Source organism: Cavia porcellus, unplaced genomic scaffold, assembly GCF_034190915.1.
Source record: "Cavia porcellus strain 051 isolate PalLab524CR breed Dunkin Hartley unplaced genomic scaffold, mCavPor4.1 scaffold_6, whole genome shotgun sequence".
In the NCBI taxonomy this organism is placed as follows: Eukaryota; Metazoa; Chordata; class Mammalia; order Rodentia; family Caviidae; genus Cavia; species Cavia porcellus.
In genome coordinates this window covers 93052364-93122145 of record NW_026947489.1, presented here as the reverse complement: position 1 = coordinate 93122145, position 69782 = coordinate 93052364, and the positions used below count along the sequence as shown (strand labels likewise).

At 49.4% G+C, this 69782-nt stretch overlaps 2 protein-coding genes and 1 long non-coding RNA gene across 8 annotated transcripts; 2 read left to right on the top strand and 1 right to left on the bottom strand.

Annotated features, from left to right (window-relative positions):
- Positions 1-9437: 9437 nt before the first annotated feature.
- Krt222 (keratin 222) lies at positions 9438-19023 on the top strand. Of its 4 annotated transcripts, none has more exons than XM_063251516.1 (6): positions 9438-9676; positions 12058-12159; positions 12395-12615; positions 15111-15187; positions 15526-15661; positions 16753-19023. In XM_063251516.1, the coding sequence occupies exons 1-6, from the start codon at positions 9581-9583 to the stop codon at positions 16979-16981; spliced, it is 861 nt and encodes a 286-aa protein (XP_063107586.1). In that variant the 5' UTR covers positions 9438-9580; the 3' UTR covers positions 16982-19023. The 4 variants fall into 4 exon arrangements, with proteins under 4 accessions (XP_063107586.1, XP_003467138.2, XP_063107587.1 ...); XM_003467090.5 differs by having other exon boundaries at positions 9448-9676; positions 12058-12186; XM_063251517.1 differs by having other exon boundaries at positions 9493-9676; positions 11956-12159.
- Positions 19024-24436: 5413 nt separating this feature from the next.
- Positions 24437-40468, top strand: Smarce1 (SWI/SNF related, matrix associated, actin dependent regulator of chromatin, subfamily e, member 1). Of its 3 annotated transcripts, XM_063251513.1 has the most exons (11): positions 24437-24577; positions 26283-26334; positions 26511-26554; positions 29333-29437; positions 33405-33485; positions 34171-34302; positions 34489-34660; positions 36399-36571; positions 36935-37036; positions 37654-37864; positions 39401-40468. In XM_063251513.1, the coding sequence occupies exons 2-11, from the start codon at positions 26328-26330 to the stop codon at positions 39607-39609; spliced, it is 1236 nt and encodes a 411-aa protein (XP_063107583.1). In that variant the 5' UTR covers positions 24437-24577; positions 26283-26327; the 3' UTR covers positions 39610-40468. The 3 variants fall into 3 exon arrangements, with proteins under 3 accessions (XP_063107583.1, XP_063107584.1, XP_063107585.1); XM_063251514.1 differs by lacking the exon at positions 29333-29437; XM_063251515.1 differs by lacking the exons at positions 26511-26554; positions 29333-29437.
- Positions 40469-62234: 21766 nt separating this feature from the next.
- LOC134476555 (uncharacterized) lies at positions 62235-64914 on the bottom strand. Its single transcript, XR_010048340.1, has 2 exons — positions 64642-64914; positions 62235-62542 (listed from the first exon to the last, which is right to left on the bottom strand). It is a non-coding gene; the product is annotated as an uncharacterized LOC134476555 (long non-coding RNA).
- Between the last annotated feature and the right edge of the window lie 4868 nt (positions 64915-69782).

Here is a 69782-nt window from a genome sequence, read left to right as displayed (position 1 = left end):
AAGACAGGCACTGAGGCATTGTGGGTTCTCCTACTTATTGCTATTTGAGCCGTTGGTTTTCCTGGAGAAGTGTTGGTCTGCACAACAAGCATTGCTTCCTGGCTCCAGAGAGGATGAACTCGTCAGGCTGCTTCCTGGCATGTACCTGACTATGCTTGTCGTAGGAGGAGCTCGGGGCCTCTGTGTTGCTGAGAATGGCTGTGGTGCTTTCAGGACAATCCTGGTCTTTGTTGTGAGTGTGACTTCTTGGCTCCAGGGTAAAACCCTCATCCCATCAGCACAGCTCCTTCACCCCACTGGCATGGACTTTCTGGCTTTCACCACTGACCTTTGGGCCTTCCAAGCACGGATCCATAAAAGAGACTGGTGTAAGGCCTTCTTGTGGGCTCTGGACCTCCAGTTGGACTCATAGGAGGCACTGTCATGAGCTCTGGGTCTTTATCTGGACTCATGCAGGACACTGCCATGGGATCCAGGCCCTTGGCTGAATGTTCTGGGTCTTTGGTGTTGTGGACAGATTTCCTGCACTTTCTTGTGTTAACTCCCAGTGACTATCATAAAATAATATTATATACTCCATGTCCTGATTATAATCGTTCTCCTCACAATCGTTCTCCTCACAGCCCCTAACTACAACACATGTACCCCACACCATTGCCATTCAGCACCCCAAAAGGTGCAATAGGTCTGCCACCTGCTCTGCTAAAATTCCTCCACCCTCAGTCAGAGTACGGTCCATCCTACAGGTCTAGGGTGCGAAAGCCAAGGCCGTCTGGTTTACACCTGACACCTGGATCAGTTTTATGCATTAAAGTGTTTCAGGAAATTGCTTCAATTAGCATGAACCTCATCTCATTCTAATTCCCAGGAACATTAATTCTATGTGTTGTTTTTTAGTTCCATAGAGTTGTTGATTTTAGAGCTAGAAGGCAACTGTTTGTCAGTTTTCTGTCACTATAACCAAATGCCTGAGTGAGTCAAGGTATAAAGAGAGAAGGGTTGTCTTGACTTATAGTTTCCAAGGATCCAGTGCACTGTCAGGGAGACTTATATAGTCATGCTTCCTCCTACAATGTGAGCAGGAAGCTTTCTGACACAGATTTACTCAGGTAATTCTTCCTTTCATCTCTTATGCTGAGATAAATCATATTTTTTCTGGACTTACATAATCTCCAGGGAAGGTGAAGACTCCGGGAGCTGGGGTTGGATTAACTTTTAAACTTTATGCTGCTAAGACAGGGCAAACAGTCCGAGGCCAGCCTGGACTGCATAGCAAGACCCTGTCTTAAAAAGACAAAAAGCAAAAGAAAATTAATTCTAACACTTTTAATGTGTAGAACCTTACAAAAGCGGAAAAACAAAGCAGGTTCTGTTCTGCTCAGTCTCTAAGGGTACTGCTTAGGCTCCCTCTGAAAAAGCTCTGTGTCCCTAACCCAGAACAGCACTGCCCTCCATGGCCATTTCTTTCAACAGCAGAGTTGTCAGCTTTTGGCTACTGGAAGAGGACGTTATGGAGATAATGATTTTTGCAGGTGAGCAAACCCGCAGCACCTGTATGTCCACGTAGCACCCGTTTCGCGTCTGGAGTCAGCAAAGGGGAATGGCACCAAGCCACCAGGGAATTGTGACATGCGAGAAAAACAATTAAGAAGCCATGGGTTGATGGATTCATGTAATGAATTTTTCCCAAGGCAGCCAGGTGGGAAGGCTTGGCAGGAGGTGTGGCCCCACTGAGCGTCACTGGTCCATGGGGCTCCCAGGCCAAGGGTTCTGCTTTCCACACAGTCTGGACTAAGCTTCGAAAAGTTTCAAAAAGCTGATTAATTTCCAGACATAAGTCTTCATATTTAAACCAAAAGACAGCTAAAAATTCAAAACAGTTTTCTTTTCCTGAGTAGAGAAAAGTCAAACAATGGAACAACCAAAAGAAATTCAAGGGAATAAAAATGTTTGCAAATTTCACAACATTTTGTGTGACCAAAGAGGACCTCATTCCAAACTGCAGGCTATGGGACATTAGCAACCACATTAAGCACTTGATTGGAAGGTGAGTTTTGCAGCTGGGCATGGTGGTGCATGCCTGTCATCCCAGCACTCGGGAGGCTGAGGCAGGAGGATTGTTGCAAGTTTGAGAACAACCTGGGCTACAGAGTGAGCTCAAGGCTAACCTGAACTGCAGAGCATGATCCTGTCTCAAAAGACCAAAGAAAGAAAGAAAGAAAGAAAGAGTTTTGCACTTTTGTTATTCCAGACACTCTCTACAACTTTCTTTCCCATAGGTGCTCAACCCTTTTGTACAAAGGCACAGTAAAAAGGTAACGTAGCTTCCCCAGCAAAGGTGGGGTACAGAACCACACAGATGAGAAGAGATGGTTTCTCTGTCTGAACTCTGTCTTTAAGATCCATGCTGAAGGGCTAAGGTGTAGCTCAGAGGCCAAGCTATTTTCTAGCTGCAAGGGATCCCGGGTACAACCCCAGCACTACCATAAAATATAAAAATGAAATTTAGCACTGCGGATTTATCAAGGAGAACTGAAACTGTTTCCCTACATCTCAAACTGTGCAGATTTCAAAGATGGTCTCTTCTAATGCACAGGTCACTAGACTTACTTGCGGCTGGTGAGGGAGGTTCTGAAGATAAAAGCTTTTAAGAGTGTTTCCTCAAAATGCTCGGAATTATTTATAGAGGAGGAAGTGTTATAGTCCTATAAGTGATACGACCTCCAGGTGCAGTTACATCGCCTTAAATTGAGCGACTGCTGGTTTTGCTGTCTTACTTCTTTATTCAGAGGACAGTTTCTCACACGGAGGGATCACTCTCCATCCTCAGTCTCAGCAGTAAATCCCGAGTGAGCAGTTCCTCGACGATTACAGGATAGAAAATCGAAGAACTGTGCGTCTTGCCGTGAGCACTTCTAGCATGCAGAGTTTCTTCCAGGGGTGTGGAGGTGGTGCTGAGTTTCCAAAGCATGTACCTGACCACCGAGCAACCCTCAAAACATAAATTTTTAAAAGAAATTTAACAATAAGCAATTGTTTTTCAGGATAAGAAAAAATCTCCCAAGTTCCAGCCATGTTGGAACTCAGGGCCCTGAGCAAGGAAGCAACCCGCGCCCCTTCCTGGTGAGCATCTGTGGTGGACGAGCCAAGAGGAGAACTAGGCAGCGGCTCCCGTGAGCCTTCCAGGGCTCGGGCTGAAAATCAAACATCCCATCCCCGCCCCTCCTAGGCAACTGGGGGCCAGAGTCTGAGCATCTCTTGGGAGGATGACCGTTTGCAGTATAGCAAATATGGAGGGTTTCCTTCTGTCTTCTCTTTGAAGGCAAATATTGTTTTCACTGTTTTTCATTTGCTCAAAGCACCAAGTGCTAAGTCTGGGGGGTTGGCGGGAAGATAGAGCTGGACCAATTTCCTGAGAATAAAAGACCCAGCAGGAACCTCTCCCAGGGATCAGAAAGGAAAGGGAGACATTGCAAAGCACCTTGATCTGGCTCTGCAGCTTGCATTGCAAAGAAATGGATTGTTCTGTCTTCTAAAAGGGATCCTGCCAAGCGACACAACACACAAGGGTCTAAGGACCTTATGGTAAATGCACGGACAGGGGAAAAGAAAGCTGAATTCTGCACTGTTTAGGCAGGTGCTCGTGGCCTGCGAAGCTAACAATCCCACATGAATTGTAGTTCCCTGAGATCCTTGCCCCACCGCCTGAGAGACAGAGATCGGGGACAAAGTCCTCGATTGGAGAAATCACCCTGCTTTCTACCCCCGGCTTACAGCACTCAGGATTGAGTTCAGCACTTGGCAGGGAGAAGATGGGTGGACCATCGGCCCTGTTTCCTGACTCCTTACAAAATAAACATGCGTGACTTGTCCATGCAGAAAACCTGCTGCAAAATGCTGACACACGTGTCAGGAGACAGAACTCTTTGTCAAGGGATCTTAACGGATACGCAAAACACGCCAATGGCCCATGTCCTGTGTGAGGCGGCTCTGGTGAGTAAAGGACTGGCCTTTGGAGCAGCTTTGTAAAGTTAGAAAAAAGATCCTTTATTTGTTGACCAAGCATGCTTCTATAATCCTATTAAAATGGAGAGCTGATTAAAGAGAGACACTTCAAACTACTAAAGAAGTCACACTGGCAGGGTGTGGGGCACCTGCCTCTCATCCCAGCTCCCTGGAGGCTGAGGCAGAGATACTGCCACAAGTTCGAGAGAGAGACTGAGAGAGAGAGAGAGAAGAAAGAAATTATGTGTTTCATGAATAGAATAACATCCAATCTATGTGATGATTGTCCAAAAGTAAAAATATCAATTCCACCTGTTACCTTTGCAGGTTAAAAACTGCTCACAAGATTTATGTATAAAATGCAGTGCCAGAAATAAACTAATCTCTTACATTCCACTCAGTGTTCTTTCCTCTTTAAAACAAAAATCCAAGGCTTGAGTGTGACCTACTTATACACAGGCAAGGAAAAATGTTAATGGGCACACACACAGATTCAGTACCAAACTGCCAGTGTGAAAATTCACCAGGATGGCTGAGGACAGAGCTCAGCAGCTCAGCGCCTGTCTGGCGGCATGAGGTGGTGAGATCAATCCCCGGCAGCAAAATAAAAACCATCACGAAGGACGAATGCACACCTGATTTGCTTGGATTTAAAAACACCAAAAACTTGGAGAACACAGTGATTTCAAGTTCCCTGCCTGTCTCTCGATAATCGGCCTCCTTTACCTCCTTCGAGTCTAAAGAAAATATGGAAGACATGAACTAGTTTAATATATGAGAAGGTTTCTTTTGGATCAAGAAAGAAAGAGATACAAGGGAAGAAACAGAACAATCATTTAAAAGTGGAACATTTAGGTCAAAGCAGTTACTTGGCACAAGAAAACAAAATAATGAAATTAAATACAGCTAATTTGCAGCAAATGCTCAAAACACTACAAGCATGGGACATGCGCAGACCCTAGAACACTAACTTGCAAGTTTACGTCACAAAGTCTTAAAAACAAGTGCTGCGTGCGCTGCAGACTAAAGCTCGGGGATGCTTGGATTGGTTTCTCTTTCCCTGGATGACACTGTTATCTGCTTCATTGTCTCTCAGGAAAGGCAACACAGAAGCCAAACAGTCTCTCCAACTCTGATTTTAAGAGTGAAGGAGTCTCAGGCCCCGATTCGTGTTCAGAGTGAACACCTTCCATCCAACATGCTTTCTGATTGCTCTGCACCTGGCAAGAGCCGTCCACGTCCCTCCAGTGACACAAGGGGTGCAATGCACCGGTCATGTGGCTGAGGTTCCAGCCCTCAGAGCAAGATTTCCCACCCTGCCCTCAAGAAAGGAACAGCTGCCAGCTGTGGCAGTGCACACCTGTGATCCTAGCACTAGGGAGGCTGAGGCAGGAGGATCCTACAGCATTCGAGGCCAGCTTAGGCTACAAAGTGAGTTCAAGGCCAGCCGGAACCCTGTCTCAAAAAGAAAAAAAGAGAGGAACAGCCTCCCCAGCCAGACTGAAGGGAGGGAAAAGAAAAGATGGTCACTGACACAGACAGGGTCGGGGCCCCTAGAGGGGAACCTCAGGCCCTGCTTCTGCATCCGATGCCCCCACCAAGAAGCAGGAGTGGAAGGAGCCTTGGCAAAGTGACCACCTCGGAGCGCAGTGCCCTGCTTCCAGGATCTGTCACCCCAGGAGAGGGCCAAGGGCCGAGTGGCTCTGGACAGATGGAGCCGACACAAGCCACCTGACTCTTCCGTGCCCCCCGCCAGGACAGGAGGAGGGACAGAAGCTGGAAGGACAGACGCGAACTAAAAATAAGAGGCCTAATCCTCCCGTTAAAAATAGAAGGGATGTTCCTCCTCCCCTTGTTCTGTGACTATTGTCTTTTTTAAAATATATTTTATGGAGCATCCTTCAAGATTACAGTGTAATCCTGCGGCACACGTTTGGATGCTACAATAGTAGAGCAAAGCAAATTAAATGATCATCCCGTGTAGTTATTTTTTGGTGACAAGAACAGCTCAAATGTACTTAATAAAAATCTCAAATCTCAAATACTACCTACTTCTGTTACCTATAGTCCTCATGCACAGGGTCTCTAGACTCGCTCCCCTCTCTGTCTGCCGCTTGGCACCCCGCGATCCTTATCTCCCACTCCCTCCCCCACCCACACCCCAGGTAATGCTATTTTATTCTCTGTATTTGACCCTTTTTTGTTTTTAAGATTCCATGTATTAGTAAGATCAGATAACATTTTCTCCTGCCAGGCCAGGCCTTTGGCATTTACCATAATGTCCTCCAGACCCTTGTGAGTTGTATCAGTTGGCAGGACCCCTTTTAGAAGACAGAATAACAACGCAAGCTTCCCTTCTCCCCCAGCTTCCGTGCAAGCCACACCTTACGCCGAATTGTAAAAGTAACTCCTGTCCTAAAGGTGTGAAAAATTTGTTTTTCCCTTGAAAAAAGGCAATTAATGGACATAGGTGATTCCCAGTTGCTGGGTAAACTCAGACGAACCACAGGTGACACACGGTGGCCCGTGCCTTTTAGTTACGGATTAGTTTTGCTTCTTGGGAACTCATAGAATAGATTGTGTCCGTAAAGAGGGATCAGACGTTCTTCTGTCTTCTAGGTTCTTAGCAGATAACCTGCGATACACAGACATTCTGGCTCACGGCCTACTCGGTAATGGTTTCATCACCTTTGTGGAGGGGATTTCTAGGTTGGGGCTAAGATAAGATTATTGTTTTCATGCTATTTCTCCTATAGAACAACAACTGTCTAAATAAACAAACTCGGACAGAAAATAGCAATGATTCAATGGTCCTCCCACATACAAATATTTTAACTCCCCCCAAATTTAGATCCAATGTCTTAGAGAAAGGAGGGAGACCCAGTGGGTGAGACGCAGTATACATCCTTTATTGAACATTGAACAGAGCTCTGATTAAAGATTCATTCTTACAGGAAACAGAGCAATCTTCACGTCCTGCCTGCCTGCCTGCACTGAGTGTGAAGTCTCAGAATTGCCGCATCTGCAGTTGGCCTCCTTTCAGTGTGTCTCAGCAGTTCTCACCAGGGAGGATTTTTATAAATCTGATGTCCAAGTCACACCCCAAGCTCAATAAATGAGAACCTCCGGGCAGGAGACACACATGCCACCTTCTGCTCACCCCTCCAGGCCAACCCCAGGGCTGGGGATGGAGCCAGGTCATTGTACGTGCAAGCCAAGGGCTGCACCATGGAGCTACATCCATCACTCTTTTTTTTTTTTTTTTTTTTTTTTTTTTGAGACAGGGTCTCACTATGTAGTCCAAGTGGTCTTGAACTCACTGCGTAGCCCTGGCTGGCCTCCAACTCACAGGATCCTTCTGCCTCAGCCTCCAGAGTGCTGGGATGATAGATGTGTGGCAGCCCAACTGCCCCTGTCATTATTTTTTAAATTTTCCCCCAAGTGCTTGCACACACAGGGTCCTCAGCCATTGCATTTTGGCAGCTCTAAGGTATGTTACAATTGTACATCTGTAAATTATTTACTTTTTTACTAACTACGGTAGATTTGGGATCCTTCCTCTAAGAATGATACTTTTTTGCATTCTGATACAATTTCTGCAGTGTAAGAGGACAGAGTAACTATCGCTGATACCTCAAGAACTGCCTGGGCCAGGTGTGGTGGTGCACACCTGTAATCCCAGCACTCAGGAGGCTGAGGCAGGGATCATCAGGAGTTTGAGCACAGCCTTGGTGACATAGTTTGCTCAAAGCAGCCTGAACTACAAAGTGAGACCTTGTCTCAAAAAACCAAAATAATGATAATTAATAATATTATATACAAGCTTGCAGAATGTATTTCTAAATGCACCTCCTCCAAAGAAACCTGTGACTATGGCCTCTACACACACATAAGTAGGTAAATCGTGTTTCCGAGTGTGAATGCGGAGTGTTCCGGGCATGGAACTATCACCTCAGCAAGCCACAGAGCCCTGTCCAGTTCAGAAGCCACTGAGTACTTTAGATGTGACTTGTCCGAATTGAGGTGGGAAACATCCACAGATGGAAGGATAAAAAAGATGCAGGTTTTCAATATAGTGGAGTGCTACACATCCATAAAAAAGGAAAAACTTGAGACATTTCTGGCTAAATGGACGGACCTTGGGACCGTACTCTTAAGTGCAATAAATTGGATACAGATATGTAAATATTACATTGACTCTGGAGTGAGAAACTGAAAATGTAAAGAAAAATGCATAATAGATATTGTAAAATAGGAAGAAGTTGTTCAAAAGGAAAGGGGAACTAGGGAGGGGAGAAGGAAGGAAGGAAAAAGAAAAAAATGAGAAAAGAAGGAAAAACAGAAACAAAGCTTTATAAATAAGGAGAAGGAGAGAGATTGAAGAGAGGGGAGGGGGAATGGGAGAAAAAGAGGAATCAAGACACATCATGTACAGAGACACCTCCCTATGATGGATGTGATCATTCTGTACTACTAAACTGTACTGATAAACTAGCAATAAAAAATAACAAATTGAGATGGGCTACAAATACACTTTGTGTTTCAAAGATAGTGTAGAAAATTTCCACACTGGTATTTTATCTATGCATGGTATTTTGTATGGATTACCATATTTTGGATACATTGAGATAAGTAATTTTTTTAAGTCGTTGCATAGGCTGACCTCAAACTCATGACCCTCCTGTCTCCGTCTCCCCAGGAGCTGGGATTTACAGGTGTGCACCGTGTGGCAAAAATAATGCTGTAATTACTTTCATGTGCTTCTGCTCCTGTCTTTTGATGTGGCTACTGGGAAGTCGAGAATTATGTTTGTGGGTTGAACAAAGTAGGACTGAAAAGTGGGTGAATGAGCCAGGCGGGAGGCTGAGGCAGGAGGCTCCTCATGAGCTCAAGGCCTGCCTGGACTACATAGCAGGACTCTGTCTTGTAACACAAGAGGTACCCAAATAGTGAGGAAAACTATAAAAGTTTAGCTATGCGATAGCTTGGGGAACCTAAACAGAATATCCTTAATGTTATAACCATTTCCTTTGCACAAAATAAACCAACTCCCCCTCCCACAGAGCAGAGATTAACAAGACCCTGCAGAGAGTGAGGCGGCATGTAAGTAGGGGTGCAGTAGAGAGTGAGGGTACATATGTGTAATCCCAGGACTGGGGAGGCTGAGGCAGGAGGATCTCTGTGAGTACGAGGCCAGCCTGAATTACATAGTGAGACCCCGTCTCAAAAAATAAAATTAAGTCAAACCAAATTAAATTAAAATAAAATAAACAGGGGAGCAGAGCAGGGACATCATGGATGACCCCACTTGCTTTGCTTTCCTGGAGATCCCGGCTTGCCTTCTAGATCCAGGATGATGGGAGCAAAGGGCTTGGCTTGCACTTGCACCGTTGATCAGAAAACCCTAAGCCCGGTAAAAGACGCTCTGCGGCTTTAAGGCTGTCTGCTCGGCAGGCAGACGTAGGCAGGGCCGCTCTGCCTGCAGCCAGCCCAGCCGCAGCAGCCACCTCGGCAGCAGCCGCAGCGACTCAGGCACCCATGGGGCTCGGTTAGCCAGGTGGAGGATGGGGAGAGAATGGAACCATCCCGGCTCCTCCGCGAGATCAGGGCACACCGTGCCCAGCTCCTCAGCAGCAATCAGATAGAAGCGGTGCTGTCCGCCAGGATGCAGGTAATGATCTCCCCGGAGGAAGAGGAAGCTCAGGTCTGCCAGGTCCTGCCCTGCTCCCTGTGGATGCGGAGCGAGGGGAAGGAGGGGCTGAGGTCTTCCGTGCAGGGGGGGACCGGATGACAAAGGGGAAAACCACGGTGACACCCGCCCCGTGGAAAGGGATGGGGGTGTTGGATCCCGAGCCAGATGACCAGGCTGAAATCGCGAGGATCCGGGAGCCCTAACATGGTGCACCCAGCCAGGTTAGGTGTCCTGGGGGGAGGAAGTATCTCAGGTACCCTTGGCAGGCAGGCCGTGGGGAGTTACCAAGATGCAGGGTTCAAATCACAGCTCAGTAATACAAGCCTGGAGTGAAATTTCCTGCTGGGCACCCACTTGAGGAAAAATCCAGTCTTTCCAGGAGGCTCCTGTTTCTGTTTAATGAGTTCAGTTTTATACCAGGTGGTAACAAATGACAGTTTGTGACAATAAAAGTCCCCCAAATCAGAAATGATTCTCCGAAGAGGTCTTTGGCTTTTGCGCTGTATGAAACGTTTATGCTCTACACAGCCTTGCAATACAGAAGCCTTTAGAAAGAGAGAGAGCAAACCCACTTAAAAGCTAAATTTCAAACACTCAGGTTTAAAGTGACCTTAGTAATTCCTTCCGGTCTGAGTCTTTCAACGAATTTAAAAGCAAAGATTTTTAGAAACAAAGATTCAGAAACTGAGGGAGTTTGAGTTTTTCAGTCTGAGGTATGGTTTTATTTGGTGTTGTTTTTAGTGCATCTAGTATATTCGAGCTCAATTTCTATTTTAGGTACCCAAATTCTTGGCAAAAAAAGAAAAAAGTTTACTTAAAAACATCATCAAAAGAAAAATAAAATACTGCTAGGAAACCTCAGGCTTTATTTGTAACTCATGTTAGTGACATTATAAATTCCACCCCTGGGTACCATTTCAGGTTTTATAGAAAATGACCAGATTTAAGTAAAGTCACTGGAACTTTGGATTTCAGCCCTGGAGCAGTGCGCTCAACTTTTACAATGAGAAGGGGAGAAAATTAATAGACGAGAACTTCTGAAAATTATCAACCAAGTAAATTCTCAGCAGTAGTAGAAATTCAATACAGGATGAAATTTAATACAGGATGAATAAGTGCAAAATTTTTAAAAGTGAGCCTATCGTATCACTTTGGCTTGGGGCATTTTTAAACAGAAAACTCCTTCAGAGAATCCTCTCCACTCAACCTTTGGGAAGTCTGTCGAGATGGAGATGGACGGAGAAACCCTGAGGATTTCATTATGGGGAAGCGCTCCAGGCTGGAGGCTCCATTCTCTCTCCCTCTCCCTCCCCCAAAGCCAAGCAGCACAGGCTGTCAGTCTGCAGTCACCATGGCACCCCAGGCTCTGTGACACCCCAGGTTCTGTCCCCCAGATACCGCAGCTTGTCTCAGGGCGTGGCTGGAAATCCCAGGGTGCCACGCGGAGGTAACCACAAGCAGACCCGACTTTGGGTTCCTGTGTGTCACCAGCGGCCATCCTGGGAATCTGCCTGTGACAGACTCAAGCTGAGCCACTGCTCCCCACTCCAAATCTAGAGATGACACAGGCATTAGCACCTGTGTGTGCCTGATTCCAAAATCCCAAATGTGAAAGCACATAAACTCAAATACAAGAGTCCCGCTTATTTTTAATGTAAGCGTGTTTTTAAAACAACCCTTAAGGTATCATTTTTTATACAACCCCAAATACGCAAAATTAAGATGTCTTCTAAGCCAAGCACAAGTAATTCTCTAGGAGGCTGAAGCAGGAGGATTAGGTTCTAGGCCACCCTGGGCAACTTAGTTACTTAGCAAAAATTTTTAAATTTTAAAAATTTGCTCCAAAATTTTAAAAAGGTTTAGGGATATAGCTCAGTACAAAGACTCTGGGTTGAGTCTGAAGCAGCATCCAAAAAATTTTTGTTTCTTTCTAAAAAGGTCATTTGGATCATTTTGCTGAATATAGTGGCACACATCTGTCATACCAGCACTCAGGAGGCTGAGGCAGGAGGGTTCCCTCGAGCTCAAGGCCAGACTGTGCTACATAATGAGTTCAAGGCCAGGCTGAGCTACAAAGTAAGACCCTGCCGTCTCAGAAAATAAAACTTTAAAAAGATAGATAGATATCATAGGTGGAAAGGACTTTGGGAACCATTTCCAGCAGGGGAAACTGAGGCTGAGAACAGAGTTGACCAGCTCACGTATTTAATTCATCACTAAGGAAACTCTAGAAATCACATTCGCAATCTAACCGCTAGGAGACCATTTGACTCCCGCACGGCTCTTCCAAGAGCGTTCTGAAACACCCTGTTTCCAAGAGCACCGTTTGTTTCCGCGTGCTGTCGCTGGCTTTCTCGCAGCTGGAAGACGACATAAGCAAGAAGATGGACCAAGACGAAGAGGCTTTGAAGGCAGCTCGAGCAGAACTCAAGGAGGCCCGGCGCCAGTGGTACCACCTGCAGGTGGAGATCGAGTCGCTGCATGCTGTGGTGAGAGGGGTCTCCCGGCCTGGCCACGGTGGCTGCCAGATGTTGATCAAGACAGGGAGGGGGGCCCAGGATGGGGGCGCACATCTGTCATCCCAGCACTCAGGAGGCTGAGGCAAGAGGGTTGCTGCAAGTTCGAGGCCAGCCTGGGCTAGGAGAGCAGGACACCACTTTGGGCTTCTGGTGCCCTAAGGCCGCACTCCATCCACAGGAGAGGGGCCTGGAGAGCTCCCTGCAGGCCAGCGAGCAGCAGCACCAGATGCAGCTTCAGGACCTGGAGGCGGTGATCGAGGGGCTGGAGACTGAGCTGCAGGACCTCCGGCGTGGCATCGAGAGGCAGTTGCAGGAACACGAGCTGCTCCTCAACACCAAGATGAGGCTGGAGCAGGAAATCGCCACGTACCGCCGCCTCCTGGAGCAGGAGGAAATCAGGTACCCATGGGCACTGTGGGCTGAGAGGCCAGAGGTGAGGTGGGGACCCGTCCTCGCCTAGGCCCATGCACTGGGCAGCCATGGTAAAGAGGGACAAATAGTTGCTGGACTTGGTGGCGCCTACCTGTCACTGTAGCACTCAGGAGGCTGAGACAGGAGGATTGCCCTGAGTTCAAGGCCAGGCTGGTTATTAAGAGACAGGGTCTCACTGAGTCACTGAAATGCCACACACCAGCTCGAACACAATTTTCTTTAGCTTTTCATCTTGTTTTTTTCTGTTGTCCTTATTTTGTTTTTGAGACAGAGTCTCACAATGTGTCTTGGTTACTTTTCTCTCGTTGTTGGGAGTTTATTTAGCTCACAGTTTGTGGAGGTTTCAGTCCATCATCAGCTGGCTCCGAGGCAGGATGGTGCAGAGTAATAGTTCAAGGCAGCAGCCAGCAAAAGCAGCCAGAGCAAAACAGGGAGAACAAGCCTCTTCTCCTCCCTCATAGTATATGCAGACTACCTCCAGGGCCAGTGTAGCACTCACAAAATCTCAGTGCCCTCCCCCTGCATAGATGAGGATGTTTAGGAAGTAAGAACCCTGGCTCTCCTGGCTGAGTCCCTTAGTTCTACTTCTAAACTCAAACTGATACAATGTATCACCCATAGCACTATGTATGGAGGGCCTGGAACTCACTGTGTGATCTTCCTGCCTCAGCCTCATGAGTGCTGGGACTTAGCTTCTCTCTGCAGTTTGTCTCTTTCAAGATTAGTCTTTGCTTTCCATAGACTATCCACAAAGACAGTTTGGAAGATTCATGTATAATCAGCAGAATCCCACTCTAAGGCCCACTCACCATCCTTATACGCAGTTCTGGGTGGACTTAGAAGACTTCCAAGCTGGTGGTGGTGCACACCTGTGAACTCAGACAGGAGGAGCACTGCAAGTGTGAGGCCAGCCTGGACTATATATAGAGACCCTATCTCAAAAACAAAAGAGAGAAAGAAAGAAGAAAAATTTCCAGATGTTCCAATAGGAAAAGGTATTAACATAGGCAATCTTAATTGTTCATATATCAAAATCCATGATCACTTCTGAAGCTGTGTAGCTTGAACATGACAGGGCTACATTCTTTTAAAAGGAAACTTTTATCCTTGCTTGTTTAGAATTCAGAGTCCTCTACAAAACTAGATGAGACAACTTAGCTCATGATAAATCTTGATCATTTGTTAAATTTTTAAAAAGCATAAAATCAATTTAAAATATACCACTTACTAGCTAAGCGACCTTCAGCAAATTACTTAGCTTTCTGTTCATTGGTTTCCTAGTCTGTAAACTGGGAATTATAATAATATTAACTTTACCTACCTCATAGAACTGCTATGAGAGAACCAGGCACAGTGGCTCTCGCCTGTAATCCCAGCACTCAGGAGGCTGAGGCAGGAGGATCCTTATGAGTTTGAGACCAGCCTGGGCTACAAAGTGAGCTCAAGGCCTGCCTGAATGGCATAGTGAGACCCTGCCTTGAAAAAAGACTAAAAAAAAAAAAAACCTGCTATGAGAATTAAAGGAACTAACGTTTGTAAATTGCTTAAAATAGTAGCAGACACACTGTAAGTGCTCCACGGATGCAGGTATACATGGAGAGCTATGGTTTCATACATAGTTATGTGTAGTTATGCATGGATGTATTCATATGTGACTATATACTGTTAAATAAAATAAAGGACTGTGTGGCCACACATAGTATGGCACACCTGTCATCCCAGCACTCAGGAGGCTGAGGCAGGAGAATCACCACCAAGTTCACCACCAACCTGGGTTCTATAGTGAGTTCAAAGCCAACCTGAACTACATAGCGAGACCCTATCTCGAAAAAAGAAAAAAGAAAAATGCTTGTGAATCTTATCTAACTCCTGATCATTCAAGATGTTGACAAGTTGATCTCTAATACTTCTACAATCAAATTTGAATTCTTAATTGTGTTACTCGAGATCTACCAAAAAAGAAAAAGAGAAAAACACAACAAGCCCTCAGGTACCCACTTGTGCCAGTTTAAGAAGTTGTATGTTCCCTGAGTCACTCAATCCCCCAAGCAGGGAAGCCTCCTGCCTCTGCCTACCCTGACTTCGATGCTTAATGTTAGTCTGACACATTGCATTACGTAGGTGATATTTGTAGGCATAGGCATCACTTACAAACCATGGGATCATTCTGCATGTTACTTTAACCTCTATAAAGTTAGCTGTAACTGTTTTCTTTCATGCACACGATGCTAGGCACTTGACCGATAAAAGTCTGGTGTCATTTAGATAATAGCTCATTTATTGACATTTATTGGAAAAATACAACTACTCTAATCCAGGGATGGCGAACCTTTAGAGCATTTGGGGGTAACATGCAGCCCGTGTGCCACAGGTACACCAACACTGTTCATCAGTCCATCTGCTTGCTGATACAATGTTGCTAACACAGTGTTGCTGTGTGATGTAACTGTCTCCATTTTTAGGTATTATGGTTGTATCCAGGGTGAGAAAAAGGAGCCAAAGCCTACCACAAGTAGAGTTGGTTTTGTTTTACCCTCAGGTGAGTTGTTGAGTGCACTGATTTGAAAAGGGGTATGTGATGCCGGGTGTGGTGGTGCACGCATGTCATCCCAGCCCTGGGGAGGCTAAGGCAGGAGGATCGTCACAAGTTCAAGATCAGCCTGGGTCACATAGCGAGTTCAAGGCTTGCTTGGAGTATATGGCAAGACCCTGTCTAAGAAAGTAAAAGAAAATAAAAGCAGCATATGTCACATCCTACAGTGAAATTAAATTCTCCCATGTGGCAAAAGCAAGTCATATTTGCATAAAAGTTTGACACATAAGGTGATCGTGAAGATATTTCCACATTGTAATTTGTCACAAATAACATTTTCGCAGCCATCATAAATGAAATCTCTTTTTCAACAAAACTGTCACAAAAGTATGAGGATGAGAACGTGGAGATGGTAACCAAGCAGGCAACATTAAATGGAAACATGGCGAAGGAAAGCGCCAAGGCTCATGGCACCGTTCAGTAAGTAAAATAACTTCCACCACAAGCCCAGCACTCGGGAGGCTGAGGCAGGAGGATTGCTGAGAGTTCAGGACCAGCCTGGATTACATAGTGAGACTCTGTATCAAAAACAGAGACAGTGGGGGCTGGGGATTTAGCTCAGCGGCATAAGTGCCTGCCTTGCAAGCAGGCAGTCATGAGTTCAATCCCTGGTACCGGTAAAAAGGAAAAAGACCAAAAAAAAAACAGAGACAGAGGCCGGGGGGTTAGCTGGGTGGTGGAAGTGCCTGCCTGGTAAGCACAAGGTCATAAGTTTGATCACTGGTATTGAAATAAAAAAACAAAAACTGAGAGAAACATAGAGACAGAGAGACAGAGATAGAGTAAATATAGCTGAAGAGATTAAATTCAATCAAATAAACCCAGTAATGAATGTTGTTTCTAAACAGCCTTAATCAACTGTGTTTTGTTTTAGGTTTTGGTTTTCTGAGACAGGGTCTTGCTATGTAGTTCAGCCCAGCCTTTAACTCACTCTGTAACCCAGGCTGGTTTTGAACTCCCATCGATCCCCTGCCCCAGCCTCCTGAATGCTGGGATGACAGGTGTGCACCACCACACCCAGTTTATACTGTGATTTTTAAATCAACATGAATATATATATATATAATTATATATATTCATGTTGATTTAAAAATATATAAATATATGTATTTTAAAAAAAAAAAAAATATATATATATATATATATATGATGAAAATACACAAGCAATCAATCAATTTACTGGATTTTGTTTTCCAAAAATCAAACATGAAAGGCTGGGGATTTAGCTCAGTGGCACAAGCACCTACCTGGCAAGTGCAAGGTCGTGAGTTTGATCCCCAGCACCAAAAAAAAAAAAAAAAAAAAAATCCTAACATGAGAATTCTGTATAGGTTTCACAGAGCTCCTTAGAAATTATCTCTTGATGGCTTTAAAGCCTTGTATGTCAGTCATATGTTTCACGGCCTGAAAGTTACACAGTTCCTTTTGCTCACTGCGGATGAGGAGTAGGGTACATAGGTACGGCAGGCACACTGGTTGCTGTGGACAGCGAGTCCCCTTTTTCATCCCAGGACTGAGAAAGTGGACGAGGTCATTAAGGAATGGGAGGGTTCCTTCTTCAAAGACAACCCTCGGCTGAGAAAGAAGTCCGTTTCTCTGCGGTTTGACCTGCACCTGGCGGCGGCGGACGAGGGCTGCGCGCAGGCCGGGCAGGACAGCCTGCCGGACATCGAGGTCAGGCTGGTCATGCGGCGCTCCTGCAGCATCCCGTCCATCCAGCGGCCGGCGCCCGGGGACTAGGCTGCACCGGGGCGACCTCCACCTGCAGGGCCGTCGGGCCAGCCGTGCTGAGCCCCTGTCCACCACGTCAGCTCTTCAGGGCGCAGGGAAAAGCTTCGGATCGGCATGTGACTGTTGATCCACCTCAGGGGAAAAAGACAGCTAAGAGATAAGGTTTCTCCGAACTCAGGAGCATATATATTTGGGAGCAGGAGAGCTCAAAAATAAGATCAGAAATTCAGGATGGTTTCTATTTTATTTGTTCTCCAAATCGTCTGCTTTTTCCTTGGATGTTTTATCAGAAACTCTGTGTACACGGTACTGAGCCGGTCTGGTTAAATCTGTGATTTCACTCAGTAGCTGAAAGCTGTGTGGCACCAGGGGCGAACGTCCGGCACGCGTCCGGCACGCGTGCCCCAGCGAGCTGTTTGTAATCACTGAAAACTCTAAAAGGTTCGCCATCCGGGCTCTAAGGAAAGGGAAAAGTCTGATTTTAAAATGTGAAGAGCCACCATGGTTTCCTGGTTGGCTAAACTAAAAGGTTTGTTCTACTTTAAAAAGCCAGCCATGATAAAATTTTAAGGGAGACTCCCTCATTACTTAGAAGTTTTCTTTTTGAGACAATCATTTGGAGGCTTAGAAAAATGAGACTTTTCTTCACAAGCAAACTATAGAATATAGTCCAAGGTTATTTTGATAATAAATCCAACTGTTACTCTACACCTGAAAGTTATTTGTAGGCAATATCTGAATTCCAGAAGAGCCACTCTATTGAAAAAACTTTTTTAAAAATCAGAAAAAAAAATCTGAAGGCCAGTTATAAAGTTAAAACACAAAAAGCAAACTGAAAGGGTGTTTTCCCTAGTTAGCAGAATGATTGCCCACCTCCCAGTGTCCCAACATTCACACCTAGAAAGTTGAATGCAGTCACATCTCGGCCTAGGTAAGATGCTCTATGAATTACTATAAATACTTCTTATCGTCCTTTACGTGAACTAAGATAATGCTATTGTTATCTAAGCTAAGAGTCTTTGTGGGATTTGTCTTTAAATTGTTCAAATAAATTGTAATAAATATGGATAAAAACATATTTGTGGATAAGTGAAGCACTGTTGCAAAGTTTTCTAAAGAAACTCATTTATTTGACAGAGGTGTATTTATTTTAAAACCTAAAAGAATAAATACCTGTCTTAAAACATTAGAAACTGATAGGCTATTTTTTTTCCAAGCAGAAAAAAAAATGGAGAGGTACAATTCATACTTTTTTTCCCCAGCTAAAGTATTTCCTAAGGGCTACAGCTACATTAGAACTTTAGGCCAGTGTGCATATATATATATGCTGTATGTATATATGTGTATATACGCTGTGAGTGTATGTATATATACACTGTATGTATATTTATACACAGCACTGAAATGTCTGTTTTCATCAGAAGAAAATTATGTGAATCTTGAACATAATACATGAGTAGAACATTTTACATTTTCTTTCCGTTCCTTCCGATTCATCTCAGCCTGGCTTACTCTGTTCAGTGAAAAGGAGATGATTTTGTTCCATCAGGGATGTTGCAGCATGTTAAGTGCTAATTCTCGTGTAACATCTGACCCAGTACATCCCATAAGTAAATAAAAATGTTTCTTTGAGGCTGGGCTGGAACTCGGTGGTGGAGTGCTTGCCTCGCAAGTGCGAGGTCCTGGGTTCAGTTCCCAACACAAAAGAGAAGTCTTGTTCAATATTTGTTAAATGCTACAAATGTGACCAGAGCTTTAAAAATGCATTCATAACTGCTATTGTATTAAAGTTACTCTGCTAAGCAACTGTGACTAAAGCAATCTACCTAAGGTCACCGTGCAGTGTACAAACCGTAGTACTGGGCATTATGAATGTAACTGCTTGTTATTGTAATTCTACTATGCAGCTATTGTGTGTAAACATGTACATTTTAAACCACAGGACTCGTTTTATAAAAAGAACTTTATTTCCTTTGAGCCATTTTAAAATCGGAATATGAATTTACCAAAGTAAATGATACCAGTACAATAAAAAAAAATTGAACCGTGAACTGGGCTGCCTTGTATTTTGAATTTGATACTTAGTTCTCCAGGCTCAAAGCGATCTCTGTCCACACCCTAAGGAACTTGGGCTGGGGATTTAGCTCAGCTGCACAGCGCCTACCTGGCAAGCGCAAGGTTGTGAGTTCGATTCCTGGCACCAAAAAAAGAAGCAGCTAGCAAGAAAACTGTAATCACTGTACAAATATGATGGCTTTAGGCTTTTTTTGACAAAAGATAAATTAAGAAGTGTACAGTAAGTCCCAGACTTACCAGCGAGCTTGTTATGAGAGGATGCTCCTAACTTGGATTTGTTTGTCAGCCGACAAAGTGAAACACAGCACTCCTGTGAAAGTTCGCAGCTGGAATGTTCCTCATTCGGGGACTTACCAGGCTGACTTTCTTTTTTTGTTTTACTCTAACCAAAAAATATAATAATAATAATAATCAAAATAATCACATTATTCCACGATGCAGGGAAAAGTATATCGGCAACCACTGTTTGTAAAGCGCTTTCTCCACTCGAAGCCACAGAGTTCAACAGATTCATAACCCCTGATCCTCACGACAGCCCTACAAAGTAAACAGTGCTATCCTTTCATCACAGAGGCATGAAATTAATATTCTTTGGTCTCACCAAGATACTTCAAATGCACACTTCCCTAGCAAAATCCACAAGGAGTGATTCCAAGCACTAACAGTGGGAGGTGCCAGCCCTGGCTACATCTCTAATTAACTACACAAGAGAGGAATCACTCTACACTCTCAGGCCTTGATTTTCAAGGGTTTAAGCCAGGAGCGGTGACACACACCTATGATCCCAGCACTCAGGAGGCTGAGGCAGGAAGATCGCCAGCTTGGGCTACCTAATGAGACCCTGTCACAAAACAACAAAAAGAAAAACAAGAGCCAAAGTGATACTTAGTAATAATTCCCGCCCTTCTTACCACACAGCTGTTTGCAATAACATGAGTGTCACATAGTACTCAGAGAGGAGAATTCGTATGAAAAGTTTTCTTAGTTTTCTTGCGGTTGAATGACTTCTAAGGAAAACTGTAACTGCACCGATGAAGTAATAGTTCAACACACAACAGAAAGAAACAATACTTTAAAATTTTCAACTGCTGCTCTCCCCCAAAAAACTGTTTCCCATAGAGTTACCCAAATTGTACTGTTCTGCCCTCATGATTTCTACAGTGTAAAATAAATGATTATCAGTTTAAGCTAACATGTCTTAGGATGATTTGGTACACAGAAATGTTCAAAACGGCATGGAAGAATTTTTCTTATTGACTTTTTTTAGAATTCTTTACATTAGTGAAGTTCACAGTTTGCCTATTTGTTTGCTTTATTTGGGGGGGGTGTTTTGTTTTGTTTTGTTTTTGAGATAGGGTTTTGCTGTATGTTTAACATGGCCTTAAACTTACTATAGCCCAGGATGGCCTGAAATTCACCAAAATCCTTCTGTCTCAGCCTCCTGAGTGCTGAGATTACAGGCATGTACAGCCATGCCCAGTTTGTTTATTTTCTTAACATATATTTTAAAAAAGAAGACAAAAAGTCAAAACATGTTTCAAATTAGTTTGAAAGTTTCAAGTGAAAACGTATAGCCTACAGACCAAAACTAAACTTTAAACAGTATGTATGTATACAGAGTGTGCAAATTAGGAATGCCTCAGATCAAGGGAGAGTTTGTCAAAGGGCAGAATTTGGCTCTGTGTTTACAAATTGCAGCCTACACGGGCACGCACAGTGCCAATAAGGAATCTAAAACAAGGAATCTATAAAAGTCACTGCCAGACTTTCCAACCTGCCCTCACAGGCTTCAGACCAGGGCAGACAAATTATTTCCCTAAAAGCCCAGAGAGCAAATATGTTAGGGTTCTCGCATTGCAAGATCCCTGTAGCAGCTCAGTGACTGTGCCCTTACAGTCACAAGCGATTAGAGCCAATGCTATCTATGGATGTGGCTGTACCCAGATAAACCGCACCCACAAAAGCAGAAAGCAGTGCGGTTCTTTTATTAACCACACGGGGGACTGTCACTCAGAGGCAGGGTGTTTGTTAGCCTCTTGTATGTGAAGCCCTGGGTTCCATCATCTTGCTTAAAAAACAATCAGAGCCTGGAAATCATTAATGGGTGATGGACCTACACCCTGGGTCTCCAGAGGTACCCCTCGTCACACTTGTGCCAAAACCACATCCAGGGGGCTGGGGATTTAGCTCAGCGGCATAAGCGCCTGCCTTGCAAGCAGGCAGTCATGAGTTTGATCCCTGGTACCGATAAAAACGAAAAAGACAAAAAAAAAAAAAAAAAAAAAAAAAAAAAAAAAAAACCACATCCAGAATCTTTAGTTATTTGGAGGGTTACAGCACACAAGAGACTTTGTCAATATCTATAAAACATTGTGAATCCCTCTGTCCTGAAAAATCCACCTGGCTCCAACATTTCACAGCTGTTTACAGAAATCAAATATTAACATTAGGTTTTTGTTTTTGTTTTTATCGGTACTGGGGATTGAACTCACAACTACCTGCTTGCAAGGCAGGCGCTTATGCCACTAAGCTAAATCCCCAGCCCAATATTAACATTAGGTTTGGTGGTGCACAGCTGTCATCCAGCACTTGGGAGGCTGAGGCAGGAGGACTGCTTCGAGTTTGAGACCAGCCTGAACTGCATAATGAGAAGCTGTCCATAAAACCAAAAGGAAATTGAATATTCATTGTAGCTGTCTGCTTTCACAGAAACAGCTGTGCAAACTCTCCTCTCCTTTTTCTGCACTTTGCCTATGATTAGGCTTTTTGTTTTTTCTGGTACCAAAGATCAAACTCATGACCTCACGCTTGCTAAGCAGGCACTTGTGCCACTGAATTCCCAGTCCTTGATTAGGCTTTTTGACTCAAGCAGAGCTCTGTCTTCCCTCTTTCTTAGCTGTAGGAGGCAAAAATGATGAAAAAGATGTAACAGAACCTATTCCAAGCAAATCCAATGGTTCCGTGTTTGGTTCCACACCCTCACTGAATTGCAGGCCTCTCTGCAAATCTGATAAAGTCGCTGCATGGAAAAGCATATAAAAATCATGCTTAAGCTTACAGCAGTCGTAAACCTTCTAGAGCAGAGCTGGCAGGCACATAGCAGCCAGCATTGGTAACAGTTGGTCTTTCCTAAACTAGAACCTGAGTCTTCAGCCCCAATTGCAGTGTGGGTTTTGTTGTTGTTTTTGAGAGGGTCTCACCATGCTGGTCAGGCTGGACTTGCGCTCACTTTGTAGCCCAGGCTGGCCTCAAACTTGCTATGATCCTCCTGCCTCAGCCTCACAAGTCTGTGTGGGTATGGGCTGCAGCGTGGACACTGGGCCCTGAAAGGTTCACGATCGCCGCTCCAGGGCTTACTCACAGGTTACCAGGCCTATGAGTGCAGGCCTTCCCTTGCTCTCTGTTTTCTCTTTTTTACTTTTCCTTCCCAGCTACAGTCCTCTCTGTCCCTAATTCTGCCTCCCTCAGCAGTTTCTTCATGCAGTACAGAGCTTGGAACAGAACCATGGACAGAACCTGGGCTGGGGATCCCAGAGGGATCACGGGTTTGTTCTGGCTTCCCTGTCTTGGGAGAAAAAGAACCCCAGACACAGAAAGTACCACAATGTCGGAGAGGGAAAGTGGCCACCTGTTTGGGGCGTTGGTATCAAAAAGAAAGGTAAAGTTCCAGGGCCTGAAACTGTGTCTGAAGTTTACCACCAGGTCTGTGTCAGCCAGGGTTTCCAAGAACCTTTATCGGTACCGATTATTGCTGCATACTACATTTTCCCGGGATAAATTACAATTCCACACCTGGTGTTTGCTTTGTGGGAAATAAACTCTGTAAGCAGAGCGGACATATCCACATAGGTATTTTACCCTTCAATTTTAGTATCCTCAGGATCATGGAAGAGATTATTTTTTTCTATTATCTTTTGCTTATATTCTTGCTTTTTAAATTCTTCAAATCTTAAGAAGCAGAGGAAGAACCAAAGGAGGAAAATGAGATAGTCATTTGTTCCTTTATTTCACAAATAACAAACCCCTGCAAGAGAGGAGGCGCTGTGCAAGATATCAATCCCAGCTTTCTGGAGGCTGAGGCAGGAGGATTGCTGCAAGTTCGAGGCCAGCCTGGGCTACAAAGTGAGTTCAAGGCCAGCCTTAACTGCAGAGATCCTGTTCCCAAAAAACAAACAAGCAAACAAACAATCAAGTCTCCACTTTCGGAGAGCTTTCATCCTGACCAGAAGCAAAAGAAATAAAGCACCAGCCGTGACCAGGTAGTGGAGTGTGGAGAGCAGGTTGTGGTTTTAAGTAAGTCCGAGAGATCTGTTACTTACGGGGACCTTCGGGAGACACTCAGCATGCCAACACACTCAGCATGCTCAAGGACCTGGGTTCCACATCCTGTGCCTCCACACGCACTGAGAAAGCGGATCAGGCAGCGTCATCGCTGCAATTAGATCCCCTTCTTTCCCTTTTACCCACTTTTGTGCCACCTGCTTCCCACAGCGTGCTTCCTTCCTGTCCTCCAGAACCTGCCTGGAAGAAACCAGGCTGGGCTTGCTGTACAGAGCTGGAACAAGAAGCTATAAGGCAGGGCGTGGTGATGCACACCTGTCATCCCAGCACTTGGGAGGCTGAGGCTGGAAGATCGTTGAGAGTTCGAGGCCAGCCTGGGCTACCAAGTGAGCTCAAGGCTGCATAGGGAGTCCTTGTCCCAACAAGACCAAAAAAAAAAAAAAAAAAAAGCAACAGCTTTGGACCCCTGCCGAGGCTTCCAGGTTCACCTTTCTGGCGCTTTTATTCTAAACAAACCAATTTCACGCCCACGACTCCCAGCCTGGCTCGGCCCGTCCGCAGGCTGCACGAACTCTCCGCAGTCTCTCCCTTCGACGTGCCGTCCCTGCTCCCAGGCGTCCAACATTGGAGCTGGAGAAAGAGGTGCCTCGCCCTAGTATCGCGGACTTCCAGGGACGCCCAGGCCCGGCGGCACGAGCGCGGCGGAGGAGCTCGGAGGACCTCGGAACAGTTCGGTAGGTATCGGCCTCGGCCTCGGCCCCGATCGGCGTCGGCCATATCTTCGGAGCATGCGCAATGGGCGCCCGTCGGGCCTCCAAGGCCTTCACGCCGCGCGGGCTGGGACGGGGTGACCCACGGCGGGGCACGGAGCGCGGTGTCAGGGAGGGCGGAGGCGGTGGCTCCACCGCCGACTGGGTCCCAGCACAAGCGCGCGGGAGGGGACGAGGCCCCGGGAGCGACGCCAGGACCGGAAGCGTCTCGCGCCCCCGCCCTCCGCCGTGACGAATCTGCGGCGCAGGGAGCAGCGCCTCGCGCGGGGGCCGTCAGAGGGAGCCGCGGGGCCTTACGAAAAAAGGCCAAGGCGCCCGCGAGCCCAGCGGCCCGCGCCCCCGCCGCCTGCCCGCTGTCCGCGGCCCGGGCCGCCGCGTCGCCGCGCGTGGAAAGTGCGGACGCGAACCTGACGCGAGGGGCGGGGCGAGCGCGGGACAAAGGACGCGGACCCGGAGCGGCGGCCGCGGCGGCCCGCGGGTGAGTGACGGCGGGACCACTGCCGGCTGGAAAGAGGAGCGGCCTGCGGGACGCGGGCTGCGGGGTGCGCGGCCTCCTAAGGCCCCGGCGCCGCCCGGGCCTGCGCGCTGCGGCCTGGAGCCTGGGGTGGACCGGGACCCCGCGCATCCCGAACCCCGCACCCCGCGCGGGCCGCCAGCTCGGGAGGCCCGGGGAAGGGGAGCTGTGCCCCCACAACTAGGCCCGGAGAGCGCCCTGGGGACCCGGCGGGGCTTGGAGCGCGGATTCGAGGCACCCACGAGTGGCGGCCCGGGTGGGCGACCCCAGCGCGGGGCACTTCCGGGCCGGGCGGCCTGCAGCCGAGCCCCGCGGCTTCCCAACACCCGGTTTATCGTCTCTAAAGTGGGGCCGCAGCGTAGGTGTCGGTGGGTGACAGGTGGCGGGGTCGGGCTGAGCCAGATCGTGCCCTGAGCGCGGCGGCATCCGGTCCCAGGTAACTAAGTCTGCACTGGACGCGTCCGGAGCTCTCGAGCTGGGCACCGGGGACGGGTCCGCAGTGGACGATCGGGCAGCCCGGGAGAGCAGGCGCGGGAAACGACGACCCATCAAGTGCGCTGTCCCGGGAGCTCCGAGCTGTTTTCATCTGGACTCCCGCCCCTAGCAAGGCCTACCGGATGTCGACAGCTCCCTGGAGAAAACAAACTCACTCCACACTAGTGTTTTTATTATTCCTGGCTCTGGGATGCTCCTTAGAATGCAAAGCAGAAGCAGAAGAGCATGTTTGTTGACATAAACGTTGGGTTAAAATACTTAAGGGATTGCAGAAGTGTGTTTGCCTTCTTTCTAAAAAGTAAGGAATTTTTGTCTCTTGCCACCTTAGCTTTGGTGATGAGTATGAATTTAAGGAGCTGGTTCTCATGTGTACCATGCTGCCAGCTGGTGCTACTAGGACCAGATTTATTAACTCAGCTCACCAGTGTCGGGAACATGGTAATAAATGCCGGTTCCCTGACATTTACAAATTCCAAGAAAGACTACTGTAGATCTTTGCAAACTAAATAGGAATACAGGTAATAAGGGATCAGTAAGCTGCCCAGGTAATTTATCACAAAAGTGACGCGGAGGAACTTTGAAATGAGCTGGAAAAGGAAGGATAAGAGTTCTCCAGATAGCCTCAAAATGTATTCCCAGCACTTCCGAAGCCGTTTACCGGTTCTAATAGAAGGTGAGGTTCATTGTCAAAACCAGTTATGTTTTGCTGTGTTTAATAAAATAAAGCACTGAAATTGTTATCCCAAAAGCAAGATAGAGCTATTGCCCAGGGAGTAGCTGTCAGTGTCTGGTAGGCCTTGTTGGGGTCACTCTGATAATACATCACATTCTATTGTCATTATTTTTTTATCAGTCTGAGTAAATGTTTACATGGCATCTGCAAAATGTTTTCCATATAAGATGTAGCACTGTGATCATGAGCAAAAGCCTAAAAATACATTTCTAATATTACTCTAAATATCCCCAGTAATTTGTTAAGTCATTCAGTTCTGATCAACCAAATGACCTATAAGAACTAGTTAAAATATGCAAAAGGCTTGATTTATGAGCAGAAAACAGTGAAGTAATTTTACTCATTTAGTTAAACTACCCTATTCTTTAGGAAACCATTCTTTTATGCTTGCTGAGTTTTGATTCTCTTTTTTTTCCCTTTTTTTCCTTTTTTTTATTTTAGTGTCTCAGATTCATTCTTAAGGAACTGAGAACTTAATCTTCCAAAATGTCAAGTAAGTTTCAATTTTTCTATTTATCAATCTGTGTTAATAAGAGACTAATGCCCTAGCAAATGGGAATTCCAAATACTCTCATTTTTTTTTTCTTCAAAACAGGACCATTGGTAGTTTTGTTGCATAGTATTATATCTCAGTTGTTTACAAGAAGTTATTTATTTTCTTTCAAACAGAAAGACCATCTTATGCCCCACCTCCCACCCCAGCTCCTGCAACAGTAAGTTTTAATTTTCTTGTTAATGTAATAGCCAAAAACCCAGATGTCTTCCAGTGACAGTCACGCAATCATCACAGCCACAGGATGACAAATTACAGCAAAAAAAAAAAAAAAAAAAAACAGCACTTCCTACTAAATAAAATAACTGCATCTTACCTTGAACCAACCCCAACATTTTAAAACAACATACTGTGAAGTTCCAGCCTCCTGTATCTGCCTGCTTTTTTCTCAGTGGGAAATAAGTGCCAAGTTGATCACTTCTCTGTTAATCTTCACTGTTGGTGTTGATACCGAGTGAAAGCTCATTCTGGCATTTTTTTTTTAATTTTGTTTTTAAACCTAACCTTCACCTGGTTATATTTTTCACTCCTACCTTGTATATATGTAAATTTTATATTGAACAATAAAATTTGTAGTTGTAGAATTATAGTCATTGTAAATATTTTCAAGCTGTTCAAGTAAGGGTTTCCTTATCTGTGGGTGAGAGCTTGCTATTTTGTTCCAGCCCATCAGGTACTTTTATGTATTTCAAAGTGTTTCAGTAATAGTTGTGAATTGGCTTTTTTCACCCAGCTTGACCAGCATGGAAAATAATTGCCCAACCCACAAATCAGATTGAAAGAAACAGTTAGGCCTTGCCAAAATGACTTCCTTAAAGGTTTTTATGGGATTTTTTTTTTTTTTGTTTAGTTCATTTTTTAAAAACGCTGCTAAACAGACCATATCCTACAAAAATCAATACTTTAATAGCTGTTAGGGCTGCCTTCTGTACCCCCTACCACCTAAATTTCAGGCTAGTCGACTTCATATTACTAAGTAGGTCCTTGTTTCTGTTTTCGACACTAGATAACTAGACTTATTTGCTAACCGTCAGACACATGTTTTAATTTCATTTATCAATAATTTGTTTTTCCTTAGAGATACTGTATAACATGTTTTCAGGTGAATTTCATTTAATACACTCTTTAAAATTCATTCCAGTAGACCTTAAGGTCCTCAGCTTGGTTTGTTTTCTTCTTTAGCTCCATCTGCGTGGCTCCCCTAGTGACCTCCAAACGGTAACCAAGTCCCCCATTTGGGACCGTTATAACTTTTCCACTTCTTTAGCCCCTGTGGTGCGCCCATTGTTGCCTCCAGTTGGGCAGATTCGCACTGTCTTCCCAGGGACCAACTTGCCCTGGTTGAGATTAAAACATTTCAGAAACCACATAGCCCCTTCCAGCTTCTCATATTAGAAAGGAATTTTTTTTCGTCTTTTTTAGTCACATTTCTGTATCATAATTTCGCACTAAAACACAGAACAGAGAAGACTAGGAAGGAGAATGCCTGCCAGAATAGGTGCCGGGTGGATTACTCCCCTCCTTTTTTTTTCTTTTTTGTTCCATTACTTCTGCCACCACTGCCATCGTCACCTCCTCCACCACCCAGCTGTACCACTCCAAGTAACATACATTTCTTGTGTGCCTTTGATACCTCATCTGTGTTTTGCCTACCTAAATATGCTTAATTTGCGTCTTCCTATTGTATAGGCTAGAAATTGATCAGTTGTCTTTTCTCTTAAAAGTGCTGTCTGCTTGAAATGTCTTTTGGACCTTAAGATATATAGATACATAGATATATAGATACATATAGCAGCATGTTCTCAGAAATTGTATTTATTGTGTAACAGCTTAATGGGGATGTGTTAAATGTATATACAATTCAGGACTGTTAATTGCATGTAAATGAAATTACTGTCAATTATTTTCAGTGCGTTCCATTAGGTAAAATTACTCTACTTTTAATTCCCTTTGCTACATTCTTTTTGTGCACTTTGCCCTGATTTTCATGAACGTTGGATGTCCTTACATTATCCACAAGGCCACTGTTAGATAAGAGCCCATTTGTGATTATAGCAACATATAATTCACAGAAACCAAGAATCGTGTTGCTGCAGCGAGCAGTCGTGTTTTGGAAGGGTGAGAGGGAGCTAGGTGGAAAAGAACGCTCAAGTCTACCGACTAGAAAAGCAGGTCCTGGCAGGGCTAGATGAAGAAACTGCTCTGTGACCTGTGAAAAGTGGATCAAAGAAGAGGTGGGAAGAAAGTGTATAAAATAAGAGTGGCTGGGTTAAAAAGACCAGAGAGGGCCCCAGAAGGAACTCCACGCATTTCTTCCAAGTCTTTGTTTTGAAATCATGTATGTGACATCCATTGACTCCAACACACATTTCTTTCTATTGAGGACTCCTAGCCTCCTGGTTTGAGTCTTTTCTCATCCGTCACATTGTATGAAACGATTTAGGGCTGTCTTTTGAAAAGCAGGTTCATTTCTTGTTTTTATTTGATGACTACATTGGTGGCATCCACATAGCTGTCAAATAAGTCATGTTTCATTTTGCATGTAGTGTTTTCAGACTTTTAGCATATTACACTGGAAGCTTTCTGACCTCAGACGTCATATATCGCAAAGTTACTGTCCTACTACTGACCATAGACTACCCCAGAATACTTCAGTGTATTGCCAACCTTAAAAAACAAGCCACACGCACTCACATTCACAGATCTCCCCAGCCCCTGCGAAAAGGAGGAGGGAAAAAAAACCACTTATAGACTGATTTCTCAACAAAAGAAAAAATGTAGTTTCCTCAATGAAGAAAAAAAAACCTATTACAACACATCATTGCTTGTTGAAATTCAGGTTGCTTTTGCATGCCATATGCAGATCATTTTCATTTCTGTGTTCTCCTCGTTTGAGCTCATTTCTCATTCGTGTTTTTGTCTCATTTGTTTCCATCAGCAAATGCCCAGCACACCAGGGTTTGTGGGATACAATCCATACAGTCATCTCGCCTACAACAACTACAGGCTGGGAGGGAACCCCGGCACCAACAGCCGGGTCACGGTAGGAGAATCAACTATTACACCTCCAGCAAACCACTGGGATGAACCGGAGATGCCTCCAGAGTTAGGGCCTTTCGAATCATAAGCACAGCCATTGGAAAAACCTAAGTCTGGCTTTTCAAGCATTTAAACATCCATTGTACTGTCTTAGACTGGAAAAAAAGATTTGGCTATGTATACAGAAGAAAAACTCTATTCTGCTTGGTGGTTAGAAGGGATGAAGCCTTGGGCACCTACTGCTTTTCCTGTGGGTAGTGCACAAGCTGAGAGTTTCTGACGGTTTAAATATCATTTCCGAAGTGAAGAGCATCTTTCCTGTTTCTAAGGGGACTGCCATGAGGCACAAGGAAAGGCTTGGCTTTCAGAGCTGGCCTTTTCAGGACTAGGAAGAGTTGGGCTGGCCGGCCAATCTGAATTATGCCACACAGTTATTTGTCTTTTGGATTTAATAGTTGACCTTCTAACCAAGTCTTACTTCTCCCCAGTTGAAAATGAAAATGTCGCTACAAAGAATTATAGTATAAAAATGGATAAAATTAATTTGAAGCGTCAGACTAGATATGTACAACCAGAAAAACATTTCTAGTCCGTACTGCCAGATGTTTCATAATCAAAATTGGATGGTATACTTTAAAGTTTTTATTTTAGAATTATCCTAAACTCCAAGGAAATTGAGGTAACAAATGAAAATAAATCCAAAAGTCAAATGCCTAGCTGCACTAGAATGTGGTTTGGTGAAAATATATACAACCCAGAATGGCTGTAGACTTTTTAACACCTGGTTTTTGTGTGCTGTGTTTATAAATAATAAATAAGTGCCTTCGATTAACGCAACTTGGGAAAACCCTCTCACCCTGTAGTCAGCACACACAGCTAAAGCTCGTAGCTATCAAATTGTGTCTATCTTGGTAAGCACACTGCTTAACTTGATAGGTTCTGTTTGTCTAAAGTTTTCATCGTTCTGCATAATTCGTACCTCATGAGCATACCGAGTTTTCTGTGCCATGCATATTTCATGGTATCTGGGGAAACCTGCCACAGCGTGGTGGTGTATGCATTTCAGAATGCATACGGGTTTATGTGCATCAGTACGTGTTTCCCCGGCCTAAGTGTGTTGCTTCACAAGTGTGGGGGGCAGGTTACCCAGCAATAAAAAGCGCCTCAGCTCAAACTGAGCAGAACCACTTTCGGGTCACCCAGTTAATGCCTTCACTTCTCACGGGCAGTCCATGAGCTGCTTAATCGCATAGCTCTATACAGTCAGCTCTTGATTATCTGTGTTGAGGGGCTGGGAATGGAAACTGCGCTCCTGGATAACTTGGCTTCGGGGTGTATGCGTGTGAGTATGAGCGTTTTCCTCTTCGTGGGGTTTCCTGCTGCTGTGGTGGGCTCCTCCTCCCTTTCCCCTTTCCACCCTATCTGGAGCACACCAAGTGCAGTGAGCAGGGCAGTCTAGGGGAGACTGGCCCCAGGGTGTTCTGTGTTTGGGTTCTTTGCAGTGGTTTTCTCTCTCTTACTGTCCCCTGAGCTCGGCTTGACGTGTCGTCAGAGCCACTGTAAACCTCTGAGCTGTTGGGGTTCCAGGTTCTGAGTCTCAGTCTCACTGTAAGATGAGCCCTGTTACGCATTATGTGGGGCCAGTGTAGTCCTGCTGGCGGTGCTGTCTGAGGAAGCCTGAGCAGGAGCTTGGATGGTTTTCAGAAAAATAAACATTTTATGTTGCAGCCAGGTGACAGTCTAGGGACCAAGTGTGACAGCCGCATGTTGCAGTTCCTTCTCCGTCAGTTCTTCACTTGATGAATACGGTGCCCCTAAGTACAGGTGTCCTAAGGGATCAGCCTGTTTGCCTACCTCAATGAAAAGTCTCTCTTGGGAAAACCCTTGAGTGAGACCTCACAGAGCAAAGAGGTAGGGAGCCGAGAAGGCACAGCCCAGGGCAGGCCCTGTCCAACTCCACAGCCTCACTCAGAGGGCTCATTGTAGACAGGTGCAGTGATTGGTTTTCTCCCCGACTTGCTGCAAATTGGGTGCAGAAAATCAAGATGAGGAGGAGTGGAGGGTAAAACTGGACTTCTGATCACAGCAGAGAAAGCAGCTTTAGGGCTGGAGATTCGGCTCAGTGGCTCAGCACCTGCCTGCAAGCACGAGGTCCTGAGTTCAGGTCTTGCTCCTACAGAGAAAGTGGCTTGGGAGGGAAACTCAGCCCCTCCTGGAGCAGACCTGGCCACAGCTTCTCAGGGTCAGGGGCTGTGTGGGAAGTTCGCCTGCTAGGCACCCTCATGCTCCTGTCAAGGGTGGGGATGCTGCAGACACCTGTCTGAGCTATAACTCAGTGACACCCCCAGCATCGTCTGGCTTATTGTTCTGGATGTGGGGTGGGGGGCATTGCCTTTAGTTTTTGCGGTTGTAAATTACTGGTCAGTCATGAAACTGTGACCTCAGTATGTAGTGATTTGTGTCCCTTCTTTTGGAGAAAAAAGGGGAAATAAGCACATTAATGCTATAAAATGTGATTCTTTTTTTTTTTTTTTTTTGGACACAGTCTCACCCTGTGATTCAGACTGGCCTTGAAAACCTTGCAATCTTCCTGCCTCAGCCTCCTGAGTGCTGGGATGACAGGTGTGCCACTGTGCCCCACTATAAAGTGTGATTTTGGGGGAAATAGGGCTGTATTCTGCTTTTAAAGTGTTTAAATTTGTACCTAAAACTTAAGCACATAAACATTTTAGAATTCTTTACCTCTTAGTTTTTTTAAAACCTAGTTCACAGTGGTCAGCCACCTGTAGCTGGGGCCCACGCTGTGGCATCATGGAGGTCAGTACAGGGCCTGCATGGAGTCTGCTTTCCCAGCACTTCTCTCAAACGTTGGTGACCTCCTGCTGTGATTCGATGGCATCCACTGGCCCTGTTGGACTTGCCCTTTCCTAGGAGACCGGGACCTGGTGCAGGCTCCCTTCGCCCGCCACAGGCTAGGAGTGGGGAGAGGATGCTGTTCCCGTATGGCCACCAGGACTCTGGGGAGGAGTAGAGGTGTTTCCCAGTGTTTGTAGACTGCAGTGGAAGGGGAGTGCACGCTGGTCCCCGAGTCCCAGCCTAGGAGAGTGACGTGAGGAACCTGGACCTGGCCACAGTAGCTGCAGAGGGAAGGGGGCAGTCACCTCCGTCCTCTTTCGAGGGGACCTGGTGCCTTGTCTTTTGATTTTCTTGCCACGGGTCCCTCCTGGAGTGTGGAAGGCACAGAGCTCGAGGCAGCCAGGGACTGGAAGGGCCCAGAAGGCAGACACTGTCTCATGTCCCCTGTCCCTTGTCCCCTACCTGGAGCCAAGGGACTGATTCTTCCCCCGTCGTGGTCCCTTCCTTATTTTCTCTTACCCACTTTCTCCTCACCTTTTTAAGAGGTGTTTTAGGGTCTCCTCCTGTTTCCTGTCTCTTTCCAGTGCATCCCGTCTTTCCTTTTTTGTCTTTTTCAAAGCCAAAGCTGTGTGACGGGCTCACCGAGCCCTGCCTGCAGCTGTGTCCCAGGGGCTACGTGACAGGCAGAGCCTGGGGCAGGTCACTACTGAGAGTGCCGTGGAGTGCGCTCCCCAGCGTGGGCGTGTGAGTGTGCGAGGGTGGTGGGGTCGCGCTGCACATAATCAAGGGTTGACTGTATGTGGAGCGCAGCTGATGCCCTGTCCCTGGCCCGGGCGCGGTGCTTCCGTGACTCTGCGTCTGTCCTTGCAGCCAGGTGTCAGAGCAGAGGTGGTAAACCGCCCCACAGACCCCAAAGCCGCGTGCTGAGAGTCGCTTTCCTGTGGTGTGAACGTTTCTGAATTCACAGTGCTAGCTGTTTTCCATGGAGGAAATATAAGAGTCTTGGTCTCGAGGACGCGTAGAAGAAAGACGCGATAGGATGTTTTAAGGGACTCTTTGAGGCTGCTGCCGGAGAGCTTGCAGTGGAGTAACGAACTTGTTTCACTCTCTCGTAGGCATCCTCTGGTATTACGATTCCAAAGCCCCCCAAGCCACCAGATAAGCCGCTGATGCCCTACATGAGGTACAGCAGAAAGGTAGGCGCCGGTGAGGGCCGGGACCCTGCAGACGGCAGCGCTCCGGTGCGGGAGGCACACGGCCCCAGCAAAGGGAGAGGGGAGGCTCCGGGGCACTAAGGGGTGCTGCGCCCTGCGGGTTGGGGACAGCCTGGAAACAGTAGCTGTGTGGTAGCTCCCACCTCCTAACTGCTCCTGGAATTTTCCAGATCTGTTTGGCAATGAATCTATGATACACAAAACACATAGCCAATGTCTTTATTAAAAGGAAGAGGCCTTTAACCACTGTTTTAAAAGTTGTTAAATGTCGGTCCTCACGTTGCTTGTGTATTTGGCAGTACGATGGAGAATTATGTTACGCTGTCAAGTGTTTTCCCAAACCCCTTGAACTTACCAACTGTAGCCTGTCTGCTGACCTTGTTTCAAGAGTGTGCATATAGTCCCAGCGCTGGGGAGGCCGAGGCAGGAGGGTAACGTCAGCCTGAGTGTTCAGGGCCAGCCTGGACAACATAGAGAGGTCCGGTCTCAAGCAAACAGTCCAGGCACATGGAGGCAGAATGGGGTCAGCTAGCTCCTGCTCACCTTGAAGCCAGCCGAGGAGAAATCCGATGTCCCCCTGCTGCTACATCTAGAAATTTCTGTTAAGTATCTGTGAATGTCCACATGCTGAGCAGCGGTACTGAAGTTTCACCTGTTTCCTTTGAAGGTCTGGGACCAAGTAAAGGCTTCCAACCCTGACCTGAAGTTGTGGGAGATCGGCAAGATCATTGGTGGCATGTGGCGAGATCTCACTGATGAAGAGAAACAAGAGTATTTAAACGAATACGAGGCAGAAAAGGTAGGGTGGGGCCACGGGGTGGCAGGAGTCAAGTGGGAAGGGCCTCTGCGTGAACGTTATCAGGAAACCTGAGACCCCCTCCGAAAGCCAAGGCCGCACTGCCACTGCTATGTACACAGGGTCCCAGTCCCGGGACAGTCGAGGCGGGGCGCAGTGCTGACGCCTGCCGCCAACCTTGGGTTTCAGATAGAGTACAATGAATCTATGAAGGCCTATCACAACTCCCCCGCATATCTGGCCTACATCAACGCCAAGAGCCGCGCTGAGGCGGCGCTGGAGGAGGAGAGCCGGCAGAGGCAGTCGCGCATGGAGAAGGGCGAGCCCTACATGAGCATCCAGCCCGCAGAGGATCCCGACGGTGAGCGGGGCGCCTCCACCTCCTTCCTCCTTCCTCCCCCTCCTCCTGCTTCCTCCTCCCTCCTCTTCTCCCTCCTCCCCCTCTCTTTTCCCTCCTCCCCTAAGAGCACAAGGCTACACTTTGGCTGTTTCATAAGTAGAAAAGCACAGGCCAGTGCATTTGAGCATCGTGAGATTTGTATGTGACTTTCCCATGAGAGAAAGACATTGTTTTCATTCAAGAAAGTGGTGAAAACTGGTTTAGCAGACGTCATTTCATTCTCGGGCCCTCTGGGAACATATACCCCGGCTCCCAGAGTGCAGGAGCGCGGATCCTCACAGTGAGCCGGGAGTCCCCAGCAGCCACACCAAGGAGGAGCAGCCACACTGCCAGCCTGTTCTCTGCACTGCTGTGGTGCGGGAAAGGTGGGGGCTGAGCGGGGCTTGGAAGGGACACAGGAGATGTTCGGGGTGGCTCTGAAGGAGGAGCCCGTCCTTAAAGATGTGAATAAATTGTGGGTTAGAAGAGGGAAAAGTGAACATGCTGTAGGAGTGGCCGAGATGCAGAAGAGTGCTCTGGTTAACAGTGGGACGGGACGGACCAGCGCAGCGAGGAGTTCAGGAGGAGAAGCATAGGGAGCAGCAGGGCCAGCAGCACTGCAGTCTCTGCGTGTGCAGGCGCAGGCTCCTCTGTGGTAACCGGGATGGGAGAGGTGCACAGACTGGAAGGAGGATGCAGTCCTGCAGCACAGGCCCGTGCCATGGCCACTGTTAGCCGGGAGCTTTCCAGGCGTGAGGATAATACTGTTAATCCCAGCACTCTGGAGGCTGAAACAGGAGGACCCCAAGGTCAAGACCAGCCTAGGCGATTCAGTATCTTAGCAAGGCCTTGCCTTAAATTTTTTTTAAAAAAAAAAACGGTATAGATCAGTGTGAAGACCTTTGGTTCAATCCCTAAAACTACCAAAATAATTTTTAAAAAGTGTGAAATTGTAAAGGAATGAAGAGACTGACTAAGAAACGGGCTCGGACTGTACCTGGGGTGTTGTTAAGAGAGGCCCTTCTGTCAGCTGGTTACAAAGGGGCAGCCAGGTGCCAGCATCAGGGTGACTTTGGGTCCTGAGCTTCCTCCAGGCCGGGGCTCTGCAGAGCAGGGCTCAGACGCACCCCCTTTTCCTGAGGATCCTTAAGAGACCCCCATTTGAGAGTGCAGTCACCTGGGGACAGTAAGAAGGCGGCAACACGTCGTTACCAAGTACGCAAAGCACGTGGGGAAACCGAGGGCAGTGGTGGAGCAGAGGGCAAGGTTGCAAACCCTGGTGCAGACACTCACGTGCACTGCTCCCGACTGTGTGAGAGGACAAAAACAGGGAGTATGTGGGAATCCCAGATTCCTCCTTCCTGTAAAATTACTCCCAGTCTTCCTGGCACTTTAATCTAGTGAAATGTCGGTGCTGCCTGGGGACCTGAGTCCTGCCGGAGGGCATCAATTTTGCAAACAGGAAGATCACACATCTCAAACGCTGCCCCAGCACACATGTCATGCCATTCAGGGTTGCTGAGCACTTCAGGCCTCTGCCGGGCACGTGGCGTTCTCAGAATCACAGTCACACCCCCACCCCCAATTCTAAAGTCAACCCCCAGGAGTGCATCCTGCCCTTGGCTGGCTCCACTAGGAGCCACCATGCCCATTGATTTCTCGCTGTCATTGGGCATGCCTGCTTGCGGTGCCGCCATGCCGCTCATCTCATCCATTCCAGATTACGACGATGGCTTTTCCATGAAGCACACGGCCACCGCCCGATTCCAGAGAAACCACCGCCTCATCAGCGAAATTCTCAGTGAGAGCGTGGTGCCTGACGTCCGCTCCGTTGTCACCACAGCAAGAATGCAGGTCCTCAAGCGCCAGGTCCAGTCCCTCATGGTCCACCAGGTAGGGCATCCAGCACTGATGGCGGGAAAGCATGCCTGGGAGGCCGGGGAGGCGCTGTGGGGTATCTTAGTATGTTTGTTGTGAGCAGTGGCGACAGCCTTGTCACTGAGGGTGCGTCAGGACCAAGTGCCCCTCAGCTGTTCCACTAAGCCCCTTTCCCTGCAGAGCCACCCAGAACAGCACTCTTGTCAGGCACAGCTACCCGTGTGTGTCCCGAGCTGCGTTTTTGAGATTGTGGCTGCGCTAGGAGCGCGTGATCTCAGTTAAAAGCGCACTTGCCGGTGTGGATTAAGGCTGCTGTGCTGTCTGACGCTGGCTGCAGGGCAGCTGAGTGGTGCTGAGATCTGACCATGTGTCTTACAGCGGAAGCTGGAGGCCGAGCTCCTCCAAATAGAGGAGCGACACCAGGAAAAGAAGAGGAAGTTTCTGGAGAGCACGGACTCGTTCAACAACGAGCTGAAACGGGTACCGACCTGCACCCCACCCCAGGCCTGTTACCTGCACTATCCATGTCCTTTCTCCTGAGCAGCGTTTTTATTTCTCCTGCTCACTTTGAAGCAGAGTCAGGTCCACTGTCCAACCTGTAACACTTCCACTTTATTAAAGTATTCCCAGTTTTTGGAAAAATTACAAATAAGTTTTAAATGTAATACCATGTATACATGGCCAGGCCCATATGTGCTAGAGAACTCAAACTTTTTAAACTCCTGTATGGCCATTAGTTATTTTTTCTTTACTAGAGTTCACTCATCAGACTGTTTGAATTCGGCTGGCACCATGTGTGACACCTGGCGTGTGGTACCAGAAATACAGCTCAGAAGCTATGTGTTCAGTGCTGGCTCCTGGCACTGCCTCACCACCCACCCTGTGACCTCACTGTCATGTCCCAGTTCCCGGGGCCACTTCCTGGTCCTGCCCACACCACTACCACCACCCCACCTCCACCCCCCTTCTGTGTGTGTGTATGCGCGCACACGCACGTGCTGTGGGTGAGAAGACCTACCTGGGAGCGCCCCTCTGGTCTGGAGCGCTCAGGCGAGAGCGTGGCTGAGGTCAGCGTCTCCTTTGTTTCCCACCCTCAGCTGTGCGGGCTGAAGGTGGAGGTGGACATGGAGAAGATCGCCGCAGAGATCGCCCAGGCGGAGGAGCAGGCCCGCAAGCGGCAGGAGGAGCGGGAGAAGGAGGTGGCCGAGCAGGCAGAGCGAGGCCAGGGCAGCCTAGCCCCCGAGGAGGAGCAGGCAGCCAGCAAAGCTGAAGAGAAGAAGGATGAGGAGGGCGTCCCGATGGAGACGGGTAGGTGGGGCCTCGGGCCGCCCTCTTGGTGCCCGTCCAGCCCCTGGAGTGAGGCTGTTGCTGAGCTGGGCTCCTCTATGGGAGCCTCACCCCCCTCCCTCTGGGCACTGGTGCCAAACACCACGGTGTTAGCATTCCCTGTTCTGTGTTACTCTTCGGGGCGTAAGAGTGGAGCTCAGGCAGGCTCCACTCCCTGGCTGGCCCCGCTCAGGGCTTACCTGCTGCAGGTGCCCTCCCCAGCAGGCCTGGTGGGGACAGCGTGACTCCCAGATGGCTCTGGCAGCAGAGCCGCCAGCTTGGCCTGGTGCACTGTCCTTACCACAGCAGACGTGGCTGCCTGCAGGCCACAGCAGCACAGCCCAGTGGGCTGGCTAAGGGCCCTGAAGGCCGCCCGCCCTGTCCCAGATGTGCCCTCCAAGGTGGGTGGCGGGCATTCCATGTGCGAAGGACTGAGGCCAAGGGTGATGGTCAGTGACAGCCATGGGTGGCACACTGGCCCTGCCGTGGTTCCTCAGCTTGAGACTCAGCACCCCAGGTTCAGACCCTCGGTGCTGAGTGCCGTCGCCGGAGCCTGCCCATCTCCATGAGCTCTGCTGCCCCACGTTTGCAGGCCCAACTCCTTTTCTGTGGTGGAAGCGAGAACTTGAAAGTGCAGCCCCAGCCTTCGTGGTTCCAAAGCCCAAGCAGTGCCCTCCGCCCTGCTCTGCCTCTGTGCCCGGCTCTGAAGGCCCCAGGGGGGCCCCAGGAGAAGCTGGGTGCTCTTAGGTTCTCATAGGAAGCAACCCAGCGTGACTTTCAGCAGAGATCCCAGAATTGTGACTCCATGTTGTTTCCACACCTGCTTTTTCTCAGCTAATCCAGAGTACTGCAAGAGAGCGGTCTCAACAGAAATAGACTCTAAGTCATATGTATAATTACAGCTTTTTTGCTAGTAACATTAAGTTAGGTGGAATAAGTGAAATTAGTTTTAGTATTTTGTTTAATGTGGTATATCCTAAATATTCACCATGTTAGCTTTTTTTTTTTTTTTTTTTTTTTTTTTTTTTTTTTTTTGGCTTTTCGAGATAGTCTCTATAGTCTATGCAATTCAGGCTGGGCTTGAGTTCACTTTGTAGCCTGGGCTGGCCTCAAACTCACAGCAGTCCTCCTGCCCTAGCCTCCCTAGTGCTATGTGACAGGTGTGCACCATCAAGGCCAGCTAATCAACACTTTTAAATGACTAGTCTTTTGTTTTCTCAAGTCTTTGACATCCTTTGTGTATAGTATCCTTGTAGCACATCTCAGTTCAGCAGCTAAATTTTCCCGGAAAGGTTTGGTCTGTGTTTAAGTTTGAGAAACTTAGAGCCAAGAAGTAGCTTTGCATACCCTGGACCTTCCCAGGTGCGTGTAAAGGTTCCCCAGTCTCCACAGTCACTGCTGGCGTCGCTTGGTCACGTGGCTGGCCAGTGGCTGCCCTGGGCCACAGCATGGCTGTGTGCTGTGAGCACAGGGTCGGTGTGTCCCTTGGAACTGACAGTGACCTGCATGTGGTTGCAGAGGAGACGCACCTGGAAGAGGCCACAGAGAGCCAGCAAAATGGCGAGGCAGGCACATCCACGCCCGAGGACAAGGAGAGCGGCCAGGAGGGCGTGGACAGCCTGGCGGAGGAGGGGACCAGCGACAGCAGCACCGGCTCGGAGAGCAACGGCGCCACCGTGGAGGAGCCCCCCACAGACCCCCTCCCGGATGATGAGAAGAAGGCATGAATGTCACCTTGGTTAGGGTCCTAACGCTTTTTTAAATGAAAAAACAAAGTTTTCCGGTTTTAACGGTGTTCCGTGGTCCGTGTATTAATTTTTGTCTTGTCCGTGTCACACCTCGCACCACCAAAGGCTTCCCGTCCCCGCGCTGTGAGGACGTGCTGCCCTGTGGTCTCTCGCCTGGCCGGTGGCCGAGGGCCCTGAGTCCAGGCCAGGGTGCCTGCCTGTCCCACTCACTCGGTGCTGCCCAAAGCCATAGCTTTAAACTGGCCCAGCCCAGCCAGGCCGGGCTCCCTGTCCCCTACCGTGTGTGTGTTCCCCTCCCTCTGGTGGCGTCACCCTCCCGCGCCATGCCCCAGGTGGAACTGGCCCAGATGCAGACTCGGGGTCTGTCCCTGGCGCAGGAGCTCCAGGAACACAGCTCGCACACACTGTGGCCCGTGCCCTGCTCTGTTTCATCCTGGATGCACCTGATAACTTCATCCCCATTGTATGGGGAGGGGAGGGTGTTTCTTTTACCCAGGTTTTCCAAAGAGAGTAGATGACAGGTGTCCTGAGGAGTGGGGCTTTTCAGAACGGACTAAAGAGCTGCAGAACAAGGAGCCCACTGCCGAAGAAAAGCAGCTGCGAACTCGGTTCGTCCGTGTGAAACTGTCTTACAGTTCTCAAAACACGCAAACCTCAAGGCTCAGGCCCTTAGGTCAGAGCCGACCTTTTTGATAAAAACTCAATAAAGTCTTGAGACTAGACGTGAGATAGTTTGTAATGTGTGTGCCTCCTGAAGACTAGAGTAGATTTGTACTGCAAAGTGGTCTGACAGTCTATGTTTCTTAAAGGTCCAAACGTAATAAATAGAGAAAACAAAGCGAATGGTCTCAGTGTTTTCAGTGCGTTGTGTGTTTGTAAGCAGGACGGGCACATGGCTTTGTCTCTGAGCCGGTGAGGGGGCGGACCAACCACAGGGCGTATGGGGAATTTGCAGCTCACCCTATCTTCCCAAAACATCTGATGCTGCCATCACAGATCCACGTGTTAACATGACAGTCCCATTACGTGTAGAGGTTGGGGAGGGAAGGTTTACATATCAGCACAGTGCTGATAAAACCTCACACCATCGTAGTAAAAACAAGCTGAGATTACAAAGAGGGAATGGTGTACCTGGCCTGCCTGGCTGGACCCTTGTGCACATGGTGCTGTTAGTGACTGACCCTGTCCAGTCCTGAGAGGAGCAGAAGGGGCCTGGGGCTGGGCGGAACACACCCTGTTACCTCCTTCCCAGTTCGCTGTAATCTGAGAAGACAAATAGGTCCGTTTCTGAGAACCTGCACCAGCTCTGCCCTGGCACGTGGGCAGCCTCTGGGGGGCAGAGCTGTGAGGCAGCGGGTGGAAGTGGTGAAGGGACGTTGGTTACTGCAGTGCCAAAGTCTCAGGACAGGGGGCCTTCCCTGGCTGAGCTGGCCCAGCTGGTGCTGGGGAAGCAACTTAGGTGGAGTCTAGCCCGAGCCTGCCTGGGCTGTGTGGGCACAGCTGTCACTGGAGGACCCCGTAGATCAGACGGGACAGGACAGCGTTTAATCTCGGGATGATGCAGTTAGAAGCCTCCTTTCTTGGACGGCTGCACACAAACGTGGATGGCTCTTAGTCTGAAAAGGATTTGATAAAGGCCTTTGATGTTTTTTTCTCTTTATACCTCCCACAGGTCCTGGGCAAGTAGCTTCAACCCTGGGCCTGTTTTCAACTCTCAAATGGATTGAGCAACTTCTGTGATTTTTAGTGCCTTTGAATGGGAATGCACAAATGGAGGTTTTACATTTTATTGATTTTTAACAAATCGGACAAGGGAATCCTCTTACGGTCCTTCCGTTTTCTCCCGGAAATTTCAAATTCCTAACTTTACCCAAGGGTCATCCACCTGCCCCTGTCCCCCACCGTTTATCTTTTTATTTATTTGTTTGTTCGTTTATATGTACCAGGAATCAAACTCACAACCAGGAGTTTGCCAGGCAGGTGCTGTGGTGCTGAGCTGTATCCCCAGGCCCCCCTTACGTTTTTCTTTGATTCCTGGGATACCTGATCCCTTGCAGTCTTAACACAGTGCTCGGGCCACTGTGGAACCTCCCTCACGACATGGTCCTGAAAGACTGTAATGGAATTTTCAAAATTCCCGTCACCTAGACTCTTTACTGTGCCTCTCCTGAGTGCAGACACAAGTGCTTAGCATCGCATTCCAGGTCCCTGCAGGACAGCGCAGTCAGGCTCCCTGCTGCCTGGCCTCCCAGGAGCTGCAGGCAGTGGTGGCAAACCCATGGCACACGTGTGGCAGAGGGAGGTTCGCCATGGAGTCTGGGCATGCAGGGGTGGGAGCACCTAGGTGTGGGAGGGTGCACTCCATGATGTTCGTGGGACAATGAAATCACCTAGGGATGTGCTGCTTGGAAGGGGACCCGCACCAATAGCCAGGGAGAGGTAAGCAGGAGCAATCCCATTTTACCACAGGCGTGAGACTGGTGTGTGGCAGGAAGCTGGAAAGGAGTTTCAGGATCTCCACGGTGACCTGCTGAGGTCCAGCGCTGCCACAGTGCTCCTTTTATCCTTGCACTTAGGTGCTGCCCCAGGACATCACCCCCGGGCACTAACCATGTGGAACTCCTCAGCCTGCAGTTAGAGGAAGCTTCAGTTTTTCATGCGAGCAGGAAATGAAGCTGGGATTGTACTATCTCAAATTCTCATTTCAGGAATAACTCCCCTTCCCAGGGCCCAGCGCCACACCCAGGCGGGCTCCCCTCGGGTTTCAGCCCCTGCGTGCCCACTTTATCTTGTTGTATGTCACCACTAGGCAAGGCCTTCTAAGAATAACAGTGATGCCTTCATAATTAGCACATTAAAGGGCATAGCGTCTTTGCAGATGGAAAATAACCCCTGCCTGATAGCCGAGGACAGCAGCGCCCTGTCAGAAGAAATCCTGCTGTGCAGTATCTTGGTGGCCTGAGATGGCGATGGGCCTTGATCAGTACAGTCAGGGAAGCCCGGAGCCTGGTAGAAAGTGCTGAGTCTTGTCATCTTCAGACTGTTTCTAAGTGTCTTGCTGTTATGTGGTTTGGACCATAGAAAGTGTTATACTAAGGTGCTAAAAATTAAAAAAATTGATTAAAAGATAATTAACAAAAATAGTTACTTAAAAAGATAGTTATTAGTAATATTGTCATTCTGTACTGAGCTCATTACCCTAGTAACCAAGCACCAACCACATAGTTATAAATTAACTGACCGCTTCGTTCTGCTGTTCTGTAATGCGTCATCCCCCCCTACCTTAGTGACCTGTGTGCTATGTCAACTTTTGTTCCCCTTGTAAGAGACAAATGATGCTATGTCAACCATTGTTCCCTTCACTAGAGACAAATGTTCCTGGAATTGGCAGACCAAGGGCTATGAATTGGCTAACCACCCACTGGGAAATGCCTCTGACCTCAAGCAAAGGGCAACAAAGGCCCACCTTATTTCTGTTTCTCATCACTATGTACTTAATGATCAATGAGCTAATCATAAATGAACTATAAAAATCAGTCAAAACTCTAACGCAGTTGCACAGCTTTGCAAATTCCATCTGCACTGTGTCGCTGGGCCAGCTAAATAAAAGCGCTTCTTTTAAAAAAGACGTCTTGCTCCGTTTGTCATCTTGGGGTCTTGCCCCATTTTTCATCATGGGGCCCTGTTTTTTAAATAGAGTACAACAGGAAGTGGCCAGTGTAGGTTTTTACCTGTAAGAGTGACCATTTCGCGAGGTTCAGAGTAATAATTCTATGTTATGTTCCCCAAGTGTAAGCTCTTAGGAGCTCTCCAGATGTGAAATGATGGAAGTTGAGGTTTCCCAGACTGACGGACAGGCCCACTGGTTCTTTACAACGCCTGGTTAAACGCAAACTCCAAACTATTAAGTACCCAGTAGCCTCATTTTAAAGTGCACTGTGGTGGACAGACAGTTCCCTTTAGTACCAAAAAGTGTGGTGGGTGTGTTTAGGAGTGCAGTGTGTTTGTGGAGGGAGGGGAAATTCCCAAAGGGTAGGGAGATAGGTAAAACCAAAACAGTAATACGAAGATACCATTGGAGGAGCTGCTAAAAGGCAGGAAGGTCTGGCCCTGGACTCTGGACCCTGGGGAGGACAGAGGACTTCAAGTCAGATACCTCCCACAGAGACCCAGCTGTGTGTCCCTAGATGCCCCCTGCTGAAATAAACACTACTCTGGCAACAGGGAGCCTGGCCTCTCAAGGCAGTTCATTCCTTCCTTCATTAACTAAAAGTGTTTCCTTCAGTTAGTCTATGGTCTGACTTCCTATCCTGTGGCCTCCTGTTTACACGCCCCGAAGACACAGAGATAAATGCCATCCTCTTCGGGCACAGAGATAAATGCCATCCTCTTCGGGCGTGGTGGCTCATGCCTGTAATCCCAGCACTTGGGAGGCTGAGGCAGGAGGATCATTGTGAGTTCGAGACCAGCCTGGGCTACAAAGTGAGCTCAAGGCCAGCCTGAACTGCATAGCGAGAGCCTGCCTCAAAAAGACAAAAAAAAAAAAAAAAAAAAAAGATCTTTTAAGTATTTCAAAACACCTGGAGGTCCACTTCCTTCTCCTGGAATTCAGTGTCTCCCCGCCCTCCCCACCCACCCTGTCTCCCCTCTTGGTGAGCTGAGGCAAAAGAGGGTTTCACCTTCTGATTTCTGAGGTCTAGACCACTAGAAAGCACTATCTTCTCTAATATGGTCAAATCAGAGCTCCGCCCATGCCTCGCGCTTAATCAAAGCACCACATCTCCAGACCTCAGAAACCATCTGCACTGAGTGGCTTGCCCTGAGCCATCTCCAGTGCATGCACCTCGAGGGTTCACTACTGCATGCAGACCCGAGCCCAAGAGACCGATGCTGGTGGATTTTCCACACCAACCAAAATGAGGAGAGGGCAGGGTCATTCCTTAACCCAGTGCTTCTCCCCGAGCGGGGCCACATGCATGCCGTCATCCTGGTTTTCACCTTTTCTGGTAACACCGGTGTTATTATTATGTCACCGTTTTCTCTGAATTATCAGTGCCTTCTATTCCTTTTTATTTTACAGGGAAACTTTATATCAGCATAAATGTAAAACTGTTGTCTTCTGTCAGAAAAAAAAATCCTGAACACAAATATTTAGGCATTATGCTTATGTTTAAAAACATGCTACTTTTTATTGTTTGGTTTTGTTCTTTGAGACAGGGTAGCCCACTATGTAGCCCAGGCTGGCCTGAACGCACAGTGACCCTCCTGCCTCAGCCTCCCTAGTGCTGGGATTACAACAGTGCTGTACCACGGCATCTTAAATACATGCTGCTTTAAAGAACTCATATAAAAGGTCCACCCGCCACCCCAGATCATCTCCGGTACCCTGTGTCCTGCTGGCCAGTACCCACTGGAAAAGACCACGTGATGTAAAGCTGTATTTCCTAGTGCTGGAGTGGCTGGATAGTCATCTTCTCAGAAACTGTTCCTGGGTCAACTGTAGGTTGTGACCCATGTGCAGATTAGTGGAAGTTATTTCCATGATCATCCCATAAGTAATAAAAGCTGCTGAACACTTAGTATATGTCCCAGTATTTTTATGGATTTTCAAATTCCTGGAGTTAATATCAGAGTGGATCAGTTTACCAGTAAAAAGTGTGTGTGTGTGTGTGTGTGTGTGTGTGTGTGTGCGCGCGTGTGTGCAGTTCAGGCTGGCCTTGAGCTCACTTTGTAGCCCAGGCTGGTCTCAAACTCACAATGATCCTCCTGCCTCAGCCTCCCGAGTGCTGGGATGACAGGCGTGCACCAACACATCCAGCAACAATCTGTGTTTATAATCTTGGGCCTTCATTGATTTTTTTTCCTAGGAAAGAACTAAGTGACAGGAGACTAAAGATGAGATTTCATCCCTGTGGTTGAATAATCCAAAAGATTCTGGACCAGAGAGTCCACAGGGCGATCAGGGCTCTTGTTACGGAGATGTGTGTTCCCAGAGAACTCTCAGATGAACCCCGTCCTTCCCTGCGAGCACCCCACACAGAGATGATACACCACGACTGAAAGCAGACAACTTGGCTTGGGAGGACGCGCTGCTGCTCGGTCTTGTTTGCCTTTCACACTTGCTGTGGTTTCCTGCCGAGCTGTGAACTATGGGGAACCTTGCCAGACAGAGAACCTTGCCCTGACAGAGAATCAGAGATTTCACGAAGGTCTGACACCGGATGGATGGGATCCAGGGTGCCTCCCAGCTTCACCAGACCCCCTGGCCTCTGGGCATGCGCCCTGCACCCCCAGAGGCCATCGCTTCCCCTGTCGCGTCACATCTGCCTCACCAAGCAGCAGTCGCTGAGCCTTGAGCAGCACAGGCAGGTGAGGCAAGGACAGGTTGCATGGAGCTGGCTTTGGGGTTTTGGTGTGTGGGTTCTTTTTTTTTTTTTTTTTTTGCTTTTTTAAAAACTATCCCAGCACTCAGGAGGCTGAGGCAGGAGGATACCTAAAGTTCAAGACCAGCCTGGGTGATAGACTGCACTGCACAGCGAGAGCCTATCTCAAAAAGACAAAAAATAAAATAAAATGAAAACTTTATACTGTGCTCAGTACATCGTTGTCATACACACGGCTCACACTCAGCACAGAGAACTGGTCCTCGGACCCGATGCATCTCAGGTCTTCCCCTCCCTCAGTGCCTTCCTTCCTGCCCCATTTACACAAGATTTTTCCCCCTTCTCCCTTCCATTCTCTGTTTTCTTTTCCCTTCCTTGCCCCTTCTCGTTTGCCTTCCCATTTGAACATATTCTTCCTGCCTCCTGATATCTGTTTCCCACTGTGTCCCTCTTTTACTCTTTGGATTTCTCACCCAAGAGGAGCAGTGCAACATTTAAACCTGGGTGTCCGATCCATGTCACTGAAGATTACGGTCTCGGGACGACTTAAGTTTATCCTTCTTTATGGCAGAGTAGTACGCCATCATAGGTAAGTGCCGGATTTCCTTCACCTGCTCATCTTCTGATGGGCTATGAGATATTTAAAAGATTTAGCTGTTAATAAACTTTGCTGCTGTGAACATGAGTGTGTATGTATCACTGTGCTCTGACGCTTTTAACTCTCAGTGGGATGCCTTTAACACATGGTAGAACACCCAGGAAGAGGAATAGCTGGGTCAAACGGAACCTCTAGTCCCAGTTTTTGCGGATCCCCCCCTACTAATTTCCACAGTGCTTGCACCAGCCTACACTCCCACCAGCGGAGGAGAAGGGGTCCTCTCGCCCCCACATCCCTGCCAGCATTTGCTGTTGGGGGATCCCTCAATGGCAGCCAATCTCCCTCAAGTGAGACGGATCTCAGTGCTGTTTTAATTTTCACTTCTCAAATGGCCAGCGATGGTGAGCTTTATCCATATGTTTATTTCCACCTTGTTCTGCATCTGAGAAACGCCTATTCATTTCAAGTGTCCATTTTTGGAACAGATCTTTACATTTAAGGAGAGTGTGATTTTTTTTTAGTTCTTTATGCATTCTAGATGTTAGTCCTGTGTCCGAGGAGTAGCTGGTGGGACTCTCCTCTTCTATGGATTGTCACTTTACATGTTTGGTGTTTTCTTTGGCTGTGCAGAGCTTTTTAGCTTAATGTGACCCCAGGTGTCAATTCTTTGTAATAGTTTTGTGCCACTGGGGTTTTGTTCATAAAGTCTCTGCCAACACCTACGTTTTACCTCTTTAGCTTCCGGAAAATCAGATGTTTCTGTTTTTGTATTTAGATCTTTGATCCATTTCAGTTTTAGTCTAGTGCATGATAAGAGATACGAGTTTAATCTTCAGCGTGCGGTGAGCCCATCTTCCTGGGGCCAGCATTTATGGCCTACAGTGTTCAAGGCTGAGTATCTTCTGGTTAGGGCTTATTTTAGGGAAATATGGTGGCTCTCCGGTGATCTTGTCCTCAGCAGTGTTCTCAGACGTCCCGAACCACCTGTAACCCGCACCCAGGGCTGAGCTTCTTCTGAGCCCTCCTGAAGCAAAACTGGCCCGACCTGGCCCGTAAGGGAGGAGACTGGGCACACGGAGAATCGTGCTGAAGAGCTTAGATTAAGAACACAAGTTCTGGTACAGTTTGTGGTTTGAGTTTGGTTATCAGTTTTCTCATTTGCACGAGGGGAAAAACTGCTGCAGTATCCGTTTCCTGGCGGGGCTGTGAGAAAAAAAGGGCAGCGATCAGGGTGCCCCGGGCACCCCGTGGGAGTCTCAGTGGTGCTGCCGCCGTGGAGGAGGAGGAGGAGGAGGAGGAGGAGGAGGAGGAGGAGGAGGAGGAGGAGGAGGAGGGGGAGGAGGGGAGGGGGAGGAGGGGAGGGGGAGGAGGGGCAGGGAGAGGAGGGGGAGGGGGAGGAGGGGGAGGGGGAGGAGGGCGGTTCAAAGCACGCTGCTGTGAGACCTGCGAAGCGCCCTAAACTGTTTCTTGAGGGTCTCTAACTATGAGAAGTGATTTTAAAAACACAGTAAAGGGGACCAGGGGTCTAGCACAGTGGCTCAAGTGTTTGCCTGGTAAGCACGGGGTTGAGAGTTTGGTCCCCAGTGAAGGCTTTATTTCTTTTTTAATGTATCACAGGTGTGTGTCACCACGAAGCCCCTCAGAATCTCCCTCCTTTCACAGGCACCCGGCCGGTCGCCCTCACCACCCCCAAAGTGGTCCTGGGCTCCTCCTGTGCGAGGTCTCCAGCACAGGGCTGTGGCGGCCTCCGTGGCCTGAATGAGTGTGAAATGCTTGCCTCCCGTGGTCCTTTGGACTCTGGGGAAGCCAGAAGTCGTGCGGTGCCAGACCCAGTGACTAACGTGGACAGGGCGCCCGGGATGTTTCTGCAGCCTGCGTCCCTGCATCTGGTGGCCCTCGGCAGTGGCCCTTGGCAGCAGCATTGACCGTATACTTTTTTGTTTTCACTTTGGGGGTATAAAGGGGGGGTCTATGGCACCACCTCTTTTTATAGCAATCAATTTTTAAATTTTTTTTAATGTAAACATTCGCTCTCTGTTTTAATCATACCTCGTGAACCAATGCAAGCCCTAACTTCGCCTCCTGCACAATCATTTTGGCTAAAGGGTTAACAGGAGGAGAAGCCTGCAGCTGCAAGCAGGAAGTGACTCAGTCCCTTGGTGTACACACAGCGGCTGAACCCCTGCAGATGCCAGCTCTAGGCTACAGGCTTCACACCCTTCCCTCCCTTCCGCCACCCCTAACCTTAGAAGGAACCTATGAATATCATCCCATTATACAGATGGAGAAACTGAGGTGCAGAGAGGTTAACTTATGATGGAGACAGCATCCCCACCCTGGTCTGTCTGATGCAGGTTCTATGAGTGACAGGTGCCCCACTCCCATCCACAGCTGCTCTCTCAGGCACCAGGACTTCCCTCCTGTCCCTGTGGCTCTTAAAGTGTTTTCCTAGGAGGGTAAAAGGCTCAGAAGCAAACGACTGCCCTTCAGAGGACAGTGGGGAGACGGTGACCCTAATCCTCATTTTCCTGGTGGGGGTGCAGACAGCCATGGCTGCATAGACAGCACCCCAAGGAATAGGCAGCCGCTCTGCAGTCAGCTGGGCAGTCCATGTCTGGCAGTGTCCCCCACACACTGAGGGACGAGCAGTCCTTGCCTGGAGCGTGTGGGCTCAGGATGAAGAGCGGGCGCTGGCAGACCTGGGGCAGGGCCCAGCCTTCCACAGCCCCCAGAGCTCAGGGCAGCCAAGCAGGGGACCCTGTGCTCTTAGCCAGTGTTGACTCCTTGGCTTCGCCAGGCCAGTACCAAGTTGGGACATGCTGATGGGGTGCGGGATTTGGGACCTCCAAATACAGGGTGTCAGGACATTGACTTCCTTAAGCAGAAGTGCTGGGGGAAACGGCAGGGAAGGAAAGGCCTCCTGGGCTCCACTGGAAGCAGATCCTCGGACCCTCATCTGAGAGATGCCTGCTGTACTCAAGGAAAGGGTAGTGAGATCTGAGCACACAGAGCTGGCTGGGCCCCCCTTTACTGCTCCTGACTCAGACTCCCTTGGTCCCCTCCTATGTCCCACAACCTTCTGTTCCCCATGAGACTTCTGTATGTGCAATCGGCTTTCACCGTTTCTTAGGGGTCTTCATTTTCTCAGAGAGTGCTTTTACCATGCAAATTTTATATTAAATAAATGTAGCTGGGCATGGTAGTGCACACCTGTAATCCCAGCCCTCGGGAGGCTGAGGCAGGAAGATCATTTCGAGTTTGAGATCAGCCTGGGCCACAAACTGAGGCCAGTCTGAACTGCATAGCAAGACCCTGTCTCAAAAAATAGATAGATAAATTTTTAAAAAATAGATAAATACGTACATAAATGTGTACACTTTTTTCATGCTACTTGCCTCTTACAGAAATGCAGCCAGAAATATAGAGGGATAAAAGAAAAAGAGATTCCCTCCTCTGCAGACATCAAACCCATTGTTCCTGCTCCGGCCTGAGTTGTTCTGGGTCCCTGCGAGGACACGTGTGTGAGCCAGGTGGCCCGAGGCACTTCCCAGTGGATTCCCAGTTTAGTTTCCCAGGATCAGAAATAACGGAGCCCCAGGCAGCCAGCTTCTCTGACACAGTCATGTCTCCCCTCCCTCAAGCACTGGTTCCCTCACAGGTGCTGCTTATGGCAGGGTTAAGGACCCCGGCGGGAACAGAATCCAGAGTCTGATGGTGTCCGGCAGGGATGGGACACATTCCCCACCCCCATCCCAGAAGTGCTCAGTCCACAGGACCCAGCTTCCTGTGCTCTCCCGCCATCGGCCTCTACAGGAGCTCGACAAGAACTGGGTGCAGGGACTGGGGCGGACCCTTCCCCATTTACCTGGACCAGAAAGAGGGCATTGACCACTGAAGCTGCCCAACCCCAACAGCCACAAGAGCTGGGCAAGTCCAAGTGGACCACCATCCAAGCGGGCCCAGAAGTCCCTGAGCGGGAACGGTATATCCAAATCTACAGCTGGGGATGGGGAAGGAGTTTGGTGATTCTCGTTTCTTATGAGCTGTGAACCAACCCTTCTTCCAGCTTTGATTCACTCAACAAACACCTGCTGGGTACCCTCCTCGGCCCCAATAACACAGGATCCAGTATGGCATGGCCCCTGCCTTCCACCAGGAAGAGGAGATAGCTGTGCAGTCCAGCAGGGACTTGCTTCACAGGCTGAGTCCCCACTAAAAGATGGGGATGGCTCTTCTTTGTGGGTACATTTTGCAAGGCTCAGGTCCAGAGCTGAGGCAAAGGCGAGCTCTCTACCTCCTCCAAAGCCAGGGCCCCTGCTGCTGCCCCCCTTCCCGGTCCTGACAGCCCACACAGGAGAGGTATGTAGCTGGGTGTCGAGGGGAGCACAGCGGTCAGCCTCCCCGCCATCAGGGGCTGGGATGTGAGGATGACACCAGGGAACTTTGCACATTGATGCTGGTGAAAAGGGTTATGCAGGGCGCAGAGCCCTGCAAACTCCAGCTTCGAGCCCACACCTTGTCAGAGCCAGATGTGGGCCAGGCTGATGCCACCAGGTGCCAGCAGTTGGTATCGGACGGGGGCTGGGGAAGGGAGAAAGATCAGTGTGGTAAGATCATGAGTAACCCCTTACTCTCTTATCAAATCAATACAATAGATCATTTTTATAATCTATGAGGATTCACATCACTGGCATTAGGAAGCTTACATGTACACAATTCTAGTGAAAAATGCAGCTTTTAAAACAACCACTTATGTACAATGACGTATCCTGTAAAAATATATTTTTTAAAAACCCAGTGCAGTATATTAGACCTGTTGCAACAGGAAACACAAAATCAGTCCTGGATTAACACATCTGAAGTCCCAGGAAGAGAAAGGAATATGCCCGGGAATAAATTCTCCTTTCAGCTCACGGGCTTAATGACGCCATCCCTCTCCCCACCCTCCCAATGCCCGCAGTGGGAACACCCAGGCCGAGAATGAATCCGCCACCCTGAGCTGCCTCCGGGCAGGCTGGCGACTTCAGGAGAGGCTGGAGACCTTCCTAGAGGTGATGTTGGGAGGATGACAAACCCGTCAGGATGACAGAGGGAGGACTCACAGCGCCCCGGGAGAGGCCACCGGGGTGGATTGGCAGCTGCGGGACCCTGGCTCTGGGATCTGAGGCTGCTGCCTGGTGCCAGCCAGAGGAGGTGGCCGCCCCTGCACTCCCACCCGGCAGCACCACTACACAGACCTCTGCCTGGCTCTCAAGGTTCTCTGTAGACGCAAAAGAGGGACAGATGCTTCCTGCTCCTGGGAAGATTGCAAAACTCCTAGGTCCTGATGAAAATGCTACAGGTTCCAGGCTCAGAGGTGCACACCCCTGAAGATGGTCACATCCTTCTCATCATTTTCCCTTGTCCCCCAGAAAGAAGAGCTGAGCCATCCCTGGGCAGAATCTCTCTGTCCTCACCCTGGGAGCAGCTCCCTCTGCAGGTGGGGTGCTTCTGCCTGCTGGCCCTTCTGCTGGTCCATCATCTCAGGGGACCAGGCTAGATGCCCTTGGAACCCCTCCATCTGGATGCTGGAGACAGCCTAGCTCTCCCCAGCCCCCTGGAGAATTTGCCACGGATGCTCCCACCCAGCCGTCTCCCCAGCTTCTTGCTAGAACCAACAGCCTCTTCTCCAGCAAAGAAAGACAAACAGAAGCTACCGTCTGGGGTCCACGGAACTTTCCTCCTCATGCCCAGCCTGCATTTGCTAGTGACTGACGGGGCAGATGCAGAGGCGGGGAAGAGCCTGAAGGACACAAGGGCCCACCCTGGACGGCTTACAAGCTCTGGTGAAGCTGGTCGGGCCCCAGGCCTACCATCCCTTCTTGGGGTGACTTAGACAGCGGCCTCGTGTGCTGTGACCCTCCAGCACCCACTCCAGCCCTGCTGGGCTCCCACATGACTCTGCACTTGATGGAGCCCAGAGCCTTAGGAGGCAGGAGAGGGCTGCGTGAGGACCTTCCAGCCCCCGCCTGCCCTCTCCTCAGTCCCACTGGGCCACAGTACCACCTTTGTGGAGACCTGATAGCCCCCAGCCCTGCCCAGTCATCCACTGCTACTTGCAGGGCACAGTCTGCGGTCCCTGGAGCAGGGGCTGGAGACTTTCCTGAACTGGGCCACAGGACCAGCACACAACTCAGAGAATCCCCTAGTCCTGTCTGGCACTGCCCCTTCCCCGGTGCCCCTCTGTGCGGCCCCATGCCTGTGTGAACCAGGAGCCTGCAGTTTCTGGGGAACAGGGTTCCCCATTCCATATCCTCCTCTTTCCCATGGGTCTCACATGTCCTGATTGCCAGTGAAGTGCGATAGGACACGGAAAGACCCAGAACAGGCCCGTGGGTCTCCGGAAGACGTCCCTGTCTGGATAACAGATGTCCAGGCTTTGGGGCGGGAGGCCCCCAGGAGCCCATAGTGGGAGGGACCAGAAAATGGGGACCCAGACCTTCTATGACCAAAGGACTCCATCCAGAAGAGAACTGGCCCAGATCCTGGTCTGCTGAGACCTTTCCACGCAAGGCCTGGGTCAGCTCTGCCCCACTGAGAGCCCGGCATCTCCCCACAAAGACTGCAGTGGTTCCCCTCCCCCAGGACAGCCAGTCCAGCCCTGTCCTGCAGTGCTAGGAATGCCCCTGTGCAAATGAGGGGAGACTGGGCCACTCTGGATCCTGCTCAAACACGGTGAGCTGTGGGCACCCAGGGCAGCTCATGGATGGGAACAGGCTGCGGAAAAAGTACAGGGACACCCTTGAAGCCTGAGGGGGTTTTTGGTTGTTGTCTATAAGGCCAGAGGTGCTGTGAAAAAATTCTCCCCTCTTGCTTTCACTTCCTCTTTTCTCTCTTAACCCCAGGAAGGGGAAAATCCTACAGATTAGCAGCTGAGGTGCAAACGGACCAAAACAACGTTCTTCTAGTTGTGTTTTAACAGTGTCTTCTGGCAGCCACCACGACATGGGGTCCTGAGGTTCAGGGCTCAGCATCAGAGCAAATCTCCCGGTCAGCACTGGGGGGAACCAGGGTCCCCAGCCCTGCAGGGCCTGGGTGGTACCCAGAAGGGCAGCCCCCACTCAAGGCACCTTCCCAGTCCTCATAGAGCTGTAGTGGCCCTGGGGGAGCTGGACAGAGGAATTAAGGGACACAGACAGACTGGCTCAGAGTCCCAGCGTGTCCCCTGCTGTGTCAGCGCCCAGGATGTCCCAAGGCGCCCAGAGGCCCCAGGCTTGCAGAGAATGATCTTAAGAAATGTCTGAACACGGACTGGTGCCAGTCCCCAGGGTGAGCCAGGCTGGTGCAAACACAGGAAGATGAAGCAGCGGGAAGAGCGCAGAGCGCACTGCCATGGCTTCGCCACCGGGGGAAGCACTAGGTCCACCCAGGGGCTCCTCGTGGCTCTGTGGGGAGCTGGGCTCTGTTCCGGGTGCTGGGCAACACAAACATCCCTTACCCTCTACAGTTACATCCTGGGGAAACTGAGACACGCCCCCAGAGCCCCCTGCTATCAAATTTAAGGCTCTAGAACTGCTCCTCCTCGAAAGAGGAGCACTCTTTGGCAAGAATGGCAGAGCAATGCCATTCCAGTCGTCAGTGACACACTGCCTTGAGTCCTGGGGTCCCACTCTGGGTCACCCGATAGCACTGACACCTGCCATTGGATAGAACTGGCCTTCCTCTTTTAATTAAAGTAAATTAAACAGAGTCAGCTTTAATGATTGGATGACGTGGGAATGTCCTAGGCACAGCCAATGCCAGGCCGCCAGTGTGGTATTATCTGTGGTTTCTTAGTCAGCTGCCCCCAGCTCCTCTGGACACCTGGTTCTCTTCCAGTAGGACCCTGTGTGGTGAGCATCTAAACAGGATGTCAACCAGCCTGCAGGAGGGAGGGTGTCCATGAGAGTGGACGCTTCTCTTAAGATGTGGCTTTCTGGGGTCATGTGATGATATCCCCAGACGCTGGAGACCGGGGCCGGAGGAAGGTCCCGGAAGAGTACTTTCCCGGCATGGTGCAAGGTGCATAGTCAGCACAGGAGACCAGCCGGTGCACTTTCCAACAGAGCGGGGCACACAGTGTCACCTCAGTGCCAGCTCGCTCATTTTAAAAAAACACAAAAAAAGGAAAAAAACAGAAATATGCAAAACACAAAACACACAAGGGAAACTGTCTATGTAGAGCAATCCTGTGGTCAAATGTCCCAAATTGATACATCCTCTTCCACAGCCAGTACGCTGCATGGGGTCTTCGTGACGTGGGTGTGTTAAAGGCTGGTGATGGCCTGCACCCTTCCGGAGCCAGCATGCCTTGCCTCCTCTCCCGGGACCACTCATCTGCACATCCGTCCTCATGCCCGGAGCCTCACAATTCTGCAATCACCGGGAATTCAAACACAAACCACTCCACGCGCTGCGTGCCGCAGCTGACAAGCAGCCCCCTGTGCACCCGCCTCACTGCCACCGCGCAGAGCTCAGGGCTGCTATTCTCCGGCAGAATGCCGCTGATGAGCTGCCTGCCTCCCCGGCCCCCACTCGACCTGCAGCTGGCGCGGGAGCAGTGTCACTTCACACCAGAAGGCAAGAAAACAGTTCGAAGAATTAGATCTGATCAAGCTTTAGCTGGAGAGTTTCGCCAGAGCCTGCATCTTTCTCTTCTGGGCGGACTCAGGGGCGTGTGTGAGGAGTCATCTCATCCCCAGCTGGTCTTGGTTAGAATCAGTCTGTCTTTATTTGCATTCATCTCACAAAAGAGCCTGGTAAGACGCCTAAGGCTCCAGAAACGGCCGCCGAGTCCTCTAACAAGAATCCCCCCAAAGATACCTGTGTCTTGGCCAGGTTTTCTCCCTGGAGCGTGGGTCACCTTGGAAATCACGCTGCACGTGATGGCTCTGAGGCCCTGTGCTGCGTCCTGGGCTTTGGCTATCAAATCCCAGGGCTCATGGCCTCTGTGTCCCCTACTTTGCACTGCAGGGCAAATGAAACCAGTGAGAAGAGATCCGCTACTAACACGAGCGCGGTTAGGCATGGTCTTCCCGTCACGTGGGCAGGGGCACTCTGAGCTCCCCCCTCTCTTTGCCTCCCGTCTCCCCTAAAATCTCCACCTTCTCCCTTGCTCCCTTCCAAGTCTTCGCTGTAAGACACACATTTCTTGGTTTTAGTTTATCACAGACCACTGAGTTAGGAAGAAAGACTACCGGCAGTTAGGGCCAGACCCCGAGGTGGGCAGTGCAGGACAGGAGAACGCATCACAGCCGGTGCTGGAGGCATAGTCACTGAAGGCCAGGCCTCACGCTGAAGAAGCAGGGAGAGGTCTACAAGGCTCCCCAAGGGCATGGGTAGACTCCACCTGTATCACCTGGTCCCATGAAGCCCAGGGAGACATCAGTTCCCCTCTGGGTGACCAGGACCAACTGACCCATCCCTCCTAAAAAGGCCCTGTCCTGCCCATGGACACTTGCTACATGACCTCCTCCCCCACTGGACCAGTATTACCCAAGGGTCTGTACAATAATCTTACAGGTTGGTCATAGGTGTAGCCATGAGATAGCCACCTGTGAGTTTGCTCTACAGAACTTCCTCTGAGCAGCGAGCTTTTGGCAACCCTTCTTGGGGTCCCTTCCTGTCTCTCAGGACCTCTCTCCCTTTAAACACAATAATGTTTTCCGGATCTTACCCTCCGTTGTTCCTTAGAATTCATTCCCATTATTCAACTATGAAAAGGATGATCTTGGGCTGGGGATTTAGCTCAGCGGCATAAGCATCTGCCTTATAAGCAGGCAGTCGTGAGTTCGATCCCTGGTACCGAGCGCTGCACCCCCCGTGTCCCGATCAGGCGTGTTTGCGTGTTTGCCTTTCCCGGAGTTCAGAGTACCCTAGATACTCACGACAGATGATCTTGGGCTGGGGATTTAGCTCAGCGGCATAAGCATCTGCCTTATAAGCAGGCAGTCGTGAGTTCGATCCCTGGTACCGATAAAAAGGAAAAAGAAAAAATAAATAAATAAAAAGGATGATCTTGAGGCCTTCATAAGTAAATGGAGACAACTTGAGATGATCCTCATTAGTGAAATAAATAAGAATCATATTTATAAATATCACATTGTGTCTGTAGTGTAAAAAGAAATAAGAACTGTAGCAGTAATAAACCCTAAATGTGTAATTGCTGTTGTAAAAAAGAGAGGAAAAGAAAGTGCTCTAAAGGATATAACTGCATGTATGTTTAAGTGTGTAGGACTGATAACCAGATTGCAAAGTTTTGTTGAATCCTTGAACAGAATTCTTTGCAGTCTCACTGTTTGTCCATTTTGTATGCTTTACTTTTGTAATTTGAACAACTATTTCTAAAAGGATAGTATGTAATTTATCAATGAATGATTTCTCACTTTATTTTCTTTGAAATTATGTATTATTTCTACCCTTTTTCTGTTTTGTTTTCTTTCTCTTTAAATAAAATTTTTAAAATCCTAAAAAAAAAGGCAGAGATAAAAAGAATTCATCCCAGGAGGCTGAGAACTCGAGCTCAGGTAGGTGACACCCAGGGCTGGGGGCTTCGCTGACTCCCCCTCTGCCCCGCTCGCAGAGGCTGCTCCCCAGCCAGCCAGGATGAACAGAGGTAAATCTCAGGTAAGGAGCCCATAGGGCTGGGACTGAGTCAGCGTGAACTGTGGAACAGCTCATTCTTGGAGGCTTTCGGGACTTCTCAGAAGTACCAGCACCCCCGCCTGCACAGTCTATCACCCCACACCACCCCCCAATAAAACACGCAGTCTTCTAAATGTGACCTCCTGATTCTGAGAACTCCTGACTGGTTCTGCTTTGCTGGACTAGAGCTGTGCTGGCAGCTCTGGCATCCCTCAGGTCTTCTTCCCCTCAGGCTTCGGGAATCAGTCCCGCTGTCCGCGGGTTACATGCACTTGCCTGACTGCTGGGTGCCCACTGCCAGCACTGCCACGGGAGCATACGGAGTGACCAGAGACACGAGAATAGTAGCTTCCAGGACGCCAGGGGCTGTAAATTAGGAATTCATGTCTAAGATACCCAGGCTCTACTTTTCTCTCCTCTGGAATTAGACCCCAGGTCTTCACACCGAGCTACATCTCGGTCCCTTTTTAGGGGAGGGGGAGGAGATAGGGTCTCACTAAGTTGTTAAATTGCCCAGATTTGCAATCCTCCTGCCTCGGCCTCTCAGCATGTTTATATAGGCTTTAAAAAAGAGGAAGATTGCACAGATAAGGTCATCTCTAAGTAGTTTTGATCTGATTTTTTTTGTGTGTGCTTTTTGGCATTTTGCATAAGTATTTTGAACAAACATGAAGACATGCTGCCTGTTACAGGCTGTACTGTGACCCTCCCGCATTCTTAGGGTGAAGTCCTAAACCTCAGAATGTGAGATTTTGGGAGACTACGAGGGGGATGTCAAGGTAAAATGAGGTCATGGGGAGACCGGGAAACCATAACACTGCAACTGGCGTCTTCTTAAGATGAGGGACTGGGATCCAGACAACACCAACACGTGAGGCCACTTCTTCACACAACCCAAGGGGAGAGGCCTCGGAGTGACCCGTGCTGCCTGAACCTCAACCTCCAGCACTGGAAGGAAATAAACTATAAACTCCTGACAAGTCGCTCAGTCAGGGCTGCCCCAGCGAGCTGTGACTCCACCCGTCCTCAAAGACAGCCCCAGGGGGCTGGAGGTTTAGCTCAGCGGCATAAGCGCCTGCCTTGGAAGCAGGCAGTCGTGAGTTCGATCCCCAGTACCGATAAAAAGGAAAAAGACAAAAAAAAAAAAAGACAGCCCCAGCCAGCCCTGCCGTCACCTCCGCTCACTCAGGTTTCCTTTCCTTCCAGCTCCCTCCCTCCCTCTCTGCCTCTCAGGTTTCCCTGCTCACCCTCCCCCCTGCAGACTTCTAGAAGCCAGAGTCCCTGAGCTTCCTCTACTCCACCTGAGTCAGCCCCAGGGACAGGGACGGCTCTTGGGAGGCTACTGAAATAAGAACGGAGAACTTCCCTGGGACACCAGTAGGGGTCAGGCCACTCAGAGGTTTCCCGACATGGGCACTGGTGCTGGGGCAGTGGTGCCAGCACGCATGTGTGTGTGTATGTTTACACACGTGTGTGCCTGTGCATTGTCTGTGTGCACATACCTGCGTGCCTGCCTGTGTGTGCACAAACATGTGCACGTGGGGACGTGTGTGTGTGTGTGTGTGTGCACGCAGAGGGAAGGTGTGGCTATTCCAAGTGTCACCTCCTTCAGTTGTGTGACCTTACAGTCACACTTTGCCCCAACCTGAAGTGTCCACAAAGCCTGTTCAGAGGCGCCCTCTTATTTGGTTGCCATAACAACCTGTCAGGGCCCACGCAGTTTCCTCCGGTTCACAGGTAAGGTCGTCCTCAGAGATGTGGAAACAAACCAGGAGTAGCCACAGCCTGAGGAGGTCCTCGCCCTCTGAGTCCTCACCCCAGGGTGGGACTGTTGCTAGGCCTATTTTACAGATGAGGAAGGTGAGGTTCAGAGGGGGCTGGGAAAAGGGAGAACTGGGATTTTAGGTTTACAGCTCCAAGCCCACCCTTAGGACGAGGATGCCAGGCTGCCCCTCCCTGCCGAAGTAAGCAAGCCATGGATGTTAAGTGACAGGGACAAGCAGGTCTGGCTTCAAAATTCAGCCCTCACCCGGATGGAAACTGTCCCCTCCTGTTCTGCGCTAGCCAGGGAGGAGAACAGAGGAGGGGAGATATAGCTTGGGCTGACTGCTTGAAGGACTCTAGAAGGCCCACCCCACCCCAATGGCTGCTACCCCAGGGTCTGGTGGGTACTCCCACTGCACCGGACCTGCTGTGGCCCTGAGGGAAACTGACTCTCTTTAAGCCATGGCGCCCTCCCAGGACACTGGGGCATCACCAGCCCTCGCCTTTGGGGCGTGGTGCGGACCAAGGAGAGGACTGCTATCCATCGCAGGAAAGGAACGGCACTCACCAATGGTTTTCAGCCACCTGGATCCCTCCCATCCCCGGCGCAAAGCAGCCTCTGCCTGCCTTGAACTTGCACAACAGCCCAACTTTGTTTTTTGCAAGCAGGAAGATCCCTGCTTGGCTCACATCCCTACATGGGCTCAGAATTCAGATGGTGAGAGGATTTCAACGATTTCCAAGATCAACAGAACCAAAGCAAAAGCAAAAGCAGACAAAACGTTGGCATCCAGCTTGCTGGTGCAAGTGACAGGACGTTAAAAAGATACAGAACCACCAGAGGTCAGGCTGTGGGCATCCCCAGGGAGCCTGCTGGACTCGCATATCCCACGCTAGACCCCCCGAGTGCCAGGGGGAATTTCACCATGCTCCCAGGATTCCAGACACGCCAGGCCCACGGAGGTTCTCAATGTCAACTGCACAGCAGAACCCCCAGAAGAGCTTTTAGAAATTTTGAGGCCAAGCAGTTTCCCAGAACATCTAGAATGGTCTTTTGTTTTTGTTTTTGTTTTTGTTTTTGTTTTTGTTTTGTCTTTGTGTCTTTTTGAGACAGGATCTCCCATGCAGTACAGGCTGGCCTTGAACTCACTTTGTGACCCAGGCTGCTCTCAAACTCACAGTGATCCTCCTGCCTCAGCCTCCCGAGTGCTGAGATGACAGGTGTGCATCACCACACCTGGCAGAATGGCCATTATTTAAACCACTGAGCTCTCAACTTGCAGGCAGGGTAGAGAGCCATTCCAGGCCCACAGTGGCAGTTTGCCAGGCAAAGTACCAAGCGAAGGCGAACGTGACCTGCTTCAGGTTACACTGCAGCCAGGCCAGCACTCAGGGTCTGAGCCCAGGTCCCCCATTTCCAGGCTCCCTCACTGCATTTTACCACCCAACTGGGGTGACTGGGAGTCAAGGTGCAGTGACGGGGAGGGGCACCGGGCCTTCTGTGCTGGATCGGCCTCTTCGTGGTTACATCTTTGGCTTCAGGTCCCTAAAAGAGGAGACACAAGTACTCGGGCGACCTTCTTTATGTCTCTGGACATAAAGAGATAGGTAACACCTGGGCCCCAATGGGCCTCAGCTCCCTCATCCATGCCAGTCTTCAGGCTGGGAGCCCACTCCCCCGCCCTGCAGTCTGGCCCTACCCTTCCTTCTGCAGAAGGACCCATGTCATCTTCCCAGAGACAGGGAGCACTTGGGGACTGTCCCCCAGCCAGGCCCCCAGTTCTCAAAGAGCAGGTGAGGTTTCTGAGCCCCCACAAGCTCGGCTCCCAGCTCCTCTCGGAACTGCGGGGACAGGCCCCAGCTCAAGTCATCGACTGTGACAATCTCAAAACCTGCAGGCCAGGGCCTCCCTCGAGACTTGTTTTTGTTCTCCTGTCGTCGTCGGGGTTTTGGGGGTGTGTATGTCAGAGTGTACCCGAAACCTCTGCTGGCTCTGCTTTGTGTCTTTGGCTGGTGTTTTGAAGTGGCTTTTTGTTATTCTGCTCCTCTTTCTCAGCTCGCAGCAGTGTGGAAAACACTTGGCCGGGCCTGCTCTCCTCTAAGCCTGGATCCACGTAAACAGCCCACTGGAGCCTGGCCGGGCTGCACGGCTAGCGAGGACCTGGGCCTTGGAGACCATAAAAATAAACACATGACATAAACACCTCCCCCAGGTCAGGGAGGAGGACAGGGCTGACAAAAGAAAGCAGAAAGAACCTTCCAGGCACACAGCGGCTCTGCTGAAAGCCACCACACAGCTCAGCCCAGCGGCCCCGGAGCAGGCGAGAAGAGGGAGCCTGCCTGAAGGAGCACAGCGCAGGCCAGGACTGCCCTGCTCCCTCTGGTCAGGTTGGTCTCCATCTCCTCCATGCCACATGGCAGCCGCTGCCAACAGACTACAGCCCAGGGCTTAAAAGGTGGTGTCCACAGCCACGGAGCTGTTTTACAGAATCTCATTTAATTTGAATGACAGTTGAGTGGCCACACTGGGTGGTGGCTTTTATTTTGAACAGTCCAGCTCCAAAGAAGCGGTTCCTGGACTTGGCCGTGCACCACTGGGGTCACTTTGGCATCCTCAGACACAGGGGGCTGCCATGGGGGATGCTCACCAGTGGGCCTTGGATGGGATGGGGAGCTCTGGAAACCCTCAGGTGACTCGAAGGTCCACAGTGACTGGAAAGTGAGCCGGGTTTGAGATTCCCACCCCCCACCCCCACCCCCTTACCCAAAGGCTCTGGCAGCTTTTCCAGGCTGACACCCTGGATGTTGATCTGCGTTCTCGGGTGCTCAAAATTTAAAGACCAAGTACTTTACCTACAGAACTGACTCAACGTGCTTAAAAACGTTTTTCTGTGTTCAAAATGTAAGGCATGAACCTTACAGAAAATTAAGGAAATCCAGAAAAAAGAAAAAAAAAAAAAAAAAAAAAAAGAGCCTCCCCTAAAGCTCCATTACCAGAAGTCACAGGGTTCAAGCGTTCAGGTGTCTGTGTTCCTGAACTTCCTTCCATGAGGGGAGCCTCACTTTCCACTAAACTCAGAGTCATGCTCCGTGTCCTATTGTGTTATTAGCTCTCTGTCACTTTTATTATTTGATAAGCAAATGTTCACTCACTATCCATCATCATGGTATGGTGTGCTCTATGGTTTGCTAAGAAGTGTAGAAAATACAATTTATTTATCTAAGTCTGTAGCTGTCATCCCTATTTTTGCTACCATTTGAAAACAAAAGTTCTTCCCCGGATCTATCCAGCAGCCTCTTATTGCAGCTCAACTTCCGGATCCCAGGTATCTCTGACAGCCACAGGCGAGCTTGGATTGTCCACAGCGGCTGTAGGCCAAGGCATCTGTGTGTTCACGGATGAGTTGGGTATCACAGGGCAAAAGTCAGGGCAGCCTGGCTCCCCCAGGCTCCAGTGGCCAATGCCAGCCCTAGACCCTGGGAGAGTCACTTCACCTTGCTGAGCCTGCAAAGAAAGCTGAGTGTTACGTTTATTTCTAGATGTCCCCTGAGGATCACGCAATTCCCCCCCGTGGGGGGGGAGCCCTTTGGGAGACTGGACTGTGGGGCTCATAGCTGCTTGTCTTTGGAGGCGGGATGGTAATTATGGGCTTGACCTGGAAGGGTTTAGCTCCCCTCCTGGTTGATTGTCTTTAGAGGTGGGATTGGGTCATTGTGGGCATGACCCAGAAGGGTTTATCTCCCTTCCTGGCTGATTGTCTTTGGAGGTGATTGGGTCATTGTGGGCGTGACCCGGAAGGGTTTAGCTCCCTTCCTGTCTCCTCCCTGGACTCGGCTTTCTGTCCTCCACTAGGTGAGCCACTCTCCTCCGCCAGGCCCCTTTGCCATATCATCCTGCCTCACAGGGTGGATGGTGGATTGAAATGTGAGTCAGAAGACACCTGGCCGCTCTTAAATTGTGGGTGTCAAGTCTTGCATCCCAGCCACGAGGGAAGTGACCAAGACACGTAGATGGGAGGACCATTAAAAATGAGACTGGAAAGTAGGGAGGCACTTTGTTAAAAATAATAACAACCCATGACGTTGGCACAGGCCGCTGGCCAAGCTGGCCTGGCCCCTGACTTCTCTTTTCGTGAGACTCCGGGACCCACAAACACACACCCTCGAAACCTTGCCTCTGCAGCTCCAGCCTTTCAGGAATCACACCGTCCCCAAAGGTGGCCTTTCTTTAGAAACTCATTGAAAGATGAATTGAGGAACCTGCCCCCCCCCCCCCGCCCATGTGCTTGAGAGCGTGAGGTAGAAAGGTACCCGTCCCCCACTTCTGCCCTCTCACGTCAGAGCTGGGGTGAAATTTCCCTCCAGGCCCTGCCTGTCACCCACCCTCTGCCCCACTCTGTGCCACATGATATCCCTGGAGAGTCCCCCACATCATCACAGAACAAAAACAAAAACAATGAAGAAAAAATACCCAACCTTCCCTCCTTTCCATCTCCGCCCCCTCAGCCCTGGGTGGCGGCAGGGGGAGGGAGGACTCTTTGTTTCAAACACTAGAAATGAATTTGCTTTTTCATTTTTTTGTCTTCTTTTTCACTTCTGCTATTTACCCAAAAGTGCCTGCCAGCAAGCCTCAACGCTAAGCCCATCATAATTCAAGATTATTTTTGGATTTCTCAGCTGTAGAAATCTACAAAATGCCAAAACCCAAAACGGGCTGGGGTGAATCAGTCAGCGTGAGAAGGAGAGGACGGAACTAGCGCTATCCAGAAGCCGCTGGGCCAGGTGCCTGGCTGATTTCACTCCCCTTCTCCCCTTTGATGAGAACTGTTATGGGTTATATTTTTACAGACAGTGAAACTGAGGTTCGGTGCCTTGGTCGGATCGAGAGCATCGGACTTGGTTTGAAACCAGGACTGACTCAGAAACCCACGTCCTTTGTGCTGAGCTGCAACCCCCCCTCGCCCCTCCTCCCGCCCTCCTCCTGCCCACAAAGGAAGGCACCACTACCCTTGTCTCTTCTGGCCTGTGCGCCCAGCCTCCTTCATTTTCTGACCCTCTCTGCTTTGGAACAACAGGACCCACCAGACAACGTTCTGGAAATTCAGTTTGCTTTGGTTTGGGTCCCCCCCTCAAAAAAAAAAGCAGTGACACACCGCTCATTCCAATCCATTTCAGTGACCTCAGGAATCCCGAGGGTGAGGCTGAGGCAGGACCCTTTCATGGCGCTAAGACAGTTAATGTCTCTAAGCCCTGTGTCTCACCTCCTCTCTGGCAGCAGAGTCCCCACCTAGGAGGACACTCAAATGAGATCCTTTGAGAGAAAGCACCCAGGTCAGCATCCCAATAGTGTCTCCTGTCCCTGCCCCCTCCTCAGGAATGGATCCCCAGGCTGTCCCCAGGCACCCAGGATTCAGAGCACTTTGACAACTTGCTCTGGGGAGGCTCATTCTGAGTCTACCTTGAATGTCTGTGAGGCTCAGGCAGGGATACAATGATCTACATACATCCCAACTCAGAGCTCACTGTAAGCCCCCAGCCTGGGTCTCTAACAAGCTAATAGACTATTGCATTGAACAACTTCTAGCCAGGTGTGGTGGTGCTCACCTGTCATGCCAGCACTCGGGAGGCTGAGGCAGGAGGATCTCTGGGAGTTCAAGGCCAGCCTGAACTGCATAGTAAGATCTGTCTGAAAAAGACCAAAAAAAAAGAAGAAAGAAAGAAAGAAAAGGGTTGAGGGACGAGGAGTTCCACCGGCAGCAGGGAAGCAGGGAGTCGGAGAAAGACCAGGTTTCCTGAGGTGGTGGTAAGGCGGTCACAGGAGCTGTTTTTGAAAGAAAACCTGGAACTGCACACTAGAGTGGGTGGATTTTACTACATGTAAATGATGCCTTGCATAAATTATGTAATGAAAATTTTTTTGCTCAAAACCACATTTTAAAAAAGGAGTAGGATTTTAAAAAGGAAAAGTATTCAAGCATATAAATGAACTTCTCTTGAGATGACATTTAGAGTGAGTCACTCCAGTGGATATTTGTCATGTTTATGGCTGTCACCTTAAGAAGAGTGATGCAAACTATAATCTCGGCTCCCGGCACTCGAGACGCTGAGGCAGGAGGATTGCTGAGAGTTCGAATCCAACCTAGACCAACCAGCAAGACCCTATCTCAAAAAAAAAAAAAAAAAGAGTCACCCTTTCTTGAATAAATTTCCTAGCCATTGTCCTGCCACCCTGAGGAGAAGTTAGGGTCTCAAACTCCCAGCCTCAAGATCAGGACTCGGCCTGGGGCCCCCTGTCCACTGGTTAAAAGTGCCACAGTGGAATGAAACTCCTGACCTACTAGATGTCTGATAAGAGTTTGTGTTCTCTAAAATCCAACAATGAATTTTAGGAACAACAGAGATTAAGAGCAGAATGTATTTATTAAGAGAAAGAAAGCTTCTGTCTGAAAGAGAGACAGAAGGGGTTCCGAGCAGTTGTCAGGGACTCTGTCTTTTCTAGGGACTTTTATGGAGTAAAATCATGGGGTGAGAGGAGTCCAAGGTGGGGAAAACTGGGAACTCACAGGGTAGCTAAGAGGCAGGGCAGAACTGTGGCCAACCTGTGAGATTACATGTGTATAACTGATTAAATCGAATCCAGTGGGGAGGCAAGTCCCATAGCAAGCGGGCATGCATGGTGAGGGGTTGGATTAGTGGCTCCTCCTGGCCCCCTCAAGGCAATCCCTGCTGTTTGTACTTGAGAGTATGGGTGCTTTGCTTTGCCCTTTGTCTTGGGGCCTGGCCAACAGTGGGAGATGCCTGCCTCCCCCACCATAACAAGGTATCTGGGCTTCTGCACTGGCTCCTTTGAGGGTGCAGCCCTGTCTGACTGCCTAGAATATTTCTATCTAACACAGCTGCCTGGAACAGAAATGCAGGTGCAGAGTGGCCCAGGGGTGGTGCTGCCTGGACATTGGGCCTCCCGGTGCTGCCATCCTCGCTGGGGTGGGGGCAGCAGAAGAGTTTGACCCAGGGCTTCCAGCAGCTGCGTAATTGAGCTCCCAGTTCAACCAGTGTGGTGCAGGGGACAGAGAAGGGGACTTCTAGGAATCTCCTCTGAGAAAGCCCTGGGCTTCTCCAGCCCCGGCTCTATTTTCCTCCTCTGGAATGGGCACCACGACCCTGCGATTCGGTGAGAGCACACTGGCTCTCATCCTGCCTCACTCTGGAAGCTCCTGCTGTCTGTCACTCAGCAGCAGCTGTCCCAGGCTCGGCAGGGACACCTGGGCTGTCTAGGACCCAAAATGTGTGTGACTCCAGCTGTGCAGTGTACAGCCTGCCCAAGGGAGGGCAGCTGGGCTGGGGAGCAGATATGTGTGTTTCTACCCCCTCCCTGGCCAGGAGACCTGTCTGCCCCATCATCTCCGACCCGCTTCGCCAGGGAGGGGATTTTGGTCCAGAATTGTGGTTACCTTTCCACCTTGCCATGATAAAGGTCACCATCAAAGATACTGCACGGGGAGAGATCTAGGACAGCCTACAGCCACGCACCAGGGCTGGGCTCTGAGCTGCTGGGCACAGGAGGAGTCCTCTCCAGGTATCCAAAACAGAGGGGCAGGAAGAGATGCTGAGCGGTTTTGCAAAAAGAAAACCAGCTGCCCACTGCTCCTCTCACCTACCCTGGGCCCCGCCACCCTCTGGGGATCCTGGCAACTCAAAAAACACAGACATGCAAACCGCACACTCTGCTCACCGTGCCCAGTGGGGAGCTCCACAGCGCAAAACAGGAAGCATCTCCCTGCCAACACGAAGCCATTGGGTTCTCACGTGTACTGGCCAGGGCAGGAAACCGCCGTGCGACTGGGGCACAGGTACTGGGGTGACCCATGGCGGGGGGGGGGGGGGTGGCCTGCTCAGCCAGCCTCTCCTTTCTTCTTCCCGAGGCCTGTGAACCCCTCACCCACACCGCCGCTCTCCTCCAGCCCCGAAAGGCTCTGAGCCAGAGAGACCACAGTCTCCTCGAATGTCATTCCCAGCCGCTGCACGGCCAAGAGCTGCCACTTAGGTCTTAGGGTGAGAAAATCTGAGGCAGGTTCAAAGCTGAGCCTTTCTCCACTTTGGGGCATCCCGAAATTCATACCCACTCTGCCTGCTGGGGTCCCCGGCATGGCCAGGCAGCCGAGCTGGCTCCACAGGGACCACTGGTTCCCAAGTAAAAGAAAACAGAGCAGGACCAGAAGCCTGAAGGGCTGGAAGCTGTTGGGGGTGAGGCAAAGAAAGTGTGTTGGGACCAGGCTCGGGGCACCCTCCAGAGGACACTGCCTGGCCCCTTGGCCATATCTTCAGCTCAGGGCCTTCTCCAGGGCCTCGAGACTCACCCCTTTCCCCTCCTTCTCCCCTTCCCTTCTTCCTTGAGCCTTTAAACCAGCTCCTTGTTCTTTTTTCTTTTGAGATGGGGCCTAAGTCACTAAATTGCCTGGACTGGGCTTGAATTTGTGACCCTCTGCCTCAGCCTCCTAGGTGCTAGGACTCTTATGGTAGCAAGAGGCTGAGTTTATAACAAGCTAAGTGTTCCTCTGTCATGCAAGAAGCCGAGCATGATTTAGAAGGTGACTTCCAGGCCCTGCTCCCTGCTTGTTCTCAGAAATTTCTGCTCACGGACAGGACTTCCCCAAAGGCCAGCAGTGTGTGTAGCCCCACAGAACAGGGCACAGTGCCGAGAACCATGTCTAAGGGCACCTTCCCCAGGCCGGGCAGCCAGCCCCAAGCCCTTCACACCAGGCCCTTGACATCTCTGGAAAAGTCCCTCAGCTTGGAATCAAAGGTCACGTCACTTCTGTTTCAAATCTTAGTGTCTTCAGTCACAGAATGGGAACCTATTAAAAAGGGCGGCCCTGAATGAGCTCAGACACTAGGATGTGCTGGAGACAGAGAAGCCCCATAGAAATGTGGAGGTGGTGTTTTCCAGTAGCTGGAAAGCTCAGAGAGTAGGCAAATGGATGTGATGGATGGATGGATGGATGGATGGATGGATGGATGGATGGATGAAGGGATGGATGGATGATGGGTGGATGGATGGGTGATAGATGGATGATGGATCGATGGAGGAATGATGGACGGATGATGGGTAGTGGATGGACAGGTAGATGATGGATGCACAGATGGCCAGTACTAGAGAACAGACAACTGAGAAATTCTTTGTCTACCATTTCTTTTCCACACTGCAGCAGCAGAAAGCACTTCATTTCAAATATGTAGCAAAAATCAAAGACACCCCAGGAGCCAGGCTCAAGCTGCCCACCGAGTGGGTAGCAAAGGCCAGAGATCCGGCCCTGAGGCTCCATTACCCATGAAAGCGTGGCTCTCTTGCCCCCTGAATGCCCAAACTGAGCAAGACAGAGGTTAGGCAATGTGTCCAAGACTGACTTTGCACAACTTCCAGATCCTTTACACTTCTGACCACTGGGCACTGTCCCCTGCCCTGCACCTGGGTCGCCTCTGCCACCCTCAGCTGTGACTCTGTCCAGTGATCCTCCTATGCGTTCCACTGACATCTCAGGTTTGTCCCTCATTAGCTCTCACTACCTTGTGTTATAACTTTGGCTTCTGTGTTTGTTTGTTTGTTTTAATACCAGGAATTGAACTCATGACCTCACACTTGCCAGGCAGGTGTTGTGCTGCTGAGCTACATTCCTGGCCCCTTCTGTATTTTTAAACAGTGTAAAATGCTCAGTACATAAAGTTACAAAGAAAAACGCAATGAAGACCTCTGTCTATCACAAATATTACCACAAAGCCCAGTTTAAGCCACCCCGCCCTGAAGTGAGACTTCTCTTCCTCCAGCTTGATTTTACACTTTTACCCATACTCCTTAGGATAATTACATCTTTCTTTGTGTATCTCCTCCACCACTATGGACTGATTATTTGTTCCCCACCATCAAACCAAAAAAAAAATCACATATTGAAGCCTTAAGCCCCAAAATGGCTTGAGGATGAGGTATCTAAGGAAGTAATTAAGGTTACATGAAGCCAGGTTCTTCCTGGTCGTGGTAGTACATGCCCCAGAATCCCAGACACTCTGGAGGCTGAGTCAAGAGGATTACAAGTCTCTCTCTATATATTTGTTTTTGTCTTTGTTTTGTTTTTTAAAGAAGGGCTGGGGGTGTAGCTCCGTGTGAAAACCCTGGGTTTAACCCCCAGTAACGAAAGAAGCCAGGGAACAGGGTTTGGGGATGTGCTCAGCGGTAGAGCACTTGCTTAGATGTGCAAGGCCCTGAGTTCCACTCCAGTACCTCCAAAAGCAAGAGCTCGGTATGGATCTCACTGGCCTGGTGTTCTCCTGAGAAGAGACCGCAGACATAGCCTTCTTCTCTTCTCTCCGCTACTGCCCGCCATGTGAGGATGCAGAGAGACATTGGTCACCTGAGTTCAGCATGCGGCCTCCCTCCCCTGACAGCGGCACAGCCAGGGCTCCATCTGGGACTTCTGGCCTCCTTTGAGGACACAAGCTCCACCTTCAGGATTTGGTCCCTGCAGCCCACATACACTGATGTCCCCACCCTGCCCCGTGAGGCTCCTCAGATCTGAGGCGGCACCAGGGACCACGTGTGTTCCCTGGCACCTATGTCCACCAAACATCTGTGGACTGGCAAAGGCATGAAGTCACCGCGGAAGCCAATGGGTACCTCAGCATCCCTCCCTTAGAAGCAGGGGAAGTCACAGGACAGGTCTCAGTCATCAAACACCGCCTAACCACCTGCTCAT

Excerpts from the sequence above, each read along its gene's own strand:
- Krt222 (XM_003467090.5), top strand. The coding sequence starts at position 9,581 with ATGGAACCATCCCGGCTCCTCCGCGAGATCAGGGCACACCGTGCCCAG. Across the intron at positions 12,187-12,394 it reads TCGAGTCGCTGCATGCTGTG|GAGAGGGGCCTGGAGAGCTC; the intron begins GTGAGAGGGGTC and ends CTCCATCCACAG. Across the intron at positions 12,616-15,110 it reads CTGGAGCAGGAGGAAATCAG|GTATTATGGTTGTATCCAGG; the intron begins GTACCCATGGGC and ends CTCCATTTTTAG.
- Smarce1 (XM_063251513.1), top strand. Across the intron at positions 34,303-34,488 it reads ACGAATACGAGGCAGAAAAG|ATAGAGTACAATGAATCTAT; the intron begins GTAGGGTGGGGC and ends CTTGGGTTTCAG. Across the intron at positions 37,865-39,400 it reads GGGCGTCCCGATGGAGACGG|AGGAGACGCACCTGGAAGAG; the intron begins GTAGGTGGGGCC and ends ATGTGGTTGCAG.